This window comes from Rutidosis leptorrhynchoides, chromosome 5 (genome assembly GCF_046630445.1).
Source record: "Rutidosis leptorrhynchoides isolate AG116_Rl617_1_P2 chromosome 5, CSIRO_AGI_Rlap_v1, whole genome shotgun sequence".
Lineage (NCBI taxonomy): Eukaryota > Viridiplantae > Streptophyta > Magnoliopsida > Asterales > Asteraceae > Rutidosis > Rutidosis leptorrhynchoides.
Window position 1 is genome coordinate 354,808,447 of NC_092337.1, and position 72,089 is coordinate 354,880,535.

Sequence of the window (72,089 nt, forward strand, 5' to 3'; positions counted from 1 at the left end):
GCCCATGGGTTAATTGTCCTTTGTCCTGGATTATTTAATATGTCCGTCTGGTTTTTGTCCATAACAGTCCATCAGTCATAAATATAAAATGCGAGTGCCCTCGTCAAATTATTATTATACCCGAAGTTAAATATTCCAACTAATTAGGGATTCGAATTGTAACAAGGTTTTAATACTTTGTTTAATGAATACACCAGGTTATCGACTGCGTGTAAACCAAGGTTTTACTACTTTGTTAACAATTACACCAATTACCCTTGAATGTAATTTCACCCCTGTTTTAATTATTCTAGTGGCTATTAATCCATTCCCGTGTCCGGTTAAATGAACGATTATTCGTACATATAAATACCCCGCCCATCGTGTCCGATCGAGTGTATATGGTAATTTATAGGGACGCCCAATTGTAAATCTTTATATTAACATTAACAAACTATCATTTAGTTAAACAAATATAAAGCCCATTAATAGCTCATAGTCTAATTTCCACAAGTGTCGTTCTTTTGTCCAAACCCCAATTATGGTACAAAGTCCAATTACCCAATTTTAGTAATTAGCCCAACATCATGATTACTTCGGCTCAAATAAGCATAATAATTACTTAGTTACGAGACATTAATTTAAAAAGGAGAACATAACTTACATTGAGTATTTATCGCGTAGTGTTACACGGACAGAATTTCGACTTCAAAAACCCGTAAAATAACCTTTACATAACCCGAACTAATCTAATATAACACTAATCTATACTATATATATATTTATTTATTTATTATCTTATGGAGTATTATTATTATTATGTGTGTGTGGTGTGGTAAAAACGAGTAGAAAACTGGCCTTTTATAGAACCTGAGCTGAATCTGATCCTCATGCGACTCGCATGGGAAATAGGCATAAATCCATGCGAGTCGCATGGCTATGCTGGACAGCTCACATACGTTTGTCACATAGCTTTGCCGACATAATATAAAATAAATATAAATATATAAATAATTAATATAATTATTTATATATTATATTTTATTCTTGTGCATAGTAGACTAGATATTTTTGGTCCGTTGCGTCGGGCGTTTCTTCTTGGCTCGGGTCCCGGTTCCGGATTTTCGGACGTCCTTGCGTACTATTTTATATCGTGTACTTTGCGTTTCGTAACTTGTACTCTTGTTATTTTTAGACGTTCTTCATCAATAATTTGAACCACTTTAATTGTATCTTGTACATTTGAGCATTTTGGACCTTTCCGTCTTCAATTCTTCGTTTTCGCCTTTTGTCTTCGCACTTATTAAATATAAACGAATATTACTTGAATATGGAACAATTACAACTAAAATTCTGTCTTTCTTGGGGGATAATGCTATGAAATATATGTTCCTTTTTAGCCTTATCAATATCCCCACACTTGAACGTTGCTTGTCCTCAAGCAATACAGTCTTGAAATAATATAATACATCACACGAATCACTTCTTTATTCTTCACACTTTGTACATCAGTGATTTTGATAGAGCGGTATAAACAATGATAGAAATGATAGAACCATGGTTAAAGGTGGGTGTGTCATCCACAGTTGCCTTGGGTTTAGGTCAACGACACTTACAATCAAATAGCCGATTTACTTTCGGTTTCCAAAGCAAAGTGCACATTTGAAAGGCGGTTTACAGTCCCACATGACTATGAAAATGTAGATCCTTAAGGAAATTGGATCTTTATGAAAACATTTGATCTTTTGAAAATTCAAGCTAGATTTTATCCTAGACAAGTTTTCTGATTTAATCCATTCTTTGGTGTTGCAAAATATATTTGTGGATCAATATTTTGGCTAAAAACTTTTAGGTTCGTGTAATCCACTGCTATCCCGGTATCGGAAAGCACACATCCAGTTTACTTGTTCCGTATATTACCTTTCGGTAAACTACCGTCCGGTTGTAAAGGAAAGCGATGAACAAGAAACTGTTAAGGCAATGTCCCGTGACATGCATTTGTTCATGGTCTAATTACGTGTCGGATGCTAGTACTATCCTTGGTAGGAGCAATAGTAAAGATCATCCTATGATTTTTCGGTCTGGCACAAGGTCCTGTCTCCGACCATGCTATGCAACCACCGTTCTTACGGTTGACACCCGATTTGGTTCAGGTGACCTAATGAATTCCAGGTGAATTCCTAGGATTTAACGTTCAATGGTAATGAACGCATTGAAAATGGATTTTCAGAAAACAAATCGGTTTGTATTTTTGATCAAAATATTTTCTCGTTCAAGCTCGAGTTTAGATATCATTGAATTCCATGAGTTTGAATTCTCAATCTTTAAGGTCAATCTCAAGGATTGAGTAATATCAGTCTTAAAAGCTGATTTTTAATCTTTAAGGAGATTATCCTTTCTGGGGATCTGATTCATTAGTCTTATCAAGCTAATTTGCACGGTGCCCCCCCATTGTACGAGATAAATCCTTCTCATGGTTAGGATAAATCTGACCACTTGGCGACCCTGTTTGATGCTGAGGTCCGTGGATTTCCAGCCGATTTTAGTGATGACTTTTCTAGATTTTTCGTCAACCTACAGCTGGTTTGGACGACAACTTCATGACCTAAATCAAGAAGCGCGTGTCTTTTTCAGAAGACTTTACTTCCTTTTAATGATGGAATTGATTCATCGTGTAGATCCATCTTTCATTACAGTAAATCGGGTAAAACAGTTAATTTAGTCCAAAACAAAAACACCTGCAATAACTTTACAGAAACATATGATAGATAGTTTTTAATAACTTGGTATATTCTCCCCACACTTAGTTTCTTTCTTTGCCTTGTTATTTTCCTTTATTCCATTTTAAATGAATTCAAGCGTTTTGGGTTGTTTCTCAATTTATGTCCTTTTCTAGGTAACGATAATTTCGGTATTAACACCTAGTTTTCATCGTTCATAAATATGTATAAACATGATTTTAAATTTATTTAGTTGAAAATTTTTCAAATTTTCACAAAATTTGGCAAATAAACCAAGTGTAAACCCGAGAGAATTTATAACCCTTCCCCACACTTGAGATCATGCAATGCCCTCATTTGCATGAAATCAGACTCTAATTATAAATTCATGAGGGTGATTAGTGTAGAAAAGTGATTAAGAATACCTAGTTTGTACTTACAAAGCTCGACGAATGATAGATAGCGCGCCTCATCGTTCATTCCTTCTTGTATTATCACACATGTTTTTCTTCAAAAATGGTTGCTTTTCTGAACTGTTTGCTAATCTTTGAAAATGCATCTTTTACCCTAATTTATTATGCATGTTTATTAACGAGTTATGCACTAACCCGAACCCCTAATTTAACGTTAAGTGGGGTTAGACTTCCCCACACTTAGCTGACGACATGTGAAATCGGTGGAATAAGTTCCACGAATTAAAATAGTGAGCCAGTTATTTGCATCTCGGGTGGTGTATAATATATCAATGGGTTTAAAGTTTAGACTCACCCGATCGTCACTACTTAATTCTTTTTTAAGTGTAGCGTTTAGTAAATGGATATGTCTCTTTTCTGGTTCTTGGTCAAATGGATCGATATACACCGACATACTTATATCTATAGGGTGGTCAATTCCAAAAGTGTCCTTCCGTTTATTCTCGGGATTAAAGTTTTCACCTCTATTACCCAATTGGGTGAAATCCGAGGTGTCATTATCTATTACAGCTCGTAGTTCATCTTCAGTAGATGACTCGTCTATTGAGAATATTGGGTTGGAAAGTTGTGGGATGGTAAAGTTCGGTTTGGCCTCGGGGGTAAAATTTTCAACGTTATCGTTTTCCCAAGAGTACCAATTTGTCACCCTTTCTTCTTCTTCATCCTCCATTGATGGATTGATTATTTCGTCGGTAGAGGCTAATGTGTCGATATGTTGTGAATTTGGTAAGACTGAATAAAAAGTATCATCGGGATAGTTGGTGATTTCGGAGCTCCCGAATTCATCAAAATTCGATGATTTGAGATTTTCTTGCACACGACTCCTCAGATCAACAGGTGTGTAATCTGATAGAGTTTCAGCTTGCCGGTTTACAAACTCTCTCATTTGTTCCTTTTGAGCATCAAGTTCTTCGAGTTTGATTTTCATATTGTCTAAAGAATTTTCGGACACGTAATTTTCCTCGTCTTCTGGTTGTTGAGTTTGGATATTTTCTTGGGAATAATCCCAATTAGAATTGTGTTCTTCATAATCGTTCCATTCAGGTTCTGTGGGTGCGTAATTTTCAGTAGGAACGTAATAGTAACATTCCCATGTTGAGTGATAATCTCCACAGATTTCACAACCAGTTATTGTTTCGTCGTTCGCGATCCAAGATTGACTGACCGAATTGTCATCAACACTCGGTTGAGAGTATTGATTTAATTGATTTTGGAGTTCAAAAAGAGTTTCCAAGGCCTTGTTTTCAAAATTTTCCATTTTATTGCGATGGCCAAATTTTAGCTACAATGTGGTGCATTCACGAATTATCCTATTAGTTATAAAAATAGAAAAACTTATATAAGTTATCCAATTAATAGACTTTTCTGATTTTGCCCACGTTTCGAATAGCCAAAAGATGCAGCAGGTAGCCAGGACCCTTTAAATCGGAAGCCCACAACTAGCCACTAACAAATCCAACTATTACTACGAACCAGAAAAATGTCAACGTCCATTAACTTAACCGCTTAAATAATTTTTCTTTCCGTTTTGAGAATTAGATAAGAAATAGAGAAAATTCTAGGTCCTAAAAACTAGAGCGTCGAGAAATAAGAAAGAAATAGATTGCGCGTCGAAAAACGTCGAAAAATAAAAATAAGAAAGAAAAACGTCGAAACTTAAAAGTCTAAAAACTAAATCTAAAAAGTTGCGCCTAAAAGTCTAAAGGTAAATGCAATTCTAAAGGAAAAACGGCAATTTATTAGGCACTAAAATCTATAAACGGCGTCGCAAAATTCTAAAGCGCCTAAGTCTTAATCTAAAGAAAAAGCACTTAAGAGATTTTACGGCAAAGCCTAAGAATCTAGAAATATAAAATAATTATGGCAAAAAAAACTAGACTAAAAACTAACTACGAACGATAAAAATACAAATATTACGCTAAACGATTAAAAAGATACAAAATAGAAAAAGAAATAAAAAGTTATAAAATTATATATTTTTATAAAAATATTATTTTTATATTTTAAATTATAAAAGTATTAATTTTATATATTTAATAAACTAATTATAAGTAAATATTATAAATTAATAAAACTAAATAATATTAAACAAATAACCTAAATAGGGTTTTAATAATAATAAAATAATATTACACCGTAATTAATGCGTAACTAGGGTAAAACCTGGCCTGTCAGCACCCATCATGCGACTCGCATGGGGTTCAGGCTACGGTCATGCGAGTCGCATGACCTGCAGAGCCGGTTCAAATGGGGGTTCAAACAAAGGTTCAATTTGTATTTAATTTATATTTATTTTTATTTTCTGTTTTTCTAATTTTTAATTTTTCTGTTTTAATATATAAAATATAAAATATATATATAATTTAAATAAAAACTTAATTTTACAAACTAAAATAAAATAAAAATACTTTATAATAAAAACATAAAAATAGATTTATATATATATATAATTTTTTCTTTTCGGTTATAAAAATTTTTAATTTTTAATTTTTTTTTTTTTTTAAAGATTTTATATTGTTTTTCTAAAAACAAAATATAAAAATTTCGCCGACTCCCCGGCAGCGGCGCCAAAAACTTGATGTGGTAGCGGAGGGGTACGTGATAGTACTATATTTTACTACAAAATACGTTACAAATTACACAAGTTTTAATTATTTATTTACAAAATGGATATACCTAAACCTTGCTACAACACTATAGGCAGTGTACCTAATCGCAGAGTAGTATAGTTTTTAGTAAGTCCGGTTCGTTCCACAGGGAGCGGGCTTATTAAACACTATATTTTTAAACAACTATATTTGTACAAAATATATATAATTATATATAATAATATATAAAAGGGGGTTTACCGTTTAATGACCGGTTTGTCGATTTATATTTTAAGCGAAGCGTATAGTAAATGATGATATTTAAATAACAATAAAATAAATAACAATAATTAAAATGACAATAAATAAAAGTACGAGAAAAAATGAAATAAAATATATTATGCTTAATTAAACTTCCGTAACCATGATGGTTGACGTGTTGATTTTAGTTTTATGCCCATGGGTTAATTGTCCTTTGTCCTGGATTATTTAATATGTCCGTCTGGTTTTTGTCCATAACAGTCCATCAGTCATAAATATAAAATGCGAGTGCCCTCGTCAAATTATTATTATACCCGAAGTTAAATATTCCAACTAATTAGGGATTCGAATTGTAACAAGGTTTTAATACTTTGTTTAATGAATACACCAGGTTATCGACTGCGTGTAAACCAAGGTTTTACTACTTTGTTAACAATTACACCAATTACCCTTGAATGTAATTTCACCCCTGTTTTAATTATTCTAATGGCTATTAATCCATTCCCGTGTCCGGTTAAATGAACGATTATTCGTACATATAAATACCCCGCCCATCGTGTCCGATCGAGTGTATATGGTAATTTATAGGGACGCCCAATTGTAAATCTTTATATTAACATTAACAAACTATCATTTAGTTAAACAAATATAAAGCCCATTAATAGCTCATAGTCTAATTTCCACAAGTGTCGTTCTTTTGTCCAAACCCCAATTATGGTACAAAGTCCAATTACCCAATTTTAGTAATTAGCCCAACATCATGATTACTTCGGCTCAAATAAGCATAATAATTACTTAGTTACGAGACATTAATTTAAAAAGGAGAACATAACTTACATTGAGTATTTATCGCGTAGTGTTACACGGACAGAATTTCGACTTCAAAAACCCGTAAAATAACCTTTACATAACCCGAACTAATCTAATATAACACTAATCTATACTATATATATATATATATATTTATTTATTATCTTATGGAGTATTATTATTATTATGTGTGTGTGGTGTGGTAAAAACGAGTAGAAAACTGGCCTTTTATAGAACCTGAGCTGAATCTGATCCTCATGCGACTCGCATGGGAAATAGGCATAAATCCATGCGAGTCGCATGGCTATGCTGGACAGCTCACATACGTTTGTCACATAGCTTTGCCGACATAATATAAAATAAATATAAATATATAAATAATTAATATAATTATTTATATATTATATTTTATTCTTGTGCATAGTAGACTAGATATTTTTGGTCCGTTGCGTCGGGCGTTTCTTCTTGGCTCGGGTCCCGGTTCCGGATTTTCGGACGTCCTTGCGTACTATTTTATATCGTGTACTTTGCGTTTCGTAACTTGTACTCTTGTTATTTTTAGACGTTCTTCATCAATAATTTGAACCACTTTAATTGTATCTTGTACATTTGAGCATTTTGGACCTTTCCGTCTTCAATTCTTCGTTTTCGCCTTTTGTCTTCGCACTTATTAAATATAAACGAATATTACTTGAATATGGAACAATTACAACTAAAATTCTGTCTTTCTTGGGGGATAATGCTATGAAATATATGTTCCTTTTTAGCCTTATCACCGATCTACTAATTGACGCGAATCCTAAAGATAGATCTATTTGGCCTAACGAACCCCATCCAAAGTACCGGATGCTTTAGTACTTCGATGTTGTTTTTATCATGTCCGAAGGATTTCCCGGAATGATAGGGGATATTCTTATATGCATCTTGTTAATGTCGGTTACCAGGTGTTCAATCCATATGAATGATTTTTGTCTCTATGCATGGGACGTATATTTATGAGAAATGAAAATGAAAATCTTGTGGTCTATTAAAATGATAGAAATGATTATTTATGTTAAACTAATGAACTCACCAACCTTTTGGTTGACACTTTAAAGCATGTTTATTCTCAGGTATGAAAGAAATCTTCCGCTGTGCATTTACTCATTTTAGAGATATTACTTGAAGTCATTCATGGAATATTTCAAAAGACGTTACATTCGAGTCATTGAGTTCATCAAGATTATTATTAAGTCAATTATAGTTAGATATATTATGAAATGGTATGCATGCCGTCAACTTTAGATGTAATGAAAGATTGTCTTTTCAAAAACGAATGAAATGTTTGTAAAATGTATCATATAGAGGTCAAGTACCTCGCGATGTAACCAACTGTTGTGAATCGTTTATAATCGATATGGACTTCGTCCGAATGGATTAGGACGGGTCGTTAGACCTTCTGTTGTCGATTGTTTTCATCATAAGAGCGATTTCCTTTGGGCAATTGTCTCACAAGACTATTTCTTACAACCGCCTCGACGTATGAGTGAGTGAGAGGAGGTTAAAGTGGAACTGGTAGAGGGATAAGGGGTTCGGGTTGTGGAATTGAAGAGCTTTTCTTAAGATTGGAAACGGAAACGGGGGCAATTTTTGGGTTGGAATGTGTAGGTTGGTTAGCAGGTAACGGAAATGGCTGTGCGGAGGGTTACAACCACTTTGGGTTTAATTTTCCTCAAGATTCTTTTTACGGCAAAGTACTTTTATTAAACTTCTAGCACGCGACAAGAGGTATATCAATACGAAAATACATGTTTCTATGACTTCACAAGCCAATTGTTTTTAATCTAACAGTATATCTAGTAATGTTTGCATTGATTTCCCAAAGCTTGTCGAGGGATGTTTCTTTAGTTTGAAGAAGTGCATCAATTGAAGGATTAGCAGCAGCATTCGACACTACTACGTCTATTTTCCCATAAATAAGAAAACAGAAAACAGAGAAATTATGATTAAACAAAGCTACATAAATCAACCTGATAATGCAAAATTTATTAGGGTCACATACAAATCATTTCATCTTGAACATTTAATATATTCAGTCAACAGGGGCCTAAAGATGTACTTATTGAACCAAGATCTTTGACTTGTATGTGTTAGACGAAATATGATCTTAGATACAAACGTTTAAGATCTAGAGGTGGAAACACTAGATAAAGCTTATAATCGAATATACTTAACTTGTGGGATCAAATAAATCAAACCTAGACCTAATGAATAGACTAGATCGATGCCTAGAAGTTGATCTTCGTCTTGGGTGCGATTGGGAACGATTAGAACACAGAGAATACGGCTAGAGTTGATAATAAGTGTGTAACCTTTGAATGAAACCGTGACTATTAATTTGAAACGAAGGGAGTATGTCACAATATAATTAGGAGTTAGTTTTTGAATAGTGAGTTTGCAAACCAAGGTATGATATAGTTATACGTGTATAACTAAGGTTGCAAACTCGCTATTCGGAAAGTGGTAGGGTCTATATATTAATTGTACTGATTCTTTCGAATCTATCTATTTTAATTTATGTTTTTAGAAAATTAAAAACCTGCGGCCGCCGTTCCAACTGGCTTGAGCTTACCCTTAGACCATAGATAATGCAGGCGTTTGTGGCCTCAATCCGCCCACAAACGCCCCACAAATGCCCGGAATGGGGCGTTTGTGGGCATTTGTGTTGGGGCGTTTGTCAAGGAAGCACGGGCATAAAAATGTGCGTTTGTGATTTTTTTTTTTTTAATTCTTTTCTACCTTTTTCACCACTTTTTAACCCAACCTCCAATCATATTTTGACACATCACCCACAAACGCCCTTACAAAAGCCCCCCATTACAACTCTCCCCAAAATGTCATGGCCCAGTCACAGTTTTTTCCCAAAAAGTGCAACTCTACCGCTCCAAATCACAGTCACCATATGTGGTTATGACTTTGAATTCACTTTACTCCATTTATGTCCCACATCTGTATATTATATTCTGCAAGTTGACCCTCTTTTTTTTAAACTTCTGTTTACACTTTGCCCTATTCATTACCCGTTCTCTTTCTCTATATAAAAATGTGTTTGTGCCCACTAAATATAGTTGCTAATCTAATTATTACAGATCAAACGTAATGGTAATCACTCCACCTATTTATCTTAATTCTTAGTTGTTACTTTCATCAACTGGGTTATGTACATGATCAATTTTTCTTTTATCTTGCATTGCTTTGGTGGATTTTATGCTTTTATCTTATTTATTTAATTATTAATTATAAATTATAATTGTAATTATTAATTAATTTCTGGAATCAGGGAAAAGGATGTATGAAGGTTCCTGGGTTGAGTTTACTGGTAGTAACTTTATGTGGTTTGTATTGGATTGGAAGTGTAACATCACATGATCAGCCATTTTCAAAGATTTCTGTACATCAGACTGTGTTTGCTATTAATGATGCAGCCTATGTTAAAGCATCCCCTTTGATTCTTGGATTAAAGGTAAAAAATTTTATTAAAAAATGATTAATGTTGATTACACCCAACTCTATTAATTGTATACTACAGTAATAATCAGTATTCATGATATCGTCCTACATTCTTTGTGTTCAATGTGGGTGCTATTTTGGGTGGGTCAGAAATGAAAACTGGTTAACCTGGTTAGGTCGCATACATCTTAGTAAAACTTGCCCAATGGTAGGCTGATCAGGGAAAACCTTATCCAAATATGGATGCGAGATTACATTAGTTGTGTATTTGTAAGTGAAAATTGATCATAAAACTTGATTGCAGGGTCAAACCTCTGAATGGTTGACTTTAACATTGCACAATCCAAATCCATCTATTAATGATTGGATTGGAGTATTCTCGCCTGCGAATTTCAGGTATAATCTAAAAACCTAAATACCATTTTCATTCTTAATCTACAATTGTCCTTTCGAACCATTTAAGTGGTCACTCAAATACTTCCATTATCACTGTTTTTAGTGCTTTAACATGTGTCCCCGAAAGCTCAATGGTTGCTCCACCATTATTGTGCACTGCGCCTATTAAGGTTTGATCGATTTCTCATGCCTTAATTTGTGTCTGTTTTAATAAGAATAAGAAGCTACATTATAACAGAATTTTATATTTGTTAGTTCCAATATGCAAATTATAGTACTCCTGACTATAAAGAAACCGGAAAAGCGTCATTAAAGTTTCGGTTAATCAACCAAAGATCGGACTTCTCATTTGGATTGTTTTCTGGTGGATTTTCAAAGGTTTGCTTAGTTTATTCATTCCCCTTTGATTTCATGTTTATCTTTTAAATTGCTAACATGAAGTTGGATTGTGTGGTAGCCGCAACTTGTTGCAGTGTCAAATTCGGTTACCTTTGCTAATCCAAACGCACCAAATTACCCTCGTTTAGCTCAAGGAAAAGCTTGGAATGAAGTAAGTATACATCCCCTTTGGATCATACGTTAGTTTACAGACTACCATATATCAAAGTTATTACGAATAGTTATTCTAAAATTTTCAAGATTATAAGCATATATAATTGTTGTCTGTATTTAGATGACTGTAACGTGGACAAGTGGATATGGATTTGATGACGCCGAATCTTTTGTTGAATGGGGTCGGAGAGACGAGGAGAAACAACGTTCTTTTGCTGCCACATTGACAATTGACCGAAAAAGCCTGTGTGGTATGTAATTAATCTACAAACATTAAATATCATGTTAATTTGACCCTCAAAGTCAATCAAGATTGAAGGAGCAATTAGTTATTAGTTACTCTTTTTAAAGAAACACAAAATACTTGTGCTGATTAGGTTATGTACTTGTGCAGGAGCACCTGCGAGAACCGTCGGTTGGCGTGACCCTGGATTCATTCATACAGGATTCTTGAAGGAATTGTGGCCCCAACTCCATGTATGTTACCAAATTTCTTGTTTAATTGTTTATCATTTATTATACCAATTATAAGTCAACTTTAATTTGTAGTTTTCAAATTGGGCACTGATCCGTTACCAAATTTTATCCATACACCACCAAAACTGCTTCAAAAGGTTGTACGGTACATCATGCATGTTTAGTGGTGTATGGATCATCACCCTTTAAAATTTGTCATGGATTTTGTGTGGTCAAAGTACACAATATTCACATTATGTCTTAATAGTATATTGAAGGTGTCATTTTATTTACTCGACGAGAGAATTGTCATTTTATTACCCTGCACACACGGGATTGTGGGTTTTTGTTGTTGTAATGTTATAGCGGTCATTTAAGTTGAAACCGAAAAGACGCTACACTCAAAACTCAAATCTAGAATATCTGGTGCTATGAAAGGTTATGATTTAAACTGCTCTTTTGTAAATATTACTGTATGTATACGCTTCTATTATGTTGAGTACTCTTTTTCATTCAATAAAACTTGTAATTTTTGACGTAGTCAATATCTTAAGTTGGTTGAAATGACAATAATAGTTTTTTAAGTAATATTGGCTTGTGAAGTTTCCAAAAAGGAAATGAACGTTTAAATACTTTGTATATTTTCTTTATCTGAACCTCTGTTATGCAGGTACACCTACAAACTGGGCCACAAACTGCTTAACGGCTCGGTTATTTGGAGCCCAGTTAACCAGTTTAAATCATCTCCGTACCCTGGTCAAGGCTCATTACAACGTGTGATCATTTTTGGAGATTTGGGAAAGGTGGGACTGTTTGAAATTTTTGTTTGATTTTTTTTTTTCGCGGTGACTTAATCAATATCTTTTCGATATTGAAGGATGAAGCTGATGGGTCAAACGACTATAATAATTATCAACATGGCTCTCTTAACACAACCAAACAACTTATTAGAGACTTGAAAAACTACGATATCGTATTCCACATTGGAGATTTATGTTACGCTAATGGGTACCTCTCACAATGGGATCAATTTACCGAACAAGTTGAGCCAATTGCCTCTGCAGTACCTTATATGGTAGCTAGGTAAGCTTAGGGTGTGCTTGATTGCCTCTTAATTGATTGGTTCAACATTAAATGTTGAACCGTTCAACATTCACATTCAATGCGTTTGTTTGTAACATTTGAATGGCAAATGATGTTGAACCGTTCAGTAATCTGTGTTGAACCATTCAGAATTGAAATACTTTCTTAACCATTCTGCACCTTTATTTTTTTCTTTTATTTATAAAAATCATCATTAAATTATATCCAGAACACTTTTCAAACTACTTTATTTTTTATTTATTTATTTATAAGGTTTATACATTGATTTTACATCATATTATCAAACATTTTGTTGTCTTTATAAATAATTAATTCTTGTCTTTCAATAATTTAATAAATCCATATTTTGCAGCGGGAATCATGAGCGTGACTGGCCCAACTCAGGATCCTATTACGAGAACAACGATTCGGGAGGAGAATGTGGTGTTTTGGCTGAGACAATGTTTTACGTTCCTGCTGAAAACCGAGCAAAGTTTTGGTTAGTTTTCTAGTCATCTGCTAGTTTTGTACAACTTTGTATACGCGTCACGAAAACTGCATTATTTTTTACAGGTACTCTACAGACTATGGAATGTTTAGATTTTGTATTGCTGATACCGAACATGACTGGAGAGAGGGAACCGAACAGTATAAATTTATCGAGCAGTGTTTGGCATCTGTTGATAGAAAAAAGCAACCATGGCTTATATTTCTTGCTCATCGTGTACTCGGCTACTCGTCTACTTCATTTTATGCAACCGATGGCGCGTTTGGAGAACCAATGGGAAGAGAAAGCCTCGAAAAGCTATGGCAGAAATACAAAGTTGATATTGCCATTTATGGTCATGCACACAATTATGAAAGAACTTGTCCGGTTTATGAGGTACTTTTATTACATAAAATCATTTTAAATTATTAGATACTTCGTAGCACATAACCATCCGGGCATAGCCTGGGTGGCCAGGGTGCCCCGCAAATGCTCAGTTGACCTAGTCAATTGGCAATTCACTCCTAGATGGCGAAGGTTCGAATCTCGGTTCGGCCACCAGTTGTATTAAGCGCTGAGACAGGGGTTGGTTCCGACCACACTTGCCCGGGGCTGTGCTGACCCGCGTACAGTTGGCATCCAAAGGGTGCATGGGGTTAAAGGTTCCCCACCATGATAACCTTTGTCACTCCTAGATACTTCGTAGCACAAAAACGAGAGGTCTCAGTTTCAAACAAGGCTGCAAAGATTGCTACTTGGAAGAGTACCCGGTCCGGACTTTTTAGGGAGTACTAAGCAACTCAAGGAGTACTCGGATGTTACTAGGTTTGACTTTGACCGATTTTAGCCGAGTTTTGACCAATTTTGACTTTTTATCCGAGTTTTGGCCGAGCTTTGACCGATTTTCCCGGTAATCCCTAATTTTAACCGAGTTTAGACTGAGTTTTACCGAGTACTTGTAGAGTGCTCCCTGGGAAAAGGTTGAAATGGTCACGGAATAACCGTATACGCCGCGTGCATCCGTGTAAAAAATACTCGCTCTCCATGTGTAGTCTGAACAGGGAAAACCTTATTCGTTTACCCGTTTAGTCGTAGGACAAAAATCGGAGTGATTGAGTTCGGAACATTTTGTAGTCGGTTTTTTCATTGCATATAGCCACCTTTTTGTAAAAATGCAAAAAAGGTGTTGATGTTTAGTTAATTTTGATCAATTTCCATGTTTTAGAGTATTTGCACGAGTAACGAGAAGCACGCGTACAAGGGAAGCTTAAACGGGACAATACATGTCGTGGCAGGAGGTGGAGGGGCAAGTCTTACAAATTTTGCCAACATCAACACAACTTGGAGTCTTGTGAAAGACGTCGATTATGGGTTCATAAAGCTCACGGCTTTTGACCATTCTAACCTTCTGTTTGAGTACAAGAAGAGCAGCAGTGGTAAAGTTTACGACTCGTTCACGATTTCAAGAGATTATAAGGACATCTTGGCCTGCACAGTTGATAGTTGCCCACCCACAACTCTGATATCATAAGGGAGTAATACATATTGGACTTTATTGTACAAATATCAGTTGGCCTCGAGTATTATGAATCCCAAGCTTAAATATGATGTCAAAAGGCTTGTTGCAAAAGGTTGTATGCAATTTCTCCTTCATTTGAAAATAGAAAACAAACTATTGCAATTTCATGTGGTCACTTCATCCTAATAACTGTCTTTAGAAATTGACCTATAGTTACATATCCTGAAGTCATTCCTTTTTTTGTCATTACTGGTTTTATTCTTTGTAACTTAAGTAGTCAACAAGATAGTAACTAGGACGTTTAAATCTTCTCTCACAACACTAAACTACTAACTATTAGAACAACGATGCCTAAAACGGCTAAACAAATAAGATTTTTCCTGTTCAGGCTACGGGTTATCATGTGACCGTATATGACCTTTCTCTTGCCACAGGCCCAACCGGGTTATCTTGTGACAGTTTTCGTCTCTTTAATTTTCGTGTTCATCGAAGATATGATGTTAGTGAGGTTTGAACCTGAAACCTCTTATAAGATATCACATCTTCAACCATTATGCTATATATCTTGAGATGGTTTATAATGACAATGATTGTTGTTTCTATGCTAAAGTAAGGAAACGGTTGAAAACTGCCTGACTCTTTATTTTCATCGTGAGGTTAGAGGTTCAAATCATGGATGGACAAATGCGTATTTATGTGTGAGAAGTAATGAGGTGTGTGAGTATTTGCTTTTCTAATGAAATTTAGAGAATTATTTTTTTTTATTTTTTTTATTGAAGTCTCATTTTTAAGTTCAACTATTCATTTAGGCCTACCCTTTTGAGTCCTCGTGATATATATTGCCTTTCGGAAAAAAACAAAAAAAACTATTCATTCAGGCCTACCATAATCCATGATTTTAGTGAAACAGATTTATTATAGAAACCCCAAGAATACTGTCATACCTAGGAACCCGGCTCACTTTTCTTGATGGGTGGGCGGCAGTTTAGTGGTTGTTTTGTTGCGGTAGTGGCCGGCGTTCTTCCGGTCACCATCGCCTTTTGTTTCTTCGTAGAAATAGTTTAATGTAGCCGTCAATAACCTGTTTGTTATAGCTTTAGTCTCGCTTTATTTCCTTGTTAAATGTGTTTTCACCCTGTTAGTGAGACCGTTTGGTTAGGTTTGTTTAGTTTGGCTAGTGCTCGTTTTGAATTCTTTTGTATCAGTTGTATTTATTGATTTTCAGATATGCTTTTATGTTATTAACTTTTATTGGGAAAAAAACCTAAAATTTACATATTCTTATTATTACAATTGTGCTATCACACAGTTAATGAGCTATAGTAGTTTTTAATCAAACAATGTTTGAGTTTGAGAGCCAGATTAGTTTATTTTCAAGTCCCAGTAAGTTATGTAGACTTTTAACACCTTGGATATTATCATAACAAACAAAATACAGCAATTTGTAACGGCATCCTCAAAGAAATGCATCTTAAGTGTTGCCGCCTTCCAAATTTGTATTGTCTTAACCTCCACCATCTATTCTCTTGTACTTATAAATCTATCATCATTCTATAGTAAAATTTCAGAGCTTCTCATTAAAAAGTTGAAAAATACTTGGTTCCTTAACCAAGATGGCAACAAGGTATGCCAGAACCAATACGAATCGGAGCCTTGAGACGTTGCTCGATATGGACAAATCAAAAGCCAAGTCAAACAAGGTTGTAGGCCAAGCAACCCACAAACTTGAGACCGGGCATGGCCTTGAGTTCAGTAACTTGTCATATAGTGTGATGAAGAAGCAGAAAAAAGATGGTGTTTGGATCACAAAAGAAGCTTATCTTTTGAATGATATATCGGGTCAAGCTGTTCGAGGTGAAATCATGGCCATCATGGGTCCCAGTGGTGCTGGAAAATCAACGTTTCTTGATGCGTTGGCTGGTCGAATTGCTCAAGGTAGTCTTGAAGGGTCTGTTCGAATCGATGGAAAGCCCGTAAGTTCACATTTTTTTAATTTAGTTGTATTATCTTAATGGTCATACTTAAAACAAACATATAAGGTTTTATCTGTGAGTAATTTTACTCAGATGTGCGCAGCATAATCGGGTTATTCTGTGACTGTTTCTGACTCTTTTTCCCTAGCCACCACAAAGTACGCTATTAGTGAGGTTTGGACAATCATGCTTATATGTTGTGATAATATGGTACAGGTTACAGCTAGCTACATGAAGAGGGTTTCGTCTTACGTTATGCAAGATGATCAACTCTTTGCTATGCTCACAGTTTTTGAGACGTTCATGTTTGCAGCAGAGGTTCGCCTTCCACCTTCGTTATCCCGATCCGAGAAGAAAAAGCGGGTCATCGAGCTGCTTGACCAGTTGGGCTTAACAGTAAGATTTCAATATATATGTAGCATCATGAACACCTTATCTGTTTACCTGTTTAATCTTAATATATGGCTTAATTTAAAAATCTACGAGGAATTATGTTTTTTCAATCTTGATGTATTTGGTATAAATCTATGTCAATTAATGCAGAGCACGGCGCATACGTATATTGGTGATGAAGGGAGGAGAGGGGTTTCAGGTGGTGAAAGGCGTCGGGTGTCGATTGGGATCGACATAATCCACAAGCCATCACTTTTGTTTCTTGATGAACCAACATCAGGACTCGACTCAACTAGCGCGTTTAGTGTTGTCGAGAAAGTTAAAGATATCGCTCGAAATGGGAGCATTGTTCTAATGACAATCCATCAGCCTTCGTTTCGTATCCAGATGCTTCTCGATCGTATCACAGTCCTTGCAAGGTACAAATGTTTAAAATTTTGTTCCTAAATTTCGAGTTTTGAATGTTTAAGTTTGCTGATTGAATCTGAAATTTGATCAAACAGAGGGAGGTTGATATATTTAGGAAGCCCGAACGCGCTATCTGCACATCTAGTGGGATTTGAAAGACCTGTACCGGAAAACGAGAACAATCTCGAGTACCTATTGGATGTGATCAAGGAGTACGACGAGTCCACTATTGGGCTTGATCCTCTCGTGGCCTACCAACGCGATGGGCTCAAGCCCGATCCTGTGGCTCAAACTCCCATCCGGAAAACAAGGACCCCTCGTACTCCATATGAGAAAACTCCAAACAACCAAAAGCACATCGCTCTTCGAAGCATTAATGGGTTTTCTAGTGCTAGCACAACTCCTCGAGGCAACTCTAGTTCAATCGACTACCATGAGAACGAGTCCGATGATGAGTTTGATAACTCGAGAGAGCGTAAAGTCGCTCACACACCGATGCAAATGCAAAGTGGAGCGTATCAGCGTTTAGCTTCACAATTTTACAAAGATTTTTCGGTATGGGTTTACCACGGTGTAAAAGGTACACCGCAACGTGCACCATCATGGACTCCGGCCAGGGGTACGACCACCCCCACCCCTGGCCAGACTCCATCCATGGTGACACCAGCCATAAATCGCCATCGTTCCAAGACTCCGGTATTCAGCCCGTCTTCAGATTCATATGTATCATACGAGAACGCATTAGAGCCCGAGATCCTAGATGAACCCGACCTCGGACCAAAGTTCGCCAACCCATGGCTACGCGAGGTCATGGTTCTCTCATGGCGAACCGCACTCAATGTGGTTCGAACCCCTGAACTATTTCTCTCTCGAGAAATCGTTCTAGCCGTCATGGGTCTCATCTTAGCTTCCTTATTCGAAAACCTAAGCCATTACAATTTCAAAACCATCAACCGCCTTCTAAACTTTTACATTTTCACAGTTTGTTTAGTTTTCTTCTCCTCAAACGACGCCGTCCCAACATTCATCCAAGAACGATTCATATTCATCCGCGAGACCTCCCACAACGCTTATCGTGCATCCTCGTATGTCATATCATCCCTAATTGTATACCTCCCGTTTTTCGCAATCCAAGGGTTCACATTCGCGGTGATCACACAATTCATCCTCAAATTAAACAGCAACTTATTCCATTTCTGGATCATACTCTTCTCATCACTAATCACCACAAACTCTTACGTGATGCTTGTAAGCGCGTTAGTCCCTAGCTACATTACCGGATACGCAGTGGTCATAGCCACAACGGCTCTCTTTTTCTTAACTTGTGGCTTCTTCTTAAAGGCTTCACATATTCCTATTTATTGGGTGTGGCTTCATTACATATCGGCGATTACGTATCCTTTTGAGGCGTTGTTGGTGAACGAATTCAAAGGCAGCAAATGTTATACGGGAAATTTCTCCGATTTATCACCTGGACCACTCGGAGAAATTAAGATTAGTGATGCTCATAAGAACGATCCAACGAAACAAGGAGTTGGGTGTTTGTTGATCGGTGAAGATATTTTGAAATCGATGGATATAAAATGGGAAAATGTATGGTACGATGTTGCGATTTTGTTGGCTTGGGGAGTCTTGTATCGTCTCTTGTTCTATGTTGTTCTTAGATTTTATTCTAAAAACGTAAGAAAATGATGAACTTTTCTGATTGTAATAAAACCATGTATGTTGTATGATATAAACTAGTGATCATTACGTTTTACAATTTTATCAATTGGATATAACAAAGGGTATTATTGAAATCGTATTCCATTCATGTTATTGGTGATTTTATATATATAAAAAAAAAAACTAAATAATATACAATTAATTAGTTCTCGCGATTTCACGGACTTTTAAAATAAGAAATTATGTAAATTATTTTGAGAGGTATATTGAAATGAATAAGCATTGACAAACGGAAAAGGTAAATTTGATGGAATAAAACAATTAAGTAACATGAAGTACAATATAATAATTTATTAAAATTAAATCCTTAGTAAGAAGAATGATACCAAAGTTAATAGTATTTGGGTAAGAGTGAACAATTAATAACATTCCTTTTAGTTTAGCACACCAATTTTGTGATGCCATTTTGACACACTAATACCATTTTCAACTGTGGCGATGATAGCACAGACAGTTTGGCAAAAAAAATACAATTTGACTATGATTTGCAATGTCAGTTTCTGACATTTTTTAACCATTGTGTCAGTTTTGTTGTGTTAAATATTGAGTAGGGATGCTCTGTATGTATGCATGCCCTCACATGCATCTAGATGTACATGTTTCTTGTTTTTAATAGAATTGCTCTTTGCCTTTCAAAAAAAAAAAATATTGAGTAGGGTGATGTGGTAAAATCTGATTTAAAATGGCGTGGAAAAAAATAAATTAATAAAAAATATATATTAATTAAATCTGGAAATTTCGTGATTGAACAATGCAAAACTCACGGACATAAAACAATCTGTCACACACATGACTAACGGATGGTGCATAAACTCACGGACACCGAGTTAAATTCCGTTGCTTTTCTTCAGATGTGCCATGTAAGCTGACGGATTGTTACTGACGGATTGTTACCGACGATGGGTTGGAAATGGTCTAATTGTCTAAAAGAAAATTTTAAAAAATAAGTCAGATTCGAAAAGAAGTTCAAGTGAACTGATTAGTATGTCTCGAGCTAAGAAAACATAGGCATCGTATCCGTAACTAATACAACCACTCATCTACGTAGAGGTGGAAGCTTCGAGCCATTTAGATTTTAAGTGAGTTAGGATTTTATAAATTTAGGATAATATGTTATCTCTAATATGTCAAACACCTAAATTCGAACTAAATTAGCTAAGATCCTCCAACATTAGCTAAAGCTAATAGATAAGATATACATCATGTAGTTAAGGCATATAAGGAAACGTATTTCGCAACCGTAAAATCTTTTAGTTATATCTCTTTAATGAATTGACGATAAATATCTTATGCAGCAGACAATACACTAGACAATCTTTTACGGGGTTCATGTGTGGCGTCAAATTGACGTGTCTCATTTTTGCGGAATGCAACACTCATTACGGGGCTTCAGTTTTGACAGCTCGACGGGCAAAAACCATCTTTTACATTCAATAAAAATTTGACAACTCACTTCTAATTAATTTATTTTTTACTCTCCCAATCATATTTTGTTACATCACTTAAAATATATCAACTAAATCTAGCCATCAAAAATATACATCAAAGTTTAACATTTACCGTAACACAAGTACAAAATATAAAACCGTCATGTCATGATCAAATTTTTTTCCTCCTAAAACACCAAACTTAATTCCATTTCATGGTTAGTGTAACAATGGTCTTAGTCACAATTAAAATCTATTTTTTTTCTCCCAAAAACATCAAATTTGACACCATGTCACCTTGTAAAAATACTCTTAGATACTGTTTATTTTTTAAAATGTATTTGTTTGAAACGCGAACCATGTCTATAAAGAAGATATGGTATATGCCGAATACTAAATACACTATTAGTTTTTATGTTAGTGTGAAGAAATTATTTAATCTTACGTAATAATAGATCGAGTCATGTAGATACCGAAAAACAAAGTTACACAAAAAATTCGACATCCAGTTTCTGAGCTTCTAGAATAGTCAACCGCTTCCGGTTATCACTACCTAGTTTCTCCAAGCAGAATGTTGAAGGCAACTGCTAAATTGGGTCGTAATTTGCGCAGCTTTATCTTACACACACACCGTTTATCTTCTTCACCCTATCAACATTATTCACAAACCTTTTTTCCTCATCACCACAACCCTAAAACACCCTTTTCTGCGTTTTATCAACCGACTTCTTATCTTTCTTTTACTGATACTCATCATCGTTGTCAATACTCGACCACCATTGAAACCCCTGCTGCTAACTGTAATCTTCTCTAGTCACTACAATATCTATCTTTTTTATTCATCATTAATCTTTATTTTTGTTTTCATATGTATATGTTATCATGCCTTCTAACTGTTCGACCAAAGTCCCCTTCAAGTTTTCATTACCTTCTACTGTTATTTATCAATTTATATATTTCCGTATAATGCTAGTCACATTAGAATTGTCATGTCTGATTTCAAAGTCGTTGGTATTGTATTGTATTGTATTGTATTGTATTGTATAAACTGGAAACATGTTTTATGTATGCAAGTATGTTGTTTCACACTTTATTGGAGTTGGTGTATATATACTCAAATTTGAACAATCACTAAATTGTATACTTGATTTCATATATGTGTAGTCTTTATACTTATACTATATGTATAAAATATATCGTAATTTTTGATGCAGCTGACTCAAATGATGAGGTAGAACCAATTGACTTATGGGAGGATGAAGATGAATCTGAGCCTGAGGTGTGTTGGTATCTAAGCTTTAAACTAGATTAAGCCCATTCATTATTATTATTATTATTATTATTGTATTAGGTATATTAGTTATTGACGATTGATGATGCTTTGATAGATCGGAGATGGTGGCGATGGAGGTGGTGTTGTTTTACAAAATTGCCCTTGGGGTGAGAAAGTGTTATCGATCGCTCGCGATGTGTTGCTGCAGTTTGGTGATAACATCGAAATCTTTGCTTTTAAAACCTCCCCTCAAGGTTACATTTATGTCAGACTTGATAGACTCTGTAACGAGTAAGATTATTTAATATAGTAATCTCATTTTCATCATATCCTTGTTTGTTCTTCACATTATTTCATATGGTTGTTTATGAATTAGATACGGCTGCCCCAGCTTGGAGGATATTCAAAATTATAATCGCGAATACAAGAAAAGACTAGACGAAGCAGGAGCTGTTGGAGACATCCCCAGCGACTTGGCTATTGAGGTAACCGTTTTGAAAATTGATTTTATCTGATTTAGTCATGGTTTGTTTAGAACTTAATGAACTTAACTGGACTTAATGATATAAAATTGGTTCAGTCGTATGATGTTTGTTTTTGACTTAATGAAAATAGAATGTCTTAATATTATAAGTCATGAAAATGTAAGTTTCATATTCGCCCTACAATTGCCGTATGTACATGGTTAAATTTGTAAATGTAATTATTTAGTCAGTTATGCAGCACACAAAACAAATTATTTGTTCATTACTTATTCCTCACAGACATCATAAGTTTATTCAGACCACAGAACTTAATAAAGATAAAAAAACAAGCGGGGCCTAAAACAACTTCTGATTATTGCATTTATTTAAATATTGTCATTTTACAGTGAATTAAGCTCTTTACAAAAGCTGAGAATCTGCTTCTATGTATAAGCATCTGCGATTTGAAATAAGCAATCACAAACAACCCCATAACTTATACTCCGTATATCACATAATATTGTGTATACTAGTGTACATCCGTGACTTCGCAGAAAATTAATAATGTATACTAGTGTACATCACAATGAATGTTATTTCTTCGAGCGTTTTCTAGGTCAAAATAATAACATTTATCACAAAGTGTCTTTTTTAAATGTTCATATTTTCACCTAATCTTAATGTTTGCAAAAAAAAATATATTAAAAAAAAGGAAAAAAAAAAAAAAAAAATTACTCCCCCCCTACATGTCACTTTCCCCCTTGATCCCTCCCCTATATATATATATATATATATATATATATATATATATATATATATATATATATATATATATATATATATATATAGTTTGTTTTGCTAATATATATAAGAGAGATAATTGAGTTTGTTACAAATTTAATGGTTGGAATTCAATTCAATGTTTAATTTGAGAAGAGACGCATTTTTGACATCATTATCCAATTCGATGATTAAAAATTGTAGTTATGAACTCATCTAAAGGTCAATATTCAAACTTTTGACAACATATGACATAATTATAACTTTCTTTTTATGTATAAGAAAGAAGAACATAATATAAAAAAAAATTCATCTGTTTTGGAAGGTATCATCTCCTGGTGCAGATCGGCTTCTAAGAATCCCAAATGATTTAGAACGTTTCAAAGACATGGCTATGCGAGTAAAGTATGTAGAACAGGGTGATCTTAAATCTTCAGAAAAAGAAAGAGTATTTTATCTGGAATCCATTGAGGCTGAATCGGAAAGCTGTGTATGGAGGTTGGCTGATGTAAAAGAGAATCGGGACCCATTATCTAAAGGAAGACCAATGACCCGCAAACAAAAGGACTGGAGACTTGAACTGCCTTATAAAATGCTCAAGCAGGTGACTCTGTATATTGACTACCAATAACATGTGGTCTCAAGTTTAATGTTTTTTTGCAAGTTAAACTTCATGGATTTGAAAGTTGTAAAACTGGTCCTTCTGCTTGTGCCTAGCCTTCGTTGGTCTTGATTTTAGCCTATCCTAGACTTGTAATTTACTCTGGCCAAACTTGTCTCATCAAGATTTTGTCCATCTTTTTGCTTATAAAATGCTGGCCCTGTTATTATTATTAAACATTTGATTACACACGAAATAGGATCGTAATGTATTTTCTTAGCGTTGTATCCTATCAAAATTACCGATTGTCTATCGCGGTTATAATGTTTTCCTACTGGGTGTAAATGGATGAAAATAAGAAACTTGATAGACATCTTCATAATAACTGTTGACATGTGCAAATGGTATGTATATGAACTTGTAGTTTTGTCAACAAGGAGTATAAAGGATCCCATTTAAATTTAAACTACACATAATATGAGTTGGATGAAACCTATTTGGCAGCTATTTATGTACCGAAAAATGAAAACTGGCTTGCTTGCATAGCATCACTTCACATTGGCACATCGTAGATGTGCTTTATGTGCTTGCATCAGTAATATACAGTAAAATGATTGTTAGGGAACCTCCAAATTTTAAGTTATAACGACTTTAAATGGCGTAAAATAGAACGAATCAAATGAACTGATGAAGCTACAAAATTTCACATCCAGCTTTAGGCTAAACTATCGATGGTAATTACCCCTAACACGTCATATGGTCTAATGTTCAAAGAACATAAATGGTGAAGGACAAAGCCAAAACATGATCAAACTCTTATCTAAGGCTAAACACCAACTGCTTCACTAACTTTGTGCTTTGGCTCCTCGTCATCCGTTTCCACTAGATCTTCGGAATCGTAATCATCATGTCTCTCTATGTTAACACCTTCATCTTCTTCTAAATCATCACTATCATGTTTATTCTCGATAATGCCTACATCTTCCTCATCGTCATTATCATCCTATACATCGAATAAGAAGATAAAAGGTAAAAATGGGATGAATTATCATGATCTAATGTCGACAAGTCTATGATGCGCAAAAATTTCCCCTTACTGATATATGCAGTTGAAATGGTATAAAAGTTAATTGACAAAAGGTTAAAAATTTCCACACAACATGTCAAATTTTGGTTAGAATTCAATATTAACCATTTCAGTAAATGTTGTCATTTATATATGTAGCATATGGGCAGATCAAACTAGTTGTGTAACGAGTCAAAAAAGATCGAATTCAATATCGTATATTACTGAAAGTACATGACTCTGCAAACTATTATTATAAACTGATCTAATGCTCTCATAAACGGCAATTTAGGAGATTGTTAAACTTAAGTATACTTCGTGCCCACAATTTATATAAGTTGAATAGATTGAAGCAGAATATATATAAAGATGGCGTACTTACAGGCAAGAGTGTACGGTATGCTTTTTCCGAAATGGTTTTAAAACCATTAGGGTCAGGAAAAAAATCATCATCTTCCATGCCCGGTTTAGGAGGGTAGCCCCGTGTACGAGCCTGCATCCATTGTTCCATGACCCCACGGTTGATCGCATAGTCAATACTATGGACCAAGTACTCTTTATCCGTCATCAGGTGCGGTTGAACTATCAACTTACTCATAAGCCCTAAATCCATCATCCATCATTATAATTATAAAAAACAACATTAGTAGTTCAAATATTAACGCGAAACTAAAAACTGAAACTAAAACGAGAATCTGAAAACTAAAACACGAAACTGAAAACTGAAACGCATATCATGATACTTCAAGAAACGGGTGTTGACCCAACCCGACCCGTTTGATACTTCTAATAATTCTGACCCGTTCAACCTATGACCCGTTTCGAGCCAAAACCCGTTGGGTCTCAACCCAATCTGACCCATTTTCCAGTTATAATTAGAACCCAAATCAACTTCACACAAAACTTTAAGACAAAATTACACGGATAGTCCTTGTGGTTTGTCAAAAACTTCGCGGATAGTCCAAAATTATTTTTTTGACACGGATAGCCCATTAGTTTGCATGTTTTCATGGAAAATTCCCTCATGTGCATGTCATGTGATTTAATTTACGGAAAAAATAACGGGGACTTAACGATTGGACTATCCACCGACAAATATGCAAACTAATTGAATATCCGTGTCCAAAAAAAAAAAGTTTTGGACTATCCGCGAAATTTTTGACAAACCGCAAGGAGTCAAGGACTATCCGTGTAATTTTGTCAAACTTTAAAGTCAAAACAAACATATATTACCTGCAACGAGGCCATCACCGGCAGCAGACATGTCAGAAGTAAACGGAGTGATCGGTGCATCTTCGGTTCCAAGAACCGAACCGTTATGTACCTTTGTGTAATAATGAATCTTCGAAGTCCCGTTTGTGACAAATAAAACCTTAATGTTATCGTGTAAAATTGGAGCGATAAGATCCGGACTGTAGTGAACGAATTTCGATCTATCGTTATCTTTGGTGTCAAATCTTTCAGAGGTTTCTATATCACACAGAAATTCAAGTTCTTGTTTAGTAATCTCGATAATATCCGCAAGTTCCAATGCTTCTTGAATGATTGACCGAGTTTCTTCTCGTGAATGCCAAAGTGGCATCGGGAGATTAAGATCGAAGAAGATAATCCTGCCAAATTGTTTTGAAATCTTGATTGCTTGTAATGTGCTTGTTTTTGTTTTACGATCAAGAAGAGAAAAAGAATTGAAGTAAAACATCTTTGCCTGCACAATAAAGTTTGAAATTAGGCAGTTGGGTGATATTCAAGTGTTTGCAAAATTCTTTCAATTATAATCCAACATCTGGCTTTTTAATATATAACATGACTCGAATTGACAAATCTATGACTAAATGGGTTATATTGCCACCTCTAATTAACTATCTTTATTAACTAAAAATGCACAAATTGAAGAATTATCATGACAAATACTCCTCCATCGCTAATCTATTGTCCATTATTCCTTTTATGGATGTCCTAATTTTGTTGTCCACATCCAAAAATGAATAATAAAATTTTTAATTTATTTTATACTAGTGCATGTAAAACAAAAAGATAGGTAAAAAGTAAAAGGTAAAACTGTAAAGTAAGTAAAAAGTACAGTTAATAATGAGAATTCTTTAACTACATGTTTTTTGTCTGGGACAATAGAATTGTAACAATTCTTTAATGCTAGAGTTACAGAACTCAATAGTGTATTTGTAGTAGAAACATAGTTTTATTGTAACTGATACAAAAAACAAATTTCATGGTAAACTAAAAAATTTATTGGTCCTTTTCTAATGCATAACTTATATGCAACATTGCGAATCACAAACCTCAAAACAATTTTCCTTTTATTGTTATTACTGAAAGCTCTATCTCTATAACAAATATAGAAATTGAAAAACTTTCTTACCTCTTTGAGAACATCAATGTTGATTTCCGACTTCTTTAGCCCATCTTCGGCACACGGGTTAACACACGTCATTTTCACGCCACCTCGTTTATTCATTTTCATCCGTGAAACAGCAGTTGTTCGTTTGGGATCGATCTTAAACGATCGAGTCTGCACTCGACTCTCATTTAAATGATACAACAACGCCTGCCCAAAATCATCATCCCCAATTTTACCCATAACAGCTGCATTACTCCCAAATCTAGCAAGACACAACGCAACGTTCGCTGCACAACCTCCCGGGGACCTAACAAACTTCTCCGGGTCCCACAACGCATCTTTCATACGTTCATGTGATTCGTGGTCTATAAGTCTATTGGCCCGTCTTCCGGATGGCACAAACGCGTGTTGAATCGGTCCAAAACAACAAATTAAAGGGGGCCATGAGTATGTAAAGCTGATGTCATCATCATCAATGGCATCAAGTTCTACATCTTTTTCATTATCGGTATCTTCCTCACGTTCGGTAACTTCGGCTTCTTCACTACTTTCGTCTACCGTATCCTCGATCTTTTTCTTAGTACGCCTTCGCCTTGTCACTTTCTTTTCCGGTTCTTCGTCTAAGGTACTCGAAGTAGTGGCAACTGCAATTTGTGTCAAATAAATGTATATGGTCGTAAGCAAACCATTTTGGTACGTGTCAAGCTAATATTTAATAAGTGAGGGGGCAAAATTTCTAATCTGTCACTAATAACCTTGAAAGAAATATTACTTTTCATAATTTTAGAATGCCACCTTCTAGATCCGTCACTGCTTTTAGAATAAACATTTAATTGCATAAGTTACTAGGTATACATTACTAATACATATAGGATGGGCTTATGCTTTTGGATTCTTAAGTTATAACATAGGCCCGTAAACACTGAGTTTTGATTATAGAAATTAAATTAAAATGATAAATCCACTCATAACATGCATTAGGTAGTTGTATTTGATAAATCAACTCATATCATGCATTAAGTACTTATACTACACATAATTATGAATAAATTTATCAAAAGTATGAGTAAGATAGCCTAGTGGTTGGGTCCCGAGGGGTCTCAGGTTCAAGCCTCACTAGCAACATATATAACGGTATCTATAGAAATGGTCGAAAACAGTCACGGGATAACCCGGTTAAACCACATACATATGAGTAAAAATATTCTCTTTCCTCGGGTAGTTTGAACACTTTAAACCTTATCCGTTACCCGTTTATCCAGAAAAAAAAAGCAACAAATCAATATTCCCAAGTTTATCACTCATTACTCATAGCCAAAAGATTGACCTTTTTTCCGAGTTCTTCTTTGAGGTTTAACTGATTCAGAAGGTGATGATGTCACTTCACTGCTACTAGTCTCTAATAGTGGGTTCTCATCTAGAGGTGTAACTTCTGACTCTGCTTTTTTTCTTCTCCTAGATGGAGCTCGTTTACGTGTTGTCTTCTTTTCCAAAGCATCTTCTTCTCCATCAGATGTCGTTTCTGCAAGTTTTTTTCTTGGAATTGCTGTAACCACAAATGTAGTATGCAATCTAATTGTATCCGGAAAGTGTACAAAGTTTATTGAAGATAGCGAAGGCAAATTCGATTGCCACCTACATAATCAAGAACTGGAGTTATAATCCATCCTATAAATCTAATTTTATAGTTCAGTCAAAATGCAAAACCTTATCCACTTGGTTGTAGAGACTATAACAATATGACTTCTATAGTAAAAAATATTCAAAGTTTGATACAAAAATTTCTAACTAGTTGGAATCAACACAACCTTTTGCTTTTCATGGTGTATTGATTGTTACAAATATTATTAAACTTATAATGCTAAAAGAAAAGATAATTTGAAAGAGGAAAGCTACCATTTTTGTCATCAAATTACTCCATTTATATCTTTATCCTAATACTTAAGCTAAGAAAATACATAAATCAAAACAAAAGTTTTGAGAATTTCAACTGTGTACTTTATAATTTTCAAGCAATTCAACTTACATAAGTAAAAACTGGTATATGGGTATGTTAGTGTTTAGATACATGTATATGTATAGATAATAAATAAAGAGAGAGTACCTGGGCAAAGAACAAAATTGGGTAAAAGAAGGTAAAGACGCCATTTGTGAAACACCAAAAAGCTTGAGCTTTCACCTCAATTTCTCTATATCTCAGGGTTTAAAGATGAGGGCTTCACCTTACCCTTTTTAATAATACCAAATTTTTAAAAACCAGATAAAGGTACAATTTTTAAAGCACGATGTACAAGAAAAATTGATTTCAAGTAATTCAGTATCGATATTGTTTGCCACTGTTCTTTGTCATATTCACAATATAACCCACGAACTAAAGGGTTTTAACCTTACCTGTTTCAGATATTCAGCACCCTTCTCTCTATATGTTTGAGTCTCTCAAATTGGATTCAAGTTGCATCAAAAGGTGCTTACTTTTTTGATTTTCTGCATCACCCATTTCATGATTCTTTCATATTTCAATCTTTTTAATTCTTGTTTTGAGTGTTCCATAGTTTATGTGATTTGCAGAAACTCATCTAAATGCTTAAAATTGATGGCTTGTTGTTGATGAAAATTTATAAATGAATGTATCCAAACAGCTCTCATTTGGGATAATAGGAAAGGTAAATGCTTGAGTTCATTTATGTTGATTTGTTAAGACTTAGCATATGTGCTTGAAGACTAGTAAATTGTAATCCCCTTACTTTTTTATGGTGATATTCATATAAATTTTAAAAGAAAGTGTATTGCTGAGAATCATAAGATGGGTAAATAGTAAACTGTAGTCCATTAGTTCCTAAGAAATTATTTAGTTAGATGTTTCACTTATTAATTGAAATAATTATTTTGGTTTTCTTGAAATATAAAATATAAATGCTAAAAAGTATTATGCTTGACATGAGAACTCAAAGTGCAAACAGTTCCACCTCTTTATAGTCTTATCACGTTTCATACTGAACCTGTTGTGGTCCTTTATCCCAGAAATAACACTTAATAATCTGGACTAAATTTGAACTTGAAAGACATTTTTCCAATTTTTAAGTACAAGTTAACCAAGTTTGCAAAAATCACTAATCGGTGAGTAATCTATCGGGACCTCTAGGAGGGAGTAGTCGGTAAAATCTGGGAGGAATCGGATATTGACTAAGTTTGACTTTGAAAGATGAATCTTTACTTTGACCGATTAATCCCCGATTTATAGTGACTGACTAATCTCAAGTAATCGCCTAGTAATCCCTGTTGACTGAGGGTTATCCCATTTTTGACCAATTTTGATTACTCGGATCAGACCTTTCCAAAAAACCAAGTAATCGCCAATTACTCCCCGAGTAATTCCAAGTTTTACAACACTGAAGTTAACAATATAATAGTTAAAAACATTAAGTCAACATGATGTTCAAATATGACATACTAAATTAGTAACTGTTTTAGTTTTCATTTTTTGAACAAAATATCTTCTTAAACAATCGTTTCAGACTTTGTTGGTTTTGCAGATTTTTCATCACAACTTTTAGCTTGAAGGATTGTTAACAAAGATTCATATCAGATGAATATCTTGAAGCGGTTACAACCATCAAGATTAGCCGACACTCGTGCCACCATGTTATATAAAGGTAGAGTTCCGTAAATACGTTTGTATAAAATTGAACCTAGGACATTTTGACATAATTTTATATAGGACCACAGTAATTTGTTCTTGTTCTTAATGAATTTTTAAGATATGTTACTTAAAGTTTTGGTCTATTTCTTTTATCATCATATCATTTTTTTTTTTTTTTCTTTTTTTTTTTTTACATTTTTTTCGTGCAGCATCTTTTTCGTTCTTTCATTCCACTTCTGATACGTCGGTACAAGTCCATTCTCAAGAGCAAGAAGTAGTAATTGCTTTAGGTAGCAATGTGGGCGACAGGCTTAATAACTTTAACGAAGCGTTAAGTCAAATGAAGAAATCGGGCATCAAAATAACTAGACACGCTTGCTTATATGAAACCGAGCCTGCTTACATGACCGATCAGCCTCTTTTTCTCAACTCTGCTGTTAGAGCCGTTACAAAGTTCGGCCCACATGAACTACTCTCAGCCCTCAAGAAAATTGAAAAGGAAATGGGTCGAACCAAAGGGATTCGGTACGGCCCACGACCCATTGACTTGGATATACTGTTCTACGGTAAATATAGAGTTAACTCTGAAATTCTTACTGTTCCTCATGAAAGAATCTTTGAAAGGCCGTTTGTTATGGCCCCGTTAGTTGACTTGTTAGGGTCCGATATAGAAAATGATACGGTTGTATGTTGGCATTCGTTTTCAAGAAACGGACTTTTTGAAACTTGGGAAAGATTAGGTGGCGAATCTTTGATTGGAAAAGATGGGTTACGAAGAGTGTTACCGGTTAATAATCGTTTATGGGATTGGTCGAAGAAAACGTCGGTCATGGGGATATTAAATTTGACTCCTGATAGTTTCAGTGATGGTGGGAAGTTCGACTGTGTGGGGTCCGCTATATCTCACGTTCGGGATATGATATCCGAAGGAGTTGACATTATTGATTTGGGTGCGCAATCGACTCGTCCAATGGCCACCAAGATCTCAGTCCAAGAGGAATTGGATAGGTTAATTCCGGTTCTTGAAAAGATTCTTGAATTGCCCGAAATTGAAGGAAAATTAATATCTATAGACACGTTTTATTCTCGAGTTGCATTAGAGGCAATCAAGAAAGGGGCTCATATAGTTAATGATGTATCGGGTGGAACTTTAGATTCCGATATGCTTAATGTTGTGGCTAATCTTAATGTACCGTATATCGCAATGCATATGAGAGGTGACCCGTTAACAATGCAAAACAATGAGAATTTGAAATATGATGATGTTTGTAAGGAAGTTGGTAACGAGTTATATGAACGTGTACGAGCTGCAGAGTTGAGCGGTGTGCCCGCGTGGCAGATGGTTATTGACCCGGGAATCGGGTTTTCGAAGGGGACTAAAGATAATTTGGAAATTTTGATGGGATTAAAGAGGATTAGGAGTGTAATTGGGCGAAAAAGCTATGGGTTATCACGAGCACCTTTGTTGATTGGACCTTCGAGAAAGAGGTTTTTGGGTGAAGTTTGTGGTCGATCGTGTGCTGTTGAGAGAGATCCGGCAACTGTTGCTGCTGTTACAGGTGCAGTTTTGGGTGGTGCTAATATTGTTAGGGTTCATAACGTTCGGGATAATGTGGATGCTGTGAAACTTTGTGATTCGATGTTGGATGTTGTTGGGAGATGTTAGGAAATTACAGTATTTTGATATTTTTGGTTTCAAGTTTCTGGACTAATATAAATTTTGTGGTTTCTGAGTTTGTATGTTAAATTAATACGGATTACAACACTAAAATTGTTATTCAATTCGACCAAATCATCAATCTACGTTTCTAAAAGAAAGCAAGAAAACGTTAACACCAGACTATAGTAGGATGCATCACACAGGAACCAAAACTGTCTTGTGCATATTACTCTGTTTTCAATGTTCAAGACTTGATATTAAGAGTTATGATTAAATATTGTTCCGCTTCAATGATTCTGCTTCGGCTATAGCCATAGGATCATCTTTGTTGTCTGGGTCATCTTTCTCACCTTCTCGTTCATCCGCCAGTTTTTTTCTATGCAGTTCCTCTGCAGCCTGCATTGATGCTTGATTTTCTTTCTGAATGCGCTGCATTTCTTCTTCTTGTTGCTGTCGTTCAAACCATGTGTCCGCATCGGCCCAAACTGAAATTTATCAAGCGAAAATAACAATCAGAATACACATTCTAGGAGCCAAAAAGGAGGAAAAATAGTAATCATTAAACTTAATCAAAACAACATGATAAAGAGAGTTAGTCATATACATTATGATACTAACTACATCTTCATTTGTCCATAGTACAATGATATAAACCATGCAATCCCTAAACATTGTAAAGATCAGATAATCTCAAAATGTTATTGTTTTCCTTTCTTTTTGAACAAAATACACGCATGTCATAAATGGACCAAATCCTTTCTTTTTGACAATTTAAAGTTACAAACTATGCAAACAAGAAACCAAGAACAAAAAATGCACACCCATTGTTCCAAGTTCCAGCAGTTAACTTAGCATCTGTAGAAACAATGTTTACAGACAAAAAATTAATAATAGTTACTCTAATCCCATTAGAAATGTTCTTGTGAGTTGGGACAACAGACAAACTTTCTATTTTTCTGAAGAAAAAAAAGTTTGTCATTGATATGATGTGAGATACTAATAAATGTGGTGTGTTTACATAGCTCAGAAACCAAAATTAAAATTTTAAATCTCAAGTTGCATTATAGTTGTAGGTCTACAATGTGTCATGCTTTGGTTAACATGAACATGTCACCAATGTTGCAATATGCTGAACTTCAGAACCCATCAGTTCAGCCGGGTCACTAGCTAATAAGAACTAGTGATGATACCACACCAAATGACTAACTGCATAAACTACTCAAAATACTAATCATCTTAAATCTCAAACAAGCTAGAGAAGAAAAGAAACACCCAATCATCATTATGTTAAATGTATAATACAAACATAGAAGTAGAAACCATAATTACTTAATTATAACCCTTTCAGGAAGCTAAAAACTAGGTTTCATAGTAACACCAAATATGTTCAAGTATGTACATGAATCAATTAGCAGCACAATTAACATCTACCAAACCTAATTCCCAAATTTTAGTACCAGCTAAACCCTAAGGCTAGGAAATTATAAAAGCTATGGTTTAAGGATAAAGGTTAACACAGAAAAAAAAAAAAAAAAAAAAAGAATACGTACTAGGTTGAGCAGCCCAGCCTTGTTCACCGCCCTTAATTTTCTCCGGCAAGGCGTAATTAACGGTGAGAACACGGCCAAAGAGCTCAGCACCGTCCATATTATCCATGGCTGCAGCCGCATCTTCTCTCTCTAAAAACGTCACAAATCCAAACGATCGGTGCTTCTGAGTCGCCTGATCTAACGGCGTTTTCACATCTTTAATATCACCAAACGGAATGAACGCTGAATGTAATATCGTTTCGTTTACCTCTTCTGCTAATCCACCTAACAATTCACAGACATAGATTTTATTATACAATATAATATGTATATTATACAATATAAGTAAGAATGTGTGTGGAATTGGATGATTTTCTTACCGACGTAGAGTGTGTTCTTCTGCATTTGTTGATTCATTCTCTCACTGTGAATTTGTAACGGCGGCGAGTTAACTATATTGAATCCGATAATTTGGGGTATCTGAAATTCAGAATATAATCATAAACTCATACGGAATCACACAGAATGGGGGTAGAAGGGTAACTTCAACTTTTTAGAAATTAGGCTTCTATTTTCACTTTATTTTTATTTTTATTTTTTTTCACTTTAACTTTTTAATTCACATAAGTCGTCACTCATATGTTTGGTGACAATTCATTATCACGACCTCGGAAAAATATCTAAGTAGATCAAAATCTTTTTTTTTTTTTGAAAAGCAGAAAAATATTATTTTAAAAAAGGAACCAAGAATACAACAGAAGGCCTTTGGCCTGGAAATTAAGCCGACTGTATCCTATACAAATATAAACTAAACTGTATCCTATACAATTATGATCATGAAAAGAGCAGAATATAAAGAATATTCACAGTTATATACACGAAGAGGGAACCGACAACCATTGAAGCCAATCAAGTTTGGCGTTCCGAGAGCGACTTGAAATCCATTCAAAACTCTTTATTTGTATTTCGTTTAGAACCATCGGCCCACTCCACCATTTTATTATTGAAAACTTTTTGATTTCGATTTTTCCAAATATAATAGCCGGTTATCCACTCAATTGCTTGCCAAACTTTCGACCCCCGACTCGAATTGATAGACCCGCTGTTGCCACAAAAGAGTTCTTCAATGCTCCAATTATTTACACGTTTCACTCCCCACCATTTGTATACCTTCTCCCAGATGTCTCGAGCGTGTTTACAAAAAACAAAAGCATGGTCGATTGATTCGAGATCCTCATCGCAGGTGGGACACCAAATTGATCCCAAATCCATACCCCGTTTATCTAACTCAACGCGAACCGGTAACCTACGCAATCTAGTTCTCCAAATAAAAATACCAAGCTTTATCGGGACAAGATTATTTCGAATAGTGGACGACCCGACAGCTCCTGAATATAAGCTAACCTGGTCAATGACTTTGTTCAGAATTTTAGTTGAGAATCTTCCGTGATTACTTAGCGTCCATTTCCACCCGTCTCTGGCGTTACTTGGAGCTTGAATTGAAGGTCTTATTGACTATAGTTCCTCCAATTCAGCCATTGTTCTTCCCCGAGCATCCCTGTTCCAGGCCCACTGATTTGGGAGACGTTTAGTGTTCTCAACTTTTAATTATATAAAAACAATGATAAAACACTTAACCAATTAACACAAACGCTCGGGCAACATATATTTATTTTACCACCACTTATATAATTATCTATATATATATATATATATATATATATATATATATATATATATATATATATATATATGTTGTAATATCGTTAGTTTATAGTTACCTATAGTGGTCTAATCTATTATATAAATTATAATAGTATGTTAATTATAATAGAGAGAAAGTATAGAAGAAGTAAGAATGATATTTTATGAAAATTGGTACGCAATAGACTTACATTTGCATCATATTTATAGTACCAATGTTACTATACAAAAGCCTCAAAATTCAACATGAAAATAGTGAATGGATTTGGTGAAATAAGTTGGTCATCCACTTGCTTGACTTTTGAGATTTATAACACTCCCCCTTGGATGACAATTTTATTTTATTAGAGATCAACTAGTACTGCCTCGTTAAAAACCTTGCTAAAGAAAAACCCAGTGGGAAAAAACTTTAGCTAAGAGAAAAAGAGTGCAGCATAGAGTTGATCACCATATGCGCTTTTCATTAATCACATTGGTGATTCTTTCTCAATATTCTTTTCATTAATCACCATATGTGCTTTTTCATTGATCACCATATGCGCTTTTCATCATATGCGCTTTTAATCATATGCGCTTTTTAATCATATGCGCTGCGCTTTTCATCATATGCGCTTTTTAACATATGCGATTTTCATCATATGCGCTTTTAATCATATGCGATGCACTTTTCATCATATGCGCTTTTCATCATATGCGCTTTTCATCATAAGCGCTTTTCATCATACGCGCTTTTCATCATACGCGCTTTTCATCATATGCCATACGCTTTTCATCATATGCGCTTTTTATCATATTTGTTTTGGTCTAAAACCATTTATTATATGAGTGATACATAACAAGCTAGGCATCTAATATATTAATTATATTTTACGATATAAATAGAACTATGATGAAAAATGATAAACTTATCAAAATTTAAAGTAACAAGATAAATTTTGTTGGGATGTAAACTAAGTCAAACAAGTTGGAAATCAAGTGATCATTATCACCTAACATGTCGGCATTCCATTCATATCCTAATTCCTACCCCACGATTAATATTATATCAGTCAAATTAGTTAAACCATATACACACAACAACTCCATAAGCTTTATCATTTACTCTCAAATAAGTTACACAACTCAACAAAATAGTAAATAAAATAGTTAATCATACTTAACTTATTATATCAGTTATATTAACTCTTTTTTTTTTACGATCTAATCATCACTTTCTTTTTGACTTATTGTATTTGTCTTCTTATTAACTTGACTTACCATTTCATCGATATGTTTTGAGATTGATTTAATTGCTTTGTCTATTGCAATAATAATTGTAGTTTATTTATAAATAAAAGCATAGTTCTTGGCAAGGTAAGTCTAAGCCAAATGAGTGACTTTTTTTTATATATATTTCTTAAATGTAAGTTGATATTATAAACAAGTTGCAATAGTTAGTGCTATTCTAGTGGATCCATTGAAAATTGGATATATATACTCGGTATAAATTATATATTCCGTAAAGAAATATTCATTATTTTGGCCCTCCCAGTCACAAACTTTAAGTTCCGCCACAGCCTGCCACCTCACTAATTTATGAAATTAGAGGTAGTAGCTGGCTTGGTCAAATACGTGATTCGGTGTTCTGTTTTAATAGTAATTTTTGGGTAAACATGGACTGAAACGAATCTAATTATTCACCAAAAACTCATCCATATATATTCATTTACCATTATTATATATTCACCAAAACTTTTTGTTCACCTAAACCAAATCATAAAGTTAACGAAATAAAATATTTAAAATATCTTAATCAATAATTGATAGTCTAATCCAGAATAATAACCGGTCAAATTTATCAACCTTATAAATCGAGATTTTTGGTACATATCCTAAAAGCTTTGTATATTTCCACCCACATATCAATTCGTGATCTTTCAATTTATCAGTAAATCTATACGTATGTACTACTAATTTACCTCAAAGAAAACATCAAAAAAATACACTCACGACGACAACGATTAAACTTCCTCTTATGTTCCATAGAGGTAAACACAAGTCTAGACACGAATATATAGAATCGGGCACGAGAAGTTTAACGTATTTATGGTGCTAATTCGGTTTTGTTTCAAAGGTATTTTTTATCCTAACTTGAAAATTAATATGTTATTAAGTTTTACAATTATCTAGTGTTCACATATTTAATCGAAAGTAACCAAAATCCACCGTTAAACTCATCGTTTTGATGATGAAATAGGAAAGTTTTGAGACTTGATATAGTAATCGTCTATCATCGAATTGAAGTAAGAAGATTATTATTTATACTAGTAGTCCATAAAATGTTAGTATTTTTACGTTTAATCAGTTAGAATCAAATATCGAAACAAAAGTAACGTAGTAATAATATGATATACAGAAGTTAAATGAAATATATATTCATACACTGTTTGCCTTGCCAATTCATAAAGATGGAGATGATATTAGTTTATATTTGAAAATATAGTCGTTGTAACGTCGTCAGTTGACGTTAACGACTGTTATGTACTCGTTGTATTAATAATAATTTTAATAAAAGATTTTTATTAGTATAAATACGATTACTATAAATACATTTAGTATAAATACGTTTAGTATAAATACGAAGATTAAGAGAATAAACATATTATGCATAAATAATAAATTTAAGAATAAACATTAGTATGCATGAAATAATTAATGATTAATTGCATAAGTAATCATAAATGTTAGATAACATAAATATAAGAGTTAGATTACAGAAATATAATTCAGGCGGTATAACCGACCATATATAACTTAAATAACATAAATATAAATGTTAGTGAAGTTAATAAAATTTAGATTACAGAAATATAGTTCAGGCGGTATAACCGACCATATATAACTTAAATAACATAAATATAAATGTTAGTGAAGTTAATAAAAGTTAGATTACAGAAATATAATTTTACTTATGATGATAATAATATTTACCTCACTAATAAATAATAGAAGATATCGTTAAAGAATTTCTTACCTTGATTAGTGACTTGTGTTTGCTTAGATAAACCTTGATTATACGGAGCACTTCGTGCTGATAACGTGTTGTAATATCGTTAGTTTATAGTTACCTATAGTGGCCTAATCTATTATATAAATTATAATAGTATGCTAATTATAATAGAGAGAAAGTATAGAAGAAGTAAGAATGATATTTTATGAAAATTGGTACGCAATAGACTTACATTTGCATCATATTTATAGTACTATGTTACTATACAAAAGCCTCAAAATTCAACATGAAAATAGTGAATGGATTTGGTGAAATAAGTTGGTTATCCACTTGCTTGACTTTTGAGATTTATAATATATATATATATATATATATATATATATATATATATATATATATATATATATATATATATATATATATATATATATATATATATATATATCCCTCTACATGGTATCTGACTTTGCCTGTATATTTTTTTCGTCATTTATACGGGTTATTCGATGGTCTGTATATGTATCTACGTATAGGTTTTTGTACCTATGTTTATATGTATAAGTGTATATGCCTCTGTATCTATATGTATTGATTCAGGTTATATATAGGTTCCTGTGTATATGTTTGTATCTTTATATGTATGTATGTATGTATGTATGTATCTAAGTGCATGTATCTAAGTTTATATATGTATGCTTGTATCTGTACCTAGGTATATATACCTATGAATGTCTCTATATGTATACATGTTTAGGTATAGTTATTTATACATGCTTATGTGTGGGTGGGAATATATATATATATATATATATATATATATATATATATATATATATATATATATATATATATATATATATATATATATATATATATATATACATATATATATATATACATATATATATACATATATATATACATACATATATATATATACATATATATATATATATATAGTGTGGGTGGGTGGGTGTGTGTGTGTGTGTGTGTGTGTGGAGGGGGTGTATTTTGATTGTTTGCATGTCTACTTGGATTTACATATTTCTGCGCATTATATTATTCATGTTATTTGTCCTACTGTTGTGCATAACTACTATATGTGTTTTCTTTTATGGATACTTTGTATAGTTACTATTTCTGCACATAACTCTTACAGGTACGTTTGCCCGCACTATTTCGTTTGGAGGAGCATTCCTGGCCGGAGGTCCTTTAGGAAGCAATCTCTTGGCTCTTCGAGTAGAGGGAGGGACGATCTTATCTAGTCACGGGTTCTAAACCCGTGGGTGGAGTAGGGACTTCCTTCTAATCTAGGGTTCGAGGAATGATTGTCTACACTCCACCTCCCCCATACCCTACATTTGTGGGATTGGGTATTGTTGTTGTTGTTGTTGCTCGGGCAACAATAACCCTGATAATGCTAAAAACGAACATATATTTCATAGCATTATCCTTCAAGAAAGACAAGCTTTTAGTTGCAATTGTTCTATTTACAAAATGATATTCGTTTAAATAATAAAAGGTGAAGACAAAAGACAGAATCGACGATTTGAAGACGCAAACGACTAAAAAACTAAAAAGTACAAAGTACAATCCAAGTGGTTCAATTTATTGACGAGAAACGTCTCAAAATCACAAGAGTACAAGCTGCAAAAAGCAAAGTACAAGATATTAAATTATACAAAAAGGCATTCGAAAATCTGGAACCGAGACATGAACCAACTATCAACGTGCGACTCAACGGAGCTGAAATTACAAGTCAACTATGCACAAGAATATAATATAGTATATAATTAATTATATATATTATTATATATTATATTTATCAGCAGCCCACGTTTAATTCACTATGGTGAGCTGGAATCCAAAGCTCCGCGACTGCGGAGCTGTTAGGAACAAAGCTACCGCGATTGCGGAGCTACACAGTGCAAAATGGGCCTATAAAAGCCAACACATTCGGACGATTTCATTACACCTTTTTCTTTTCCTTTCTCTGATCACATACGAAATATATATATTTATATTTTATAATTATAATTTTAATATTAAGTTAATAATAAGAAGGTTATAGTGGCGAATGTTTTAAGTTTGTAAGTCGAAACTCTGTCAGTGTAACACTACGCGATTAATACTCATTGTAAGTTATGTTCAACCTTTTTAAATTAATGTCTCGTAACTAAGTTATTATTATGCTTATTTAAGCTGAAGTAATCGTGATGTTGGACTAAATATTAAGACGGGGTTATTGGGCTTTGCACATAATTGGGGTTTGGACAAAAGACTGACACTTGTGGAAATTGGACTATGGGCTATTAATGACCTTTATATTAAATGATATCTTGTTAATTTAATATAAAAGTTATAATTTGATGTATTTATATTTAACCACATACGCTTAACTGGGTACGGTGGGCGGGATATCTATAAATACTGATAATTGTTCATTTGACCGGACACGGGGATGGATTAATAGTCACTGGACTCATTAAAACAGGGGAGGATTACACTCAAGGGTAATTGGTGTAATTGTTAACAAAGTATTAAAACCTTGGATTACACGCAGTCGATAACCTGGTGTATTCATTAAACAAAGTATTAAGACCTTGTTACAGTTCGAATCCCCAATTATTTGGAATATTTGACTTCGGGTATAAGGTTAATTTGGCGAAGACTCTCACACTTTATAACTATGACCGATGGACTATTATAGACAAAACCAGATGGACATATCGAATAATTCAGGACAAAGGACAATTAACCCATGGTAATAAATTAAAATCAACACGTCAAACATCATGATTACGGAAGTTTAAATAAGCATAATTCCTTTAATTTATATCTCATCGTCATATTATTTACCGTCATTTTATTTATCGTCATTTTATTTATCGTACTTTAAATTATTGCACTTTAATTTATCGCACTTTTATTTATCGTCATTTACTTTACACTTTAAATTAAGTTGTATTTATATTTAATATTTTACATTAGGTTTTAATTGTGACTTAAGTTTTAAAATCGACAAACCGGTCATAATACTACTTATATATATATATATATATATATATATATATATATATATATATATATATATATATATATATATATATATATATATATATATATATATATATATATATATATATATATTTATATAAATATAGTTTAAAATAAATATAGCGTTAAACTTAGCCAGCTCCCTGTGGAATGAACCGGACTTACTAAAAACTACACTACTCTACGATTAGGTACACTGGCTATAAGTGTTGTAGCAAGGTTTAGGTATATCCATTCAATAAATAAATAAATAAATAAGTTGTGTAAAATTGTATCGTATTTAATAGTATTTCGTAGTAAAATTAATAGTATTTCGTACTACCCCTCGCACACATCAAGTATTTTTGGCGCCGCTGCCGGGGACACATCACGCCGAAGCGAGCCGCTATAAAAAAAATTAGTTTTAAGCCATTTTTGTAAAAATATAATTTTATATAAGTTTTAAAATATAAAAATATAAAAAAAAGTATATATTTCTATATTTTTAAGTTTTTAAATTAAAAGGTTTTTATTTTTTTTAGTTACAAAAACTAATAAGTATTTTTTTAAGTTTTATTTAAATTATATTTTCTATAAATTAAAAATAGAAAATAAAAAATAAATAAATAAAAACTGAACCTGCACGAATTTTGGCCTGCCTGAAATCTGAGTCTGCAAACTCCGCAGTCGCGGAGCCTTTTAGGCATAAAAGAACCGCAGTCGCGGAGCTGCCTGACAGGCTGAACCTTATACGCATTAATTGCTTATTAGGGTTTTAATAATTTAATTATTATTATTAACCTAATTAGGTTTTGATTTATTTAATAAATATTTAGTTTTAGTTTTATTTAGTAATATTAAGTTTATTAATTATTATTAAATATATAAAATTAATACTTTTATAAAATAATATAAAAATAATATTTTTATATAAAATAAGTAATTTTATCATTTCTTGTTTCTTTTTATAAATTGTATATTTTAATCATATAATTCGTAATTTGTATATTTATCGTTAGTAATTAGTTTTAAACTTAGTTTTTGCCGTAGTTAATTTATATTTCTAGATTTTTAGGCTTTGTCGTAAAATCCCTTAAGTGCTTTTTCTTTAGATTAGATTTAGGCGCTTTAGAATTTTACGACGTCACTTATCGCTTTAGTTTTAAATAGATTTTAGTGCCTAATTAAGTTATTGCCGTTTTGGATATAGAATTCCTTTTAAGCTTTAATTCCTTTAGACGTAACTTTTAATATTTAGTTTTTAGACTTTTAAGTTTCGACGCATTACTTTCTTATTATTATTTTTCGACCTTTTATTTTTTGACGTTTTTCGACGCACTCTTCTTCTTTCTCATTTCTACGCTCTAGTTTTTAGGACATAGAATTTTCTATATCTTCTTCAAAATTTCGAAAAAAAAATTATTTTAAGCGGTTAAATTGATAGACATCCAAAATTTTCTGGTTCGTAGTAATTGTTGGATTTGTTAGTGGCGAGTTGTGGGCTTCCGATTTAAAGGGTCCTGGCTACCTACTGCATCTATTGGCTATTCGAAACGTGGGCAAAATCAGAAAAGTCTATTAATTTGATAGCTTATATAATTTTTATCTTTATAACTAATAGGATATTCAGTGAATGCACGGAGCAAAACGTTCACCACCTTTCATACGTTCACCACCTGTAACTCGATCAAGACATTTAGCCAAAATTGTCGCCGTTGATTTTTCTTTAGAATCATCATCTAGTCGACCAAGTACTCCAATTCAAATTTCCGATAATCCATTTTTTGAACCAGACCTCACAATTGAGAACCCGGAGGTTATTCAAGGACAATTTTGAAATCCTGAACCACTAATTATTCCTCCTGAATCACAAATCACTCATCTAGAGATTGTCGAGGAAGAAACTATTAAATCAGAATCCTCTAGTGATTCAGATTCAACAAACTCAATCATGGAAAATCAGGAACCTCTAAGTATGAAAGACCGAATGAGAGCTACACGCACTAGCCAAGGTCATGCCATTAGTCAACCAGACATTAGTGCGCCAGATTATGAAATCAAAGGACAAATCCTACACATGGTAACTAATCAATGCCAATTTAGTGGTACGCCAAAAGAAGATCCAAACGAACATCTTCGAACCTTTAATAGGATTTGTACTCTATTCAAAATTAGAGAAGTTGAGGATGAACAGATCTATCTCATGTTATTTCCCTGGACTTTAAAGGGAGAAGCCAAAGATTGGTTAGAATTGTTACCTGAAGGGGCGATTGATACATGGGATGTTTTAGTTGAGAAATTTCTTAAAAGATTCTTTTCGGCATCTAAAGCCGTGAGACTTCAAGGAGAAATTGTTACGTTAACGCAGAAGCCAAATGAAACTCTATATGAGGCGTGGACAAGATTTGGAAAGTTGTTGAGAGGATGTCCTCAACATGGTTTAGACACTTATCAAATAGTACAAATATTCTACCAAGGATGCGACATTACTACATGAAAAGACATCGACATAGCAGCTGGTGGTTCCATTATGAAGAAAACCGCAACTGAAGCTTACAAAATTATTGATAACACAGCCTCCCACTCACATGAGTGGCACCAAGAAAAAGATATTCCTCGTTCATCTAAAGCGACTAGAGCCGATTCTAGCCATGACTTTGATTCCATTTCCACAAAGTTAGATGCTTTCGAGAGACGAATGGAAAAGATGACTAAAGATATTCACGCAATACGAATTAGTTGTGAGCAGTGTGGAGGACCACATTTGACAAAAGATTGTCTCAGTATTGAACAAACAATGGAACAAAGAGAGAATGTTTCATACATGAACCAAAGGCCTGGAAATTATCAAAATAATTATCAACCGCCATGACCAAACTACAATCAAAATTAGAATTATAATCGAAATGTTTCATACAACAACTAACAAGGTCCTAGCAATCAACAAGTATCCAATAATACTTACAACCAGCAAATACCTATTTTTCCAAATAAACCACCACAAACCGATGATAAAAAGCCAAATTTAGAAGATATGATGTCGAAGCTAGTTGAATCTCAAACGCAGTTTTTCACATCTCATAAACAAACTAATGAACAAAATGCTCAAGCATTTAGAAATCAACAAGCTTCTATTCAAAATCTGGAACAAGAAGTAAGTAACCTAGCAAGGTTGATAGGTGAAAGAAAACCGGGGAGTCTACCTAGCGATACAAATGCTAACCCCCGAAATGAAACAGCTAAAGCCATTACCACTAGAAGTGGTATTGCACTTAAACCACCTGAAATACCTGTAATTTCTGATAACTCTATTCCTACTCTTCAAGCACCACAGCCTGAGCAAGATAAGGAAACAGAACCGGTAGTTGAAAAGGTTAATGAAGATAATACAGTTAAGGCTAAACCTTATGTTAAACCATACCAACCAGCAATTCCTTACCTGAGTAAAATGAGAAAATAAAGACTTGAAGCCGAACAATCCAAATTCTTGGATATGTTTAAACAAATAAATGTCAATCTTCCTTTCATTGATGTGATTTCAGGAATGCCAAGATACGCTAAATTCCTGAAAGATCTAATCACAAATAGAAAGAAAATGGAAGAACTCTCAGCTGTTACAATGAATGCTAATTGTTCTGCAGTGCTGTTGAATAAACTACCAGAAAAACTCTCAGATCCAGGTAGTTTCACAATTCCATGTTTTCTGGCTAGTCTTAATTCAATAGAAGCATTGGCAGACTTAGGTGCTAGTATAAATCTAAGTCCGTATTCATTATACGCTAAACTAGACCTCAGAGAATTGAAACCAACACGAATAAGTATACAACTAGCTGATCGATTAGTAAAATATCCTAGAGGGATAATGGAGAACATGCTAGTTAAAGTTGGTACTTTAGTATTTCCAGTAGACTTTGTTATTCTGGACATGGAAGAAGATTCTCGAGTTCCTCTTATATTAGGAAGACCATTCTTAAACACGGCTAAAACAATAATAGACGTGTTCGGTAAGAAACTGACCCTAAGTATAGAGGACGAGAGTGTTACCTTTTCTGTTGATAGAGCCATGCAACAACCGCAACCTGTAGATGATACATGTTATTATATTCAAACCATAGATTCACATGCAAAATTGTTACAAGAATTTCCAGAATTACAAGGAACAGGAGAATGTTCTTTAGGAGAAGGAATTGAACCAATTGATGAAGCTGAAATGTTAGCTACACTCATGGCCAATGAATACGAACCAACTACAGAAGAACTTCAAATGCTGAAAGAGGAAGACAGATATCGATACAAGTCATCGATAGAAGAACCAACGATATTAGAGTTAAAGCCACTTCCCAACCATTTGGAATACGCTTATTTACATGGTGAATCTGAATTACCTGTAATAATATCATCTTCTCTTACAGAAAATGAAAAATCTCAACTCATTTATGTGCTAAAAGCTCATGAACCAGCTATTGCATGGAAGATTCATGACATTAAAGGCATAAGTCCTTCGTATTGCACACATAAAATCCTTATGGAAGAAGGTCATAAAACCTATGTGCAACGCCAACGAAGACTAAATCCTAATATGCAAGATGTTGTTAAGAAAGAAATTATTAAACTGCTCGATGCAGGTTTAATTTATCCAATCTCTGATAGTCCATTGGTAAGCTCAGTTCAATGCGTACCTAAGTAGGGTGGCATGACTGTCATCACAAATGAAAAAGATGAGCTTATTCCTACTAGGACTGTAACAGGATGGCGTGTCTGTATTGATTATAGAAAATTAAATGACGCCACCAGAAAAGATCACTTTCCCTTACCTTTCATTGATCAAATGTTGGAAAGGTTAGCCGGAAACAGTTACTATTGTTTTCTTGACGGTTTCTCCGGATACTTTCAAATTCCAATCGTACCCGAGGACCAAGAGAAAACCACCTTCACGTGCCCTTATGGTACTTTTGCTTATAAACGCATGCCATTTGGACTTTGCAACGCCCCTGCAACCTTTCAAAGGTGCATGATGGCGATTTTTGACGATATGATAGAAGAATGCATGGAAGTTTTCATGGATAACTTTTCAGTCTTCGGTGATACTTTTGAAACATGTCTAGTTAATCTTGAACGAATGCTTATTAGATGCGAGCAATCAAATCTAGTACTTAATTGGGAGAAATGCCATTTCATGGTTAAAGAAGGCATCGTTCTTGGTCATAAAATTTCAAAGAAAGGAATTGAAGTGGATAGAGCTAAAGTATATGTAATTGCTAAATTTCCACATCCCACCAATGTTAGAGGAGTTAGGAGTTTTCTAAGGCATGCCGGTTTTTACCGACGTTTTATAAAATATTTTTCTAAAATTACCACTCCTATGAATAAACTCCTAGAAAAGGATGCTCCATTCATCTTTTTGGATGAATGCATCAAATCTTTTAATATTCTTAAAGAAAAACTCACTAATGCACCGATCATGATAACTCCAAATTGGAATCTGCCATTTGAACTCAGGTGTGATGCAAGTGATTTTGCAATGGGAGCCGTTTTAAGACAAAGGATTGAAAAACGATTTCAACCTATCTATTATGCTAGTAAGACATTACAAGGAGCACAAACAAATTACACAACTACTGAAAAAGAACTCCTTGCTATTGTCTTTGCTTTTGACAAATTTCGTTCATATCTCGTTCTTGCTAAAACGGTGGTCTATACCGACCATTCTGCTCTTAGATACCTATTTTCAAAACAAGATGCCAAACCAAGATTAATCCGTTGGATCTTACTTTTACAAGAGTTCGATATTGAAATCCGAGACAAAAAGGGAGCAGAAAATCTCGCAGCTGATCATCTTTCTCGTCTTGAAAATCCGGAATTAGAAGTTCTAAATGAATCGGCCATACAAGATAACTTTCCTGATGAATATCTATTGAAGATCGATTATAATGAAATTCTATGGTTTGCAGACTATGCAAAATACTTAGTATGTGGATTCCTTGAAAAGGGGTTGTCGTACCAAAAACGAAAGAAATTCTTCAGTGATATAAAACACTATTTTTTAGAAGATCCACATTTGTTTAAAAGTTGTCCCGATGGAATAATACGCCGGTGCGTATTCGGAGATGAAGCTAGTCAAATCTTAAACCATTGTCACACAGGACCAACAGGAGGGCATTATGGGCCTCAACTCACAGCAAGAAAAGTCTATGATGCTGGATTTTATTGGCCTACAATTTTCAAAGACGCACACCTTCTTTGTAAATCCTGTGATGCTTGTCAAAGGACCGAAAAAATAAGTCAACGTGATGAAATGCCACAAAATGTCATTCAAGTATGTGAAGTATTTGACGTTTGGGGTATTGACTTTATGGGTCCATTTCTAAAATCTCATAATAATCTCTACATTCTCGTAGCCATTGATTATGTATCTAAATGGGCGGAAGCACAAGCTCTCCCAACTAACGATGCACAAGTTGTGGTCAACTTCTTAAAACGTCTTTTTGCAAGGTTCGGAACACCAAAAGCTTTAATAAGTGATCGGTGTACTCATTTTTGTAATAATCAACTTGAGAAAGTTCTCAAAAGATATGGAGTAACTCATAAAATCTCCACCGCTTATCATCCACAAACAAGTGGACAAGTTGAAAATACCAACCGAGCATTAAAACGTATTCTATAGAAAACTGTAGGATTAAATCCAAAGGAATGGTCCATGAAATTGGAAGATGTACTCTGGACTTTTAGAACAGCCTACAAAACTCCAATTGGCACCATACCTTTTAAACTCGTTTACGGAAAAGCATGTCACCTTCCAGTAGAAATTGAGCACAAAGCATTTTGGGCTTTGAAGACATGTAATCTTGATTTACATGAAGCTGGACGTCTACGATTAAGTTAATTAAACGAATTAGAAGAATTAAGACATGATGCATATGAAAATTCATTAATCTATAAGGAAAGAACGAAGAAATGGCATGATAAAAGAATCAGAAGTTCAAAATAATTTAAGGAAGGAGACAAAGTTCTTCTTTTCAATTCACGATTCAAGCTATTTCCTGGAAAGTTGAAATCAAGATGGTCTGGACCATTCATAGTTAAAAGAGTTTCCCATACGGAACAATAGAGTTAATAAATTCAAAAGGGATTGAAATTAAAGTTAATGGTCACATAGTTAAACATTACATACATGGTCCGATGAAAGTTGATAATGAAGTTAATCATAATTTCACCACCCAAGAAAATCCTAAGAATAAAAACATAAATATGTTGTCAACGACATATGAAAAACCAAAATTGGAAGAAAGAGAGGCTTCAAATTGGAGCGATGAAGAAGAATTTCTATATAAACCTCCTATTCCAAGAAAAGAGGTAAAATGTAAACAAGAAGTTCAAGCAGAAGTGAAAGAACCAAGAAAAGAGCACCCGAAAAAGGTTAATAAACCAACTCTACTTACTAAAGTAGGAGACCCAGAGGAATTTATCATTTCTTGCTTGCTTAATGATGGTGCTATGTATAATGGGCTCGCAGATTTAGGAGCAAGTGTAAACGTTATGCCTCTTTCCTTATACAAAAGATTAGGTGTGGGTAAATTAAGACCAACCAGAATAGGTGTTCAATTATTTGATCAAACCATTAAACACCCGGTTGGAATAGACAAAAATTTACTTGTTAAAGTGGGAAGTTTAACCTTTGCTGCAAATTTCATAGTTATTAATATGGAGGAAGACCTTGATATTCCTCTAATTTTAGGTCGCCCATTTTTAGCAACCACCGAGGCATTCTTTGATGTAAGAGAAGGTAGAATGACACTTAGGGATGGTGATAAATCGGTCACCTTTATGAATCAAAAGTTTCAATCTTCACCAACCAAAACTGTTGAACCAATAAAAATGCCTAAGTGTGGGGAAGATGAAGCAACACCCAATGATGACCTGATAACAAAGAACCCCGTTGTTGATACAAAATTAGATGGACCCGTTTTTAACAATTCAACGAAGAAACTTTATAAACGGATTCAAGATGCTAGGATTAAGGGGAACTTTAAGTTATGTAACCGATCAGTATCCAATTTGTCGCCTAAAGAAAATTCGATGTTAATTGAATTTGTGAATGTTACAAAGGAAATCAACAAATGGCTTGAAGCAAAAGTCAGAGATATGAAAGTTGTTGATAGTCTAATTAAAGTTAATAATGAAGTTAATCACAATTTCGATACCACAGCTAACTAAGTGTGGGGAGATTCAAATGTTTTAAAGGATAATATAATGCTGTCTATAGTTAGATTTTCTGTTTTCGTGTAGTTCTCGAAAATGGAATCCGAATGGTCTTTCCCTAGCAGACCCTAAAGAACTAGTCTTCTCCCTCTATTCTGAATTTTTATTTCTTTTAGGTTTTACGAGATGAAGAATTCCTTTGATCTGAACCATGGTCTACTACTACACGCTATGATTACTAAACGTAATAATAACATTTTTCCGAGTGAACTGGTATCATTCATAAGAGGCAAAATGGACGAAATAAGGAAAGAACTCAGGAAGAATCATAATAAGATACATTTTGGTAAAGGAAAATCAAAATCCGCAAAAAAAGAAGAGCACGACACCTTGAAAGATGTCATAAATGCGGAAAATGGTCACATGAAGGGAAATGTTCGAACAATCAAACACATTCCAATTCTGAATTTGTTACTCTATGCAGAGAAGGACCATTCATATGTTTAGAAGAAAAGTTATTGAAAATTCGAGGTTATGCTTATGTAGCAATGGAAAACCAAATCGAACGACTCTCCTATGATTCGACTAAAGCAGGTCTCTGAGAATTTTATCTCATAGGTAAGTATGTACAGTTTTTATTTTTATTTTATTTTATTGCGTTTAACCTTTTGATAATAAACGCTGAATCGTTCGCTATAAAGTATTAAATTGATATTCAATAAAATTAGGTATAATAAACCGAAATTATTGATATCAGACAAAAATTTAATTCATCACTGCGAAATTTACCGTTTATTCATAAGGTATAAATATCTTTAATCAATCAATTCAAAATATTTCAGAAATTCGACAGGAGTAAAATTAGGTAATATAGCCGAAATTACTTTACCCAAAAGAGAGACGTATATTTTTGTTAATATTTGATTGATTAAAGTGGGATAAAAGACCAAAAAGATTTTTATTTTTACCTTGTTTTTAAAATTAATATATAATTATAATATTTTAAATGAAAATTTGTAAAATTACTGTATATAAATATTAATAATATTTATATGAAATTTTATGCATTTTAAATTTAAGTTTGGTGTGAATTTAAAAACAAAAATGTACTTTATTTCATTAAGTTAAAAATTTGATTTCTAAAATTCATCGTGAGTTGAAGACTAGGTCGTTGAACCGAAATTGCTTTACCCGAGGGAGGGACGAGAAATTTTGTTATCATTATTTTTAATTTTATTGATCTAAATTATGCCAAAAATATTTAAAAAACCCAAAAATCTTTGCTTTTAAAACACTCGCTTTAAAATGACAATTTTTAAATTTTTGTCAAGAGACGGACTAGGTCAACGTGCCAAAACAACCTTTGCCTAAAGGGAAACAAAAATTTTAAAAATTACTCCATTAATTGTTTTATTACTAAATTTAAAAAAAAAAGTTACCGCACTCGCGAAGATTTTTGGGGTACAACATCCGCACTCGCGGAGCTTTAATATTCCAGATCAGGATAACTGGTCGACAGACCAGTCTCCACACACACATACCCACATATTTCTGCGAAAAAACACCCAAAAACCCTCTCAAAATCACGATTTTTCACCGTTAATCATCAAATTTTTTGCTAAAATCATGTTGAGAAGAATCCTACCAAGAATTTTTTCAAGGAGATCGGTAATTTCTACATCTAAACACTCTTTAATCCGGATTTTTAGTGTTCTTGAGCAAAATTATACCTAATTTGATTTTGATGATTTCTAGTCTAATTGTGCTTAAATTGTTTGTATATTATGCTTGTATAACCTAGATTGATGCTATTTAACATAATTAGAAGCCTTAAACTTCAAATTTTGAGTAATCTAGGGTTTGTGTTCTTGAGCAAAATTGAAGCATTTTGATATAAACGGGTTATGGCCGAATTTTGTTGTTAGTTCATGCTTAATTAAGTAGTGTAACATGTTTAGGTTGCTAAATGATCAAAACCTTGATCATAAACATGATTTTTGAGCAAGATTGTTGACTTTTTGAGTCAAAAATGCATGAACTTGATTTAATTAACATGAATGCCATTTGGAACTTGTTTAATTGCTATAATGATTATTTTTGACATGTTTTAGAAGATGAATACTAAGGAACATTGTATACATGTTCATATATGTTTATTTGTAAAAGTATAGAATTGTGAATACTATGAAAATGTGTATAAGTTATTATTATTAAAACATGTCATTATGGTTATTTTAAGTTATGATTTTGCTAACACTAATGCATATTTGGATGCACAAAAATTGTGTTTAATGTGTTTTGCAGACTGAAAGGGGTGAATCTTCATCCGCATCCCAGGCTTACAATGCTCCTCCTGAGAATGCAGACGAACAGGAGATTAACGACCAATACAGACAAAATCTACCGCATCAATTCATTTCATATTCAAATATACAATTGGCAGATTTACACCCTAATTTAAGATTTGATAGACATTGGATAGATTATCGAAAATATCAGAGGAACTTACACACCCTTCAGTCAAATAATGTTGAAGTACCCAGGGTAATAGATTGGGAACCGTTAGAAACAGTGGGATTGGCCGAGCCCATCAGAGAATTACTTACACAAATGTATGGTAATTCTACTTTTAATGATTGGGAACGATTATTCAATATACGTAGGCTTGTATATAGAGAATGGTGTGTGGAATTATTATGTAGTGTTGAAATAAATGATCTGGCAGCTAGCTTAACCGATCGGAGTTTTATTAGATTTTTGTTAGGAGGTGTGATGCGCCATATGTCTCTACTAGATATGGCTCAGCCTTTGTGTATATATACGCCTGAGGAATTAGCATATACTGATTGTCAGAGGTTAATAAGTAATGGTAGAAGGGTTGATGAAAATTTTGATATGAATGGAATATGGAGTAGAATGACTAGCCATAACCGATTTCCTGGGGGAACTCACTCTTTTACATATATTAATAGAGCTGAGCTAAGAGTGATCCATAGATTTTTAGCAAACTCTATTACACAACGAGGTAGGAATAAAGAGAAGGTAAATGAAAATTATCTATTTTACCTCATGTGTATTAGAGACCCACAGAGCGTTGTGAACATACCTTATTGTGTGGGTTATTATTTATCAGTAATGGTTAGGGGTATGCAGCCTAATAGTATAATAGGAGTTGGTATCTTTATTACTTTAATTGCTGAGTATCTCAATGTGGATAGAAGTCGGGGGGATTATTAGTTGCAGTACCAGAACCCCGTGATAGAATAGATTTACGCGTGTATCATGGTGCAAAGGCTTTAAAGAAACGACATAACGCTGCAGTACCATATGATGGCACGCATCCACAGGTAGAAAGAGATCAGGAGCAAGGTAATGCTGGAGGAGGGAATCAGATGACAGAAATGCAAATTTTATTGGCCCAAAATGAGTATGAAATGGCTAGACAACGAGCATTTGCAGATTGACAATATCATCAAAGCCAAATCATAAGCCATTGTGCCTACATAAATACAAACTACATTCCTACTCAACCGGCCATATTTCCTCCCTGGACTATACAGATCCGACCACCGTTCCCTACATATAACCCAGCTCAAGCATTCTACAGCACTTACGGCTATGAATAGAATCCCTACTGGAACCATCCTCATCAACCGTAATTTTCTTTTATTCCTATTTTTATTTATTTTGTGACTTGTAATTTTATACTTTTAATACTTCTTTTGATACTGTAATAGTTTTTATAGTTTTCTAACTTTTATTATTAGATTTTAATAATTTTTGAATGTGGGGTGATATATCCAACTTCAAAAATATGTATATATATATATGTTTGTAGTTTATTTCATGTATAAAACAGGGTAAAACAGCGCACTTTCAAAGACTGACATTAAGTTCAGCAAAAGCAACTAATTTTGACGACAAGATGCAAAATAAATGTGATATAACAACTGCAGGAATGAACAAATGATGTGCACCATTTATCATTCAAACAAACAACAATATGTTTGGAAACTTTGGTAAAATTTAATCATTTTTCTACGCTAATCACCCTCAATAATTTAAATTGTTACTGATTTCTTGCAAATGAGGGCATTGCAAGATCTTAAGTGTGGGAAGGGATTAAATTATTTCGGTTTTAAACATTTGACTTATACACTTGGTTTAATAGCCACCGTTAAAATACTAGTAACGCAGTAGTTGTATTAGAATTTAGTGCTCTCTGATAATAAAGAACAGCCCTAGTCTTATATACTGACTACCCACTTCTAGTAAAAATTTTAAAAATTTTCAAATAAATGAATTCAAAATCTCGTTTATACATATTTATGAACGATAAAACTAGGTGTTAACACCGAAATTATTGTTACCTCGGAAAGGACATAAATTGAGAAACAACCCAAAATGCTTGAATTCATTTAAAATGGAATAGAAGAGAATAAAAAGGCAAAGAAAGAAATATAAAAGCCAAGTGTGAGAAAAATTTACCAAGTTATTTAAATCATATATCACATATTTTTGTACAAATAATTGAAGGTACTTTTGTTTTGGACGATTTTAATCAGTTTTACCCGATTTCTTATAATATATTTGAAAGAAATGTGCCACTTGATTTAAAAGGAATTAAAAGTCTTCCGAAAAAAGACACGCGCTTCTTGATTTAGATCAGGAAGTTGTCGTCCAGACCAGTTGTAGAGTCTACGAAAAACCTTGAAAAGTTTTCTCGAAAATCAGCTGGAAATCCACGAACCTCAGCATCAAATAGGGTCGCCAAGTGGTCAGACTTATCCTAACCATGAGAGGATCTGTCTCGTACAATGGGGGGCATCGTGAAAATTAGCTTATAAGACTAATGAATTAGATCCCCCGAAATGATAATCTTCGTAAAGATTAAAAATCAGCATTTAAGCCTGATATTACTCAATCCTTAAGATTGACTTTAAAAGATTGAGAATTACAAACTTATGGAATTCGATGATATCTAAACTCGAGCTTGAACGAGAAAATATTTTGATCAAAATTACAAATCGATTTGTTTTCTGAAAAACCATTTTCAATGCGTTCATTACCATTGAACGTAAAATCCTAGGAATTCAACGGAATTCATTAGGTCACCTGAACTAAATTGGATGTCAACCGTAAGAACGGTGGTTGCATAGCATGGTCGAAGACAGGACCTTGTGCCAGACCGAAAAATTATAGGGTGATCTTTACTATTACTCCTACAAAGAATAGTAATTGCATCCGACACGTTGTGGACCATGAACATATGCATGTCATTAGACATTGCCTTAACAGTTGCTTGTTCAACGCTTTCCTTTACAACCAGACGGTAGTTTACCGAAAGGTAATATACGGAGCAAGTATACTGTACGTATTGCTTTCCTAATGCAAGGTTAGCAAGTGGGTGACACAAAATCGCAAGTTTTGAGCTAAAATTTTAAAATCTGAAACCCACAAAACCCATAAAAACATTTTGCAAACACCGGTGAAGGGTTATTTCGGAAAACTTATCTAGGGTAAAAACTAGATTGAATTTTCAAAAGATCAAATGTTTTAATAAAGATCCAATTTCCTAACGGATCTAAATTTTTATAGTCATGTGGGACTGTAAACCATAACGTTACTATCATTGTTCATACCGTCGTATCAAAATCACTGATGTACAAAGTGTGAAGAATAAAGAAGTGATTCTAGTAAAGCTATATTCAAGTTCTATATTGCTAGAGGACAAGCAACGCTCAAGTGTGAGAATATTTGATAATGCTAAAAACGAACATATATTTCATAGCATTATACTTCAAGAAAGACAAGCTTTTAGTTGCAATTGTTCTATTTACAAGTGATATTCATTTAAATAATAAAAGGTGAAGACAAAAGACAGAATCGACGATTTGAAGACGCAAACGACCAAAAAGCTAAAAAGTACAAAGTACAATCCAAGTGGTTCAATTTATTGATGAGAAACGTCTCAAAATCACAAGAGTACAAGCCGCAAAAAGCAAAGTACAAGATATTAAATTATACAAAAAGGGGTTCAAAAATTCGGAACCGAGACATGAACCAACTATTAACGTGCGACTCAACGGAGCTGAAATTACAAGTCAACTATGCACAAGAATATAATATAATATATAATTAATTATATATATTATTATATATTATATTTATCAGCAGCCCACGTTTAATTCACTATGGTGAGCTGGAATCCAAAGCTCCGTGACTGCGGAGCTGTGAGGAACAAAACTACCGTGATTGCAGAGCTACACAGTGCAAAATGGGCCTATAAAAGCCAACGCATTCGGACGATTTCATTACACCTTTTCCTTTTCCTTTCTCTGATCACATACGAAATATATATATTTATATTTTATAATTATAATTTTAATATTAAGTTAATAATAATAAGGTTATAGTGGTGAATGTTTTAAATTTGTAAGTCGAAACTCTGTCCGTGTAACACTACGCGATTAATACTCATTGTAAGTTATGTTCAACCTTTTTAAATTAATGTCTCGTAGCTAAGTTATTATTATGCTTATTTAAGCCGAAGTAATTGTAACGTTAGACTAAATATTAAGACGGAGTTATTGGGCTTTGCACCATAATTGGGGTTTGGACAAAAGACCGACACTTGTGGAAATTGGACTATGGGCTATTAATGGGCTTTATATTAAATGATATCTTGTTAATTTAATATAAAGGTTATAATTTGATGCATTTATATTTAACCACATACGCTTAACTGGGTACGGTGGGCGGGATATCTATAAATACTGATAATTGTTCATTTGACCGGACACGGGGATGGATTAATAGTCACTGGACTCATTAAAACATGGGTGGATTACACTCAAGGGTAATTGGTGTAATTGTTAACAAAGTATTAAAACCTTGGATTACACGCAGTCGATAACCTGGTGTATTCATTAAACAAAGTATTAAGACCTTGTTACAGTTCGAAGCCCCAATTAGTTGAAATATTTGACTTCGGGTATAAGGTTAATTTGGCGAAGACTCTCACACTTTATAATTATGACCGATGGACTATTATGGACAAAACCAGATTGAAAGGACCCGTTCATATACATTATAAACGATTCACAATAGTTGATTACATCGCGAGGTATTTGACCTCTATATGATACGTTTTACAAACATTATATTCGTTTTTAAAAGACAAACTTTCTGAAATATCCCGTTCTTATTGATTAAAAACGTTCCATATTAATTGATTTTGTTGCGAGGTTTTGACCTCTATATGAGACGTTTTTCAAAGACTGCATTCATTTTTAAAACAAACCATAACCTTTATTTTATAAATGAAGGTTTAAAAAGCTTTACGTAGATTATCAAATAATGATAATCTAAAATATCCTGTTTACACACGACCATTACATAATGGTTTACAATACAAATATGTTACATCGAAATCAGTTTCTTGAATGCAGTTTTTACACAATATCATACAAACATGGACTCCAAATCTTGTCCTTATTTTAGTATGCAACAGCGGAAGCTCTTAATATTCACCTGAGAATAAACATGCTTTAACCGTCAACAAAAATGTTGGTGAGTTATAGGTTTAACCTATATATATCAAATCGTAACAATAGACCACAAGATTTCATATTTCAATACACATCCCATACATAGAGATAAAAATCATTCATATGGTGAACACCTGGTAACCAACATTAACAAGATGCATATATAAGAATATCCCCATCATTCCGGGACACCCTTCGGATATGATATAAATTTCGAAGTACTAAAGCATCCGGTACTTTGGATGGGGTTTGTTAGGCCCAATAGATCTATCTTTAGGATTAGCGTCAATTAGGGTGTCTGTTCCCTAATTCTTAGATTACCAGACTTAATAAAAAGGGGCATATTCGATTTCGATAATTCAACCATAGAATGTAGTTTCACGTACTTGTGTCTATTTTGTAAATCATTTATAAAACCTGCATGTATTCTCATCCCAAAAATATTAGATTTTAAAAGTGGGACTATAACTCACTTTCACAGATTTTTACTTCGTCGGGAAGTAAGACTTGGCCACTGGTTGATTCACGAACCTATAATAATATATACATATATATCAAAGTATGTTCAAAATATATTTACAACACTTTTAATATATTTTGATGTTTTAAGTTTATTAAGTCAGCTGTCCTCGTTAGTAACCTACAACTAGTTGTCCACAGTTAGATGTACAGAAATAAATCGATAAATATTATCTTGAATCAATCCACGACCCAGTGTATACGTATCTCAGTATTGATCACAACTCAAACTATATATATCTTGGAATCAACCTCAGCCCTGTATAGCTAACTCCAACATTCACATATAGAGTGTCTATGGTTGTTCCGAAATATATATAGATGTGTCGACATGATAGGTCGAAACATTGTATACGTGTCTATGATATCTCAAGATTACATAATATACAATACAAGTTGATTAAGTTATGGTTGGAATAGATTTGTTACCAATTTTCACGTAGCTAAAATGAGAAAAATTATCCAATCTTATTTTACCCATAACTTTTTCATTTTAAATCCGTTTTGAGTGAATCAAATTGCTATGGTTTCATATTGAACTCTATTTTATGAATATAAACAGAAAAATTATAGGTTTATAGTCGGAAAAATAAGTTACAAGTCGTTTTTGTAAAGGTAGTCATTTCAGTCGAAAGAACGACGTCTAGATGACCATTTTAGAAAACATACTTTCACTTTGAGTTTAACCGTAATTTTTGGATATAGTTTCATGTTCATAATAAAAATCATTTTCTCAGAATAACAACTTTTAAATCAAAGTTTATCATAGTTTTTAATTAACTAACCCAAAACAGCCCGCGGTGTTACTACGACGGCGTAAATCCGGTTTTACGGTGTTTTTCGTGTTTCCAGGTTTTAAATCATTAAGTTAGCATATCATATAGATATAGAACATGTGTGTAGTTAATTTTAAAAGTCAAGTTATAAGGATTAACTTTTGTTTGCGAACAAGTTTAGAATTAACTAAACTATGTTCTAGTGATTACGAGTTTAAACCTTCGAATAAGATAGTTTTATATATATGAATCGAATGATGTTATGAACATCTTTACTACCTCAAGTTTAGTAGGTAAACCTACTGGAAGTGACAAGAAATGATCTAGTTTCAAAGGATCTTGGATGTCTTGAAAGTTCTTGAAGTAGGATCATGACACAAAAACAAGTTCAAGTAAGATTTTTACTCGAATTAAGATAGTTTATAGTTATAGAAATTGAATCAAAGTTTTAATATGAATATTACCTTGAATAAGAAAGATAACCTACTGTATATAACAAAGGTTTCTTGATCTTAGATGATTACTTGGAATGGATTAGAAAGCTTGGAAGTAAATTAGTAAACTTGAAGGGATTTTTGAAGTGTTCTTGAAGTGTTCTTCCTATGATGATTATAGCTTGATTCTTGAAGTGATTTTTGATAAAGATGATGATTAACTACTGGAAAAATACGTTCATAATAGTGTGTGTGTGTTGATAGAGAATTAGAAAGAGAATTGGAAGTGAAATGGAGTGAATGATGAGTGGTAATTGGTGAGTGGTGAGTGGGGTTAAAAGGAGTTCTAGTTAGTTGACTAGCTCATGGTAGAAGTTAAAATTGATTAGTCATACATGAAATAATAAAGAGTGGAATCCCATGCTAGTTCCTATTGGTATATACTCATAGTAAGTACGTTTTGAAGTTGTGTATAATACGGGTAAGAATACGACTAGAATTCTTGATGAAAGAAAAGAATGGAAAAGTAACTGTAACCATTTTCGTTAAGTATGAGTGTTTTGATATATGTCTTGAAGTCTTCCAAAAGTATTTTAATACATCTAAATACACTACATGTATATACATTTTAACTGAGTCGTTAAGTCATCGTTAGTCGTTACATGTAAGTGTTGTTTTGAAACCTTTAAGTTAACGATCTCAATTAATGTTGTTAATCCATTGTTTATTATATCTAATGAGTTGTTAAATTATTATATTATCATGATATTATGATATATTAATATATCTTAATATGATATATATACATTTAAATGTCGTTACAACGATAATCGTTACATATATGTCTCGTTTCGAAATCCTTAAGTTAGTAGTCTTGTTTATATGTATATAACTCATTGTTAATATACTTATGGAGATACTTACTTATCATAATCCCATGTTAACCATATGTATATCCATATATATATCGTCATGTCATTTTTACAAGTTTTAACGTTCGTGAATCGCCGGTCAACTTGGGTGGTCAATTGTCTATATGAAACATATTTCAATTAATCAAGTCTTAACAATTTTGATTACTTAACATATTGGAAACATTTAATCATGTAAATATCAATCTCAATTAATATATATAAACATGGAAAAGTTCGGGTCACTACAGTACCTACCCGTTAAATAAATTTCGTCCCGAAATTTTAAGCTGTTGAAGGTGTTGACGAATCTTCTAGAAATAGATGCGGGTATTTCTTCTTCATCTGATCTTCACGCTCCCAGGTGAACTCGGGTCCTCTACGAGCATTCCATCGAACCTTAACAATTGATATCTTGTTTTGCTTAAGTCTTTTAACCTCACGATCCATTATTTCGACGGGTTCTTCGATGAATTGGAGTTTTTCGTTGATTTGGATTTCATCTAATGGAATAGTGAGATCTTCTTTAGCAAAACATTTCTTCAAATTCGAGACGTGGAAAGTGTTATGTACAGCCACGAGTTGTTGAGGTAACTCAAGTCGGTAAGCTACTGGTCCGACACGATCAATAATCTTGAATGGTCCAATATACCTTGGATTTAATTTCCCTCGTTTACCAAATCGAACAACGCCTTTCCAAGGTGCAACTTTAAGCATGACCATCTCTCCAATTTCAAATTCTATATCTTTTCTTTTAATGTCAACGTAGCTCTTTTGTCGACTTTGGGCGGTTTTCAACCGTTGTTGAATTTGGATGATCTTCTCGGTAGTTTCTTGTATAATCTCCGGACCCGTAATCTGTCTATCCCCCACTTCACTCCAACAAATCGGAGACCTGTACTTTCTACCATAAAGTGCTTCAAACGGCGCCATCTCAATGCTTGAATGGTAGCTGTTGTTGTAGGAAAATTCTGCTAACGGTAGATGTCGATCCCAACTGTTTCCGAAATCAATAACACATGCTCGTAGCATGTCTTCAAGCGTTTGTATCGTCCTTTCGCTCTGCCCATCAGTTTGTGGATGATAGGCAGTACTCATGTCTAGACGAGTTCCTAATGCTTGCTGTAATGTCTGTCAGAATCTTGAAATAAATCTGTCATCCCTATCAGAGATAATAGAGATTGGTATTCCATGTCTGGAGACGACTTCCTTCAAATACAGTCGTGCTAACTTCTCCATCTTGTCATCTTCTCTTATTGGCAGGAAGTGTGCTGATTTGGTGAGACGATCAACTATTACCCAAATAGTATCAAAACCACTTGCAGTCCTTGGCAATTTAGTGATGAAATCCATGGTAATGTTTTCCCATTTCCATTCTGGGATTTCGGATTGTTGAAGTAGACCTGATGGTTTCTGATGCTCAGCTTTGACCTTAGAACACGTCAAACATTCTCCTACGTATTTAGCAATATCGGCTTTCATACCTGGCCACCAAAAATGTTTCTTGAGATCCTTGTACATCTTCCCCGTTCCAGGATGTATTGAGTATCTGGTTTTATGAGCTTCTCTAAGTACCATTTCTCTCATATCTCCAAATTTTGGTACCCAAATCCTTTCAGCCCTATACCGGGTTCCGTCTTCCCGAATATTAAGATGCTTCTCCGATCCTTTGGGTATTTCATCCTTTAAATTTCCCTCTTTTAAAACTCCTTGTTGCGCCTCCTTTATTTGAGTAGTAAGGTTATTATGAATTATTATATTCATAGATTTTACTCGAATGGGTTCTCTGTCCTTCCTGCTCAAGGCATCGGCTACCACATTTGCCTTCCCCGGGTGGTAACGAATCTCAAAGTCGTAATCATTTAATAATTCAATCCACCTACGCTGCCTCATATTCAGTTGTTTCTGATTAAATATGTGTTGAAGACTTTTGTGGTCGGTATATATAATACTTTTGACCCCATATAAGTAGTGCCTCCAAGTCTTTAATGCAAAAACAACCGCGCCTAATTCCAAATCATGCGTCGTATAATTTTGCTCGCGAATCTTCAATTGTCTAAACGCATAAGCAATCACCTTCGTTCGTTGCATTAATACACAACCGAGACCTTGCTTTGATGCGTCACAATAAATCACAAAATCATCATTCCCTTCAGGCAATGACAATATAGGTGCCGTAGTTAGCTTTTTCTTCAATAACTGAAACGCTTTCTCTTGTTCATCATTCCATTCAAATTTCTTCCCTTTATGCGTTAATGCAGTCAAGGGTTTTGCTATTCTGGAAAAGTCTTGGATGAACCTTCTGTAGTAACCAGCTAGTCCTAAAAACTGGCGTATGTGTTTCGGAGTTTTTAGGGTTTCCCACTTTTCAACAGTTTCTATCTTTGCCGGATCCACCTTAATACCTTCTTTGTTCACTATGTGACCGAGGAATTGAACTTCTTCCAACCAAAATGCACACTTTGAAAACTTAGCGTACAATTCTTCCTTCCTCAATACTTCTAACACCTTTCTCAAATGTTCACCGTGTTCTTGGTCATTCTTTGAGTAAATAAGTATGTCATCAATGAAAACAATGACAAACTTGTCAAGGTATGGTCCACACACTCGATTCATAAGGTCCATGAACACAGCTGGTGCATTAGTTAAACCAAACGGCATGACCATTAACTCATAATGACCGTAACGTGTTCTGAAAGCAGTCTTTGGAATATCATCTTCTTTCACCTGCATTTGATGATACCCGGAACGTAAGTCAATCTTTGAATAAACAGACGAGCCTTGTAGTTGATCAAATAAGTCGTCGATTCTCGGTAGTGGATAGTGGTTCTTGATGGTAAGTTTGTTCAACTCTCGGCAGTCGATACACAACCTGAATGTACCATCTTTCTTCTTGACAAACAAAACAGGAGCTCCCCACGGTGATGTGCTTGGTTGAATGAAACCACGCTCTAAAAGTTCTTGTAATTGGCTTTGCAGTTCTTTCATCTCGTTGGGTGCGAGTCTGTAAGGAGCACGAGCTATTGGTGCAGCTCCTGGTACAAGATCTATTTGAAATTCAACGGATCGCTGTGGGGGTAATCCCGGTAATTCTTTCGGAAATACATCGGGAAATTCTTTTGCAATGGGAACATCATTGATGCTCTTTTCTTCAGTTTGTACTTTCTCGACGTGTGCTAGAACAACATAGCAACCTTTTCTTATTAGTTTTTGTGCCTTCAAATTACTAATAATATGTAGCTTCGTGTTGCCCTTTTCTCCGTACACCATTAAGGGTTTTTCTTTTTCTCGTATAATGCGAATTGCATTTTTGTAATAAACGATCTCTGCTTTCACTTCTTTCAACTAGTCCATACCGATTATCACATCAAAACTCCCTAACTCTACTGGTATCAAATCAATCTTAAATGTTTCGCTAACCAGTTTAATTTCTCGATTCCGACATATATTATCTGCTAAAATTAATTTACCATTTGATAATTCGAGTAAAAATTTACTATCCAAAGGCGTCAATGGACAACTTAATTTAGCACAAAAATCTCTACTCATATAGCTTCTATTCGCACCCGAATCAAATAAAACGTAAGAAGATTTATTGTCAATAAGAAACGTACCCGTAACAAGCTCCGGGTCTTCCTGTGCCTCTGCCGCATTAATATTGAAAACTCTTTCGCGGCCTTGTCCATTCGTGTTCTCCTGGTTCGGGCAATTTCTAATAATGTGGCTCGGTTTTCCACATTTATAACAAACTACATTGGCATAACTTGCTCCGACACTACTTGCTCTGCCATTACTCGTTCCGACACCATTTGTTCCTTTCGTTCTATTAACCCCTGGTCCGTAGACCTCACACTTCGCCGCGCTATGACCATTTCTTTTACACTTGTTGCAAAATTTGGTGCAGAACCCCGAGTGATACTTTTCATACCTTTGGCATAGCTGCTTCTGATTGTTGTTGTTGTTGCGGTTATTATTGTTGTTGGGATGATTGTTGTAGTTGCTGTTGTTGTTGTTGTTGTTGTTGTTGTTGTTAGGCCGTTTGTTGTAGTTGCGATTGATGTTGCGATTGTTGGGATAATTGTTGCGATTATTGTTGTAATTGGTGTTGTTGTTGTATTGGTGATTCTTATCACCGTTTTCCTCCCACTTTCTTTTGACTTGCTTCACATTGGCCTCTTCAGCAGTCTGTTCTTTAATTCTTTCTTCAATCTGGTTCACTAGTTTGTGAGCCATTCTACATGCCTGTTGTATGGAGGCAGGCTCGTGTGAACTTATATCTTCTTGGATTCTTTTCGGTAATCCTTTCACAAACGCGTCGATCTTCTCTTCCTCATCTTCGAATGCTCCCGGACACAATAGGCACAATTCTGTGAATCGTCTTTCGTACGTGGTAATATCAAATCCTTGGGTTCGTAACCCTCTAAGTTCTGTCTTGAGCTTATTGACCTCGGTTCTGGGACGGTACTTCTCGTTCATCAAGTGCTTGAATGCTGACCACGGTAGTGCGTACGCATCATCTTGTCCCACTTGCTCTAGATAGGTATTCCACCATGTTAACGCAGAACCTGTGAAGGTATGCGTAGCGTACTTCACTTTGTCCTCTTCAGTACACTTACTTATGGCAAACACCGATTCGACCTTCTCGGTCCACCGTTTCAATCCGATCGGTCCTTCGGTTCCATCAAATTTCAAAGGTTTGCAGGCAGTGAATTCTTTGTAGGTGCATCCTACACGATTTCCTGTACTGCCAGATCCAAGGTTATTGTTGGTATGTAGCGCAGCCTGTACTGCGGCTATGTTTGAAGCTAGAAAAGTACGGAATTCCTCTTCATTCATATTCACGGTGTGTCGAGTAGTCGGTGCCATTTCCTTCAAAATAGTCAAATGGAACAAGTTAATCATACAGAATATTAAGAGTAGTTAATAGTATTTCGTAGCATAATATGAACTCATTTATAAAAGCTTTTTCTTCATATTAGCGTTTTATAAGTTTAAATTCGGGTAGTACCTACCCGTTAAGTTCATACTTAGTAGCTAATATACAATTCAACTACTACAATTCTATATGAAAAACTGATTGTAATAATATTTCGCGTTCAAACTTTTATACAATATTTTACAAACTTACAATACCGCTTATTTTACATAAAGTATGAAATATAGCACACAATAACTTTGATACAAGATAGTTGTGAAGATAATTCTAGCTAGTACACAAGTCGTTCAGCAAAGTCAATAAAGACACGTAATTCATACGTCCAGAAACAAGTCATGCATTCTGGTTTTACTAGGACTACTTCCCATCCTTGGTCTTGTGGAACATAACCGTTATGGCCGTTGATAAGACAGCGTGTTGTAACGTCGTCAAAGGGACGAGGGTTACGTAATGACCAACAATCTCGTAATAACCTAAAAACCTCATTTCTTAGCCCAATTACCGACTCCGTCACTTGTGGGAACGTTTTGTTTAATAGTTGTAGCCCGATGTTCTTGTTCTCACTTTGGTGAGAAGCGAACATTACTAACCCGTAAGCATAACATGCTTCTTTATGTTGCATGTTAGCCGCTTTTTCTAAATCACGAAGTCCTATATTCGGATATACTGAGTCAAAATAATTTCTTAACCCGTTGCGTAAAATAGCATTTGGGTTCCCCGCAATATATGCGTCAAAGTAAACACATCGTAACTTATGGATTTCCCAATGTGATATCCCCCATCTTTCGAACGAAAGCCTTTTATAAACCAAGGCATTCTTGGAACGTTCTTCGAATGTCTTACAAACTGATCTCGCCTTAAATAGTTGTGCCGAAGAATTCTGACCGACTCTAGGCAAGATTTCATCAATCATGTCTCCGGGTAGGTCTCTTAAAATATTGGGTTGTCTATCCATTTTGTGTTTTTATACTGTAAAATAGACAAGAGTTAGATTCATAAAAAAAAATACTTATTAATACAAGCAATTTTTACATATATCATAAAGCATAAGTACACTATATTACATATATTATACCACACGAATACAACTATCTTATTCCGACTCGCTTGTTTCTTCTTCTTCGGTTTTGGTTCGTTTTGCCAAGTTTCTAGGGATATATGATGTTCCCCTAATACGAGCCATCATTTTCCACATTGGTTTAGAAAAACCTGGTGGTTTAGAGGTTCCCGGGTCATTGTTACAACTTAAGGACTTCGGGGGTTGACGATACATATAAAGTTCATTGGGGTTGGAATTAGATTTCTCTATTTTTATGCCCTTTCCCTTATTATTTTCTTTTACCTTTTTAAATTCAGTTGGGGTAATTTCTATAACATCATCGGAATTCTCGTCAGAATCCGATTCATCGGAGAATTGGTAATCCTCCCAATATTTTGCTTCCTTAGCGGAAACACCATTGACCATAATTAACCTTGGTCGGTTGGTTGAGGATTTTCTTTTACTTAACCGTTTTATTATTTCCCCCACCGGTTCTATTTCTTCATCCGGTTCCGATTCTTCTTCCGGTTCCGATTCTTCTTCCGGTTCCGACTCTTCTTCCGGTTCCTATTCGGGAACTTGTGAATCAGTCCACGAATCATTCCAATTTACATTTGACTCTTCATTATTATTAGGTGAGTCAATGGGACTTGTTCTAGAGGTAGACATCTATCACATAATATCAAACGCGTTAAGAGATTAATATATCACATAATATTCACATGTTAAAAATATATAGTTTCCAACAAAATTTGTTAAGCAATCATTTTTCAAGTAAACACGGTCGAAGTCCAGACTCACTAATGCATCCTAACAAACTCGATAAGACACACTAATACAAAATTCTGGTTCTCTAAGACCAACGCTCTGATACCAACTGAAATGTCCCGTTCTTATTGATTAAAAACGTTCCATATTAATTGATTTCGTTGCGAGGTTTTGACCTCTATATGAGACGTTTTTCAAAGACTGCATTCATTTTTAAAACAAACCATAACCTTTATTTTATAAATGAAGGTTTAAAAATCTTTACGTAGATTATCAAATAATGATAATCTAAAATATCCTGTTTACACACGACCATTACATAATGGTTTACAATACAAATATGTTACATCGAAATCAGTTTCTTGAATGCAGTTTTTACACAATATCATACAAACATGAACTCCAAATCTTGTCCTTATTTTAGTATGCAACAGCGGAAGCTCTTAATATTCACCTGAGAATAAACATGCTTTAACCATCAACAAAAATGTTGGTGAGTTATAGGTTTAACCTATATATATCAAATCGTAACAATAGACCACAAGATTTCATATTTCAATACACATCCCATACATAGAGATAAAAATCATTCATATGGTGAACACCTGGTAACCGACATTAACAAGATGCATATATAAGAATATCCCCATCATTCCGGGACACCCTTCGGATATGATATAAATTTCGAAGTACTAAAGCATCCGGTACTTTGGATGGGGTTTGTTAGGCCCAATAGATCTATCTTTAGGATTCACATCAATTAGGGTGTCTGTTCCCTAATTCTTAGATTACCAGACTTAATAAAAAGGGGCATATTCGATTTCGATAATTCAACCATAGAATGTAGTTTCACGTACTTGTGTCTATTTTTTAAATCATTTATAAAACCTGCATGTATTCTCATCCCAAAAATATTAGATTTTAAAAGTGGGACTATAACTCACTTTCACAGATTTTTACTTCGTCGGGAAGTAAGACTTGGCCACTGGTCGATTCACGAACCTATAACAATATATACATATATATTAAAGTATGTTCAAAATATATTTACAACACTTTTAATATATTTTGATGTTTTAAGTTTATTAAGTCAGCTGTCCTCGTTAGTAACCTACAACTAGTTGTCCACAGTTAGATGTACAGAAATAAATCGATAAATATTATCTTGAATCAATCCACGACCCAGTGTATACGTATCTCAGTATTGATCACAACTCAAACTATATATATTTTGGAATCAACCTCAACCCTGTATAGCTAACTCCAACATTCACATATAGAGTGTCTATGGTTGTTCCGAAATATATATAGATGTGTCGACATGATAGGTCGAAACATTGTATACGTGTCTATGGTATCTCAAGATTACATAATATACAATACAAGTTGATTAAGTTATGGTTGGAATAGATTTGTTACCAATTTTCACGTAGCTAAAATGAGAAAAATTATCCAATCTTGTTTTACCCATAACTTCTTCATTTTAAATCCGTTTTGAGTGAATCAAATTGCTATGGTTTCATATTGAACTCTATTTTATGAATCTAAACAGAAAAAGTATAGGTTTATAGTCGGAAAAATAAGTTACAAGTCGTTTTTGTAAAGGTAGTCATTTCAGTCGAAAGAACGACGTCTAGATGACCATTTTAGAAAACATACTTCCACTTTGAGTTTAACCATAATTTTTGGATATAGTTTCATGTTCATAATAAAAATCATTTTCTCAGAATAACAACTTTTAAATCAAAGTTTATCATAGTTTTTAATTAACTAACCCAAAACAGCCCGTGGTGTTACTACGACGGCGTAAATCCGGTTTTACGGTGTTTTTCGTGTTTCCAGGTTTTAAATCATTAAGTTATCATATCATATAGATATAGAACATGTGTGTAGTTAATTTTAAAAGTCAAGTTATAAGGATTAACTTTTGTTTGCGAACAAGTTTAGAATTAACTAAACTATGTTCTAGTGATTACGAGTTTAAACCTTCGAATAAGATAGTTTTATATATATGAATCGAATGATGTTATGAACATCATTACTACCTCAAGTTTAGTAGGTAAACCTACTGGAAGTGACAAGAAATGATCTAGTTTCAAAGGATCTTGGATGGCTTGAAAGTTCTTGAAGTAGGATCATGACACAAAAACAAGTTCAAGTAAGATTTTTACTCGAATTAAGATAGTTTATAGTTATAGAAATTGAATCAAAGTTTTAATATGAATATTACCTTGAATAAGAAAGATAACCTACTGTATATAACAAAGGTTTCTTGATCTTAGATGATTACTTGGAATGGATTAGAAAGCTTGGAAGTAAATTAGTAAACTTGAAGGGATTTTTGAAGTGTTCTTGAAGTGTTCTTCCTATGATGATTATAGCTTGATTCTTGAAGTGATTTTTGATGAAGATGATGATTAACTACTGGAAAAATACGTTCATAATAGTGTGTGTGTGTGTTGAGAGAGAATTAGAAAGAGAATTGGAAGTGAAATGGAGTGAATGATGAGTGGTAATTGGTGAGTGGTGAGTGGGGTTAAAAGGAGTTCTAGTTAGTTGACTAGCTCATGGTAGAAGTTAAAATTGATTAGTCATACATGACATAATCAAGAGTGGAATCCCATGCTAGTTCCTATTGGTATATACTCATAGTAAGTACGTTTTGAAGCTGTGTATAATACGGGTAAGAATACGACTAGAATTCTTGATGAAAGAAAAGAATGGAAAAGTAACTGTAACCATTTTCGTTAGGTATGAGTGTTTTGATATATGTCTAGAAGTCTTCCAAAAGTATTTTAATACATCTAAATACACTACATGTATATACATTTTAACTGAGTCGTTAAGTCATCGTTAGTCATTACATGTAAGTGTTGTTTTGAAACCTTTAAGTTAACGATCTCAATTAATGTTGTTAACCCATTGTTTATTATATCTAATGAGTTGTTAAATTATTATATTATCATGATATTATGATATATTAATATATCTTAATATGATATATATACATTTAAATGTCGTTACAACGATAATCGTTACATATATGTCTCGTTTCGAAATCCTTAAGTTAGTAGTCTTGTTTATATGTATATAACTCATTGTTAATATACTTATGGAGATACTTACTTATCATAATCTCATGTTAACCATATGTATATCCATATATATATCGTCATGTCGTTTTTACAAGTTTTAACGTTCGTGAATCGCCGGTCAACTTGGGTGGTCAATTGTCTATATGAAACATATTTCAATTAATCAAGTCTTAACAAGTTTGATTACTTAACATGTTGGAAACATTTAATCATGTAAATATCAATCTCAATTAATATATATAAACATGGAAAAGTTCGGGTCACTACACTTTCTTTACATCTAAAATTGACGGCATGCATACCATTTCATATTACATCCAACTATAATTGACTTAATATTAATCTTGATGAACTCAACGACTCGAATGCAACGTCTTTCAAAGTATGTCATGAATGACTCCAAGTAATATCCTTAAAATAAGCTAATGCACAGTGGAATATTTCTTTAATACCTGAGAATAAACATGCTTTAAAGTGTCAACCAAAAGGTTGGTGAGTTCATTAGTTTATCATAATCAACCATTTCTGTAATAGTAATAGACCACAAGATTTCATATACATAAACGTTTTAATAAAAATATTCTAAGTGGTTGAGCACTTGGTAACCATACTTAACATTTAATCAACGTCGCATATTCCCTTTATTATGAAATCTCACTACACTGTACCAAGTGTAGTCACTGAAACGAAGTACTGTGCAACCGTTGAATACTGGTCGTCCAATCCGGTTGGGGTTGTCAGGCCCGATAGATCTATCAACAGGATTCGCGTTTACAATACCGCATGTAAATGGTAGTTACCAAGCTATTAGGGAAAAATATGCAAAGTGGTACAACTCAATGTAGAATATGTTTTTAGCACTTGTGTCCATTTCGTAAAACAGTTATAAAATAGTGCATGTATTCTCAGCCCAAAAAGATACATAAAAAGAGAGTAATGAAACTCACAATACTGTATTTCGTAGCAATTATGTATATGACGGCACTGAACAAGTGCAGGGTTTGTCTCGGATTCACGAACATATATTAAGTATATATATTTATATGTTGGTCAATATCTGTCTAACAATTTAGGTCAAGTCGTAGTGTATCACAATCCTAATGCTCGAGACCGACATGCAAAAGTCAACAAAAGTCAACTTGACCCAAAATGACTTCCAAAATCTATACATGTTTATTATATAACTTATATATAGTCGTTTTATATATTTAAATATATTTATCAGATCTTATTATACTAAATAATACAAGTCATTTATTAATAAATAAAAATTTAAATTTAAATTCATATATGATAAAAATATACTTTTATATATCTCAAGTAATAAAATTTATAAAATTCACTTAATATCATAAAAATATAGTGGTATGTATTATTAATGTAATTATATTACGTGTGGTAAAAATATCTTTGTACGTATATTTATTTGATAAAATAATATTGATAATAATAATAATGATAAAAATAATAAAATGATAGTTTCAATAAAAATATTAATTTTTAGTAATAAAGATAATTTTAGTAATAACATCAACTGATAACAATTATAATAATCGTTTTAATAATAATATTAAAATTAATAATAATTCAGTTGACCATATCTTTTAATCCGTTCATCGAACCCACACGATTTCTAAACGAAAAGTTATTAATTTCTCTTTAGCTTTTCAACGACATGCATATCATATACCTTATCTCAGTAGCATATGTATCAAATTCGTGATTTATCATAAACTATTTAACGACGAAACTAAGCATACAAACATGCATAATCATATATACTCGAGCACTAGTCATGGATACACTATTAATATAGAAAAGATAAGATATGAATGCTCACATATCAATATTGTGATTCAATATTGCAGGAAAGTACGTAGACGCAATGAAAATGATAAACGTTAGGTTGACCTCACGAGCAATACCCTCGAACAATACCCATAACCTCCATAGCTATAACCCATAATTTCCTTAGCTCTATCCCGTTTGAAAACTTATTTTGAAATCGTCTGAATATAACTCCGT

General features: G+C 33.9%; 6 protein-coding genes across 8 annotated transcripts; 4 read left to right on the forward strand and 2 right to left on the reverse strand.

The window, feature by feature from the left end:
* Nucleotides 1–9,784: 9,784 nt before the first annotated feature.
* Nucleotides 9,785–14,994, forward strand: LOC139846967 (probable inactive purple acid phosphatase 1). Its single transcript, XM_071836554.1, is given in 14 exon segments — nt 9,785–9,972; nt 10,151–10,333; nt 10,625–10,716; nt 10,820–10,886; nt 10,972–11,094; nt 11,174–11,266; nt 11,390–11,519; nt 11,663–11,733; nt 11,735–11,745; nt 12,395–12,527; nt 12,602–12,807; nt 13,181–13,306; nt 13,381–13,690; nt 14,520–14,994. Coding segments are annotated over 14 exon segments (1,854 nt in total). The 5' UTR covers nt 9,785–9,969; the 3' UTR covers nt 14,826–14,994.
* Nucleotides 14,995–16,414: 1,420 nt separating this feature from the next.
* LOC139846560 (ABC transporter G family member STR-like) lies at nt 16,415–19,279 on the forward strand. Its single transcript, XM_071836039.1, has 4 exons — nt 16,415–16,786; nt 17,003–17,182; nt 17,330–17,598; nt 17,683–19,279. Exons 1-4 carry the CDS (start codon nt 16,427–16,429, stop codon nt 19,277–19,279), a joined length of 2,406 nt encoding a protein of 801 aa, XP_071692140.1. The 5' UTR covers nt 16,415–16,426.
* A 1,943-nt stretch (nt 19,280–21,222) lies between these two features.
* On the forward strand, nt 21,223–24,176 carry LOC139850321 (uncharacterized). The gene is made up of 5 exons (XM_071839906.1): nt 21,223–21,539; nt 21,954–22,018; nt 22,128–22,303; nt 22,389–22,497; nt 23,582–24,176. The coding sequence occupies exons 1-5, from the start codon at nt 21,311–21,313 to the stop codon at nt 23,885–23,887; spliced, it is 885 nt and encodes a 294-aa protein (XP_071696007.1). The 5' UTR covers nt 21,223–21,310; the 3' UTR covers nt 23,888–24,176.
* A 395-nt stretch (nt 24,177–24,571) lies between these two features.
* LOC139847388 (fructokinase-like 2, chloroplastic) lies at nt 24,572–29,502 on the reverse strand. The gene is made up of 6 exons (XM_071837059.1): nt 29,384–29,502; nt 28,607–28,914; nt 27,301–27,923; nt 26,157–26,628; nt 25,306–25,526; nt 24,572–24,860 (listed from the first exon to the last, which is right to left on the reverse strand). The coding sequence occupies exons 1-6, from the start codon at nt 29,425–29,427 to the stop codon at nt 24,684–24,686; spliced, it is 1,845 nt and encodes a 614-aa protein (XP_071693160.1). The 5' UTR covers nt 29,428–29,502; the 3' UTR covers nt 24,572–24,683.
* Nucleotides 29,503–29,642: 140 nt separating this feature from the next.
* Nucleotides 29,643–32,715, forward strand: LOC139847654 (folate synthesis bifunctional protein, mitochondrial). Of its 3 annotated transcripts, none has more exons than XM_071837375.1 (4): nt 29,643–29,743; nt 29,848–29,942; nt 30,813–30,932; nt 31,129–32,715. In XM_071837375.1, the coding sequence occupies exons 3-4, from the start codon at nt 30,866–30,868 to the stop codon at nt 32,583–32,585; spliced, it is 1,524 nt and encodes a 507-aa protein (XP_071693476.1). In that variant the 5' UTR covers nt 29,643–29,743; nt 29,848–29,942; nt 30,813–30,865; the 3' UTR covers nt 32,586–32,715. The 3 variants fall into 3 exon arrangements, with proteins under 3 accessions (XP_071693476.1, XP_071693477.1, XP_071693478.1); XM_071837376.1 differs by having other exon boundaries at nt 29,679–29,743; nt 29,832–29,942; XM_071837377.1 differs by lacking the exon at nt 29,643–29,743 and having other exon boundaries at nt 29,929–29,942; nt 30,795–30,932.
* LOC139847655 (uncharacterized) lies at nt 32,647–34,613 on the reverse strand. Its single transcript, XM_071837378.1, has 3 exons — nt 34,489–34,613; nt 34,130–34,393; nt 32,647–33,064 (listed from the first exon to the last, which is right to left on the reverse strand). The coding sequence occupies exons 1-3, from the start codon at nt 34,523–34,525 to the stop codon at nt 32,850–32,852; spliced, it is 516 nt and encodes a 171-aa protein (XP_071693479.1). The 5' UTR covers nt 34,526–34,613; the 3' UTR covers nt 32,647–32,849.
* Nucleotides 34,614–72,089: the final 37,476 nt, after the last annotated feature.

What these genes read in the sequence shown, in the direction of transcription:
- LOC139846560 (XM_071836039.1), top strand. Translation starts at nt 16,427, where the DNA reads ATGGCAACAAGGTATGCCAGAACCAATACGAATCGGAGCCTTGAGACG. An exon ending in TTCGAATCGATGGAAAGCCC is followed by an intron (nt 16,787 to 17,002) that starts GTAAGTTCACAT and finishes AATATGGTACAG; the next exon opens with GTTACAGCTAGCTACATGAA. An exon ending in TTGACCAGTTGGGCTTAACA is followed by an intron (nt 17,183 to 17,329) that starts GTAAGATTTCAA and finishes CAATTAATGCAG; the next exon opens with AGCACGGCGCATACGTATAT.
- LOC139850321 (XM_071839906.1), top strand. Translation starts at nt 21,311, where the DNA reads ATGTTGAAGGCAACTGCTAAATTGGGTCGTAATTTGCGCAGCTTTATC. An exon ending in CTTGATAGACTCTGTAACGA is followed by an intron (nt 22,304 to 22,388) that starts GTAAGATTATTT and finishes TTTATGAATTAG; the next exon opens with ATACGGCTGCCCCAGCTTGG. An exon ending in CCAGCGACTTGGCTATTGAG is followed by an intron (nt 22,498 to 23,581) that starts GTAACCGTTTTG and finishes CTGTTTTGGAAG; the next exon opens with GTATCATCTCCTGGTGCAGA.
- LOC139847388 (XM_071837059.1), bottom strand. Translation starts at nt 29,427, where the DNA reads ATGGCGTCTTTACCTTCTTTTACCCAATTTTGTTCTTTGCCCAG. An exon ending in CAATTTTGTTCTTTGCCCAG is followed by an intron (nt 28,915 to 29,383) that starts GTACTCTCTCTT and finishes TTGATTATGTAG; the next exon opens with GTGGCAATCGAATTTGCCTT. An exon ending in CGGTGATGGCCTCGTTGCAG is followed by an intron (nt 25,527 to 26,156) that starts GTAATATATGTT and finishes TGATGGATTTAG; the next exon opens with GGCTTATGAGTAAGTTGATA.
- LOC139847654 (XM_071837375.1), top strand. Translation starts at nt 30,866, where the DNA reads ATGAATATCTTGAAGCGGTTACAACCATCAAGATTAGCCGACACTCGT. An exon ending in TGCCACCATGTTATATAAAG is followed by an intron (nt 30,933 to 31,128) that starts GTAGAGTTCCGT and finishes TTTTTCGTGCAG; the next exon opens with CATCTTTTTCGTTCTTTCAT.
- LOC139847655 (XM_071837378.1), bottom strand. Translation starts at nt 34,525, where the DNA reads ATGAATCAACAAATGCAGAAGAACACACTCTACGTCG. An exon ending in GAAGAACACACTCTACGTCG is followed by an intron (nt 34,394 to 34,488) that starts GTAAGAAAATCA and finishes GTGAATTGTTAG; the next exon opens with GTGGATTAGCAGAAGAGGTA. An exon ending in AGGCTGGGCTGCTCAACCTA is followed by an intron (nt 33,065 to 34,129) that starts GTACGTATTCTT and finishes GATAAATTTCAG; the next exon opens with TTTGGGCCGATGCGGACACA.